Source organism: Dreissena polymorpha, chromosome 9 (genome assembly GCF_020536995.1).
Source record: "Dreissena polymorpha isolate Duluth1 chromosome 9, UMN_Dpol_1.0, whole genome shotgun sequence".
NCBI classification, from domain to species: domain Eukaryota; kingdom Metazoa; phylum Mollusca; class Bivalvia; order Myida; family Dreissenidae; genus Dreissena; species Dreissena polymorpha.
Genome location: NC_068363.1, coordinates 41,957,686 through 42,029,774, shown reverse-complemented (window position 1 = coordinate 42,029,774; position 72,089 = coordinate 41,957,686). Strand labels below are relative to the sequence as shown.

Below are 72,089 nucleotides of genomic sequence, written 5' to 3'. Positions count from 1 at the left end.
TCTGCAAGCATTGCTTGTTTACTGAGCGAAATAAATCTGCAAGAATTGCATGTCAACGAAGCAAGATAAATCTGCAAGAATTGCATGTCAACTGAGCGAGATAAATCAGGAACAATTGCGTGTCAAGTGAACGAGATGAATCGGCAAAGATTGCAAGTCAACGAAGCGATATAAAGCTGCAAGCATTGCATGTCACCTGAGCGAAATAAATACGCTAAGAAGATTTAGAACAGGCTATGCAGAGTAACTAGAGCACAAATTACATTTTCGTTCAGGACAACGCCAAACGGCCTAAGGCTTACATTGTACTAACAAAAATGGTTCAAGAATTAAACATAGTCTTTGTCGTAAAAAACGTAGGTCAGAGATCAAGTTAGCCAAAATGTAAAAAGCTATTTTCGTAGAATAATTGTTTGCAGGGCGAAATGGACAAAAACAAACACTAATTTAAAGGGGCCGTCCAACAGATTTCATGTTTTGGTAAATTGACAAAATCAAAAAAGCTGTTTCAGATTCGCAAATTTTCGTTTTAGTTATGATAGTTTTGAGAAAATAGTAATACTGACCATTTACCATGCTCTTAAATATCAATTATATGCATCTTTTGATGATTTGAAAACCTGAAAATTATAAAGCGTCGTGCGACGCGAAACGATTGAATTTGGAAAGTTCTGTTGTTGTCATTTTATTTTGGGATACTACGAGGATTGCTTATATAGGTAAAAAATACATCTTCTCTAAGCATGAGCATGGATGGTCAGGTGGTATAGGCGGGATACTTTTTACTCCAGGACTCCAGGGGTCAGTGGTTTTAGCCCTTTTGAGTTTTTTTTTTCCTTTTTTAAAAATTGCATTCTTGTTGTTTTTTTACTGGAGTTTATTTTGTTTGTTTTACTGGATATTCAAATGTTTAAATTATCAATATAAAGCATTTAATGACAAGCTTCAATACATGCCAAAATATGTTGAACGACCCCTTTAAGTCTATTTTACTGATTTTGTGCGGCATATCCGACGAATATCTTATCAATTTGCTGTATCTTATAAACAATTTCATAATTTTGCTCGAAGATGCACGCAATTATAGGTTGTTAATGAGTGGTTAGGAGCTGTATAGAACTAACGATATCTGTACAGGTAAGTATGTTTTATCAATACTTGAAACTTGATGCAATGGTAAATGATCAGGAGGATGAAATCGACTTACAACGCAAAACTGTCTGTAATAGGATGAGGGTAACACGTACTCATTAACGGAAGCAATTGTACGTTGCATTCGGCTTATTGCATGTTACTCTAGCCGGTTGTTAACTCAGCTTATACCAAAAATAGTGTTAAACAGGGATTCAAAGTGGAGTTAATTGTGTAATTGAACAAACGGCGGTATCGTTGCAAAATTCATTTAGTTTGTGAGAAAAATTGAATCAAGACGTTATTGTAATACAATTTGAAACTATGAGATGTGCATTAAAGACAGATCATCAATCATGTTTCATCAGTCATGAAACATTTGAAAACTTTCATCAAGCAGGTTGAAACATTCAACACGCTTATAATGACATGTTGAAAAGACATGAAGCATATTAAACTGTCATCAGGTTTGCTAAGACAAGCAACTTACATGAAACAAATATACGTATGTACCTCTCTTAGATTAACCCAAATATGCCTGTTAAAGTAGACATACAATTAAAAGTGAACATTTTAAAAGCACGAATAACCATTAATTGCAAGCATATATTCCATTACGAGGTTCTTGTTTCGATCGGAAAAATATAATTGAAATAAGCAAAATATACTTTAAACAATCCTTTCAATGTGAGAAATGTCGATTTAATTAATGTCAGAGAAACATAGCTGTCGGAAATACTCTGTTATTGTCCAATCGTGTACGACGCTAATTAGTGCGATGCGCTATGCATTGTGACCATAACTTATTTTTAATTAATATGCTGGTTCCGTTACATGGTGACCTGGAGCTACCTGTTTCCTACTTATTTGTGAGCAGGCTCGTTGAAAATTGCTTGTATTCAGACATATATGGTTTTAAACGAAGAATAATTATAAAACGCAACTACACTGATATGATAAAAATGATAACAATCCCATTTTGAAAGTGATTAGAACAGATCCTAGATTTCCCAGGTTTGATCTGTAAAAATCCATATCAGCATTTTTATAAACAATATGTCAACATTCACTTTGAATATGTTTGTATTATGTATTAGCTTATACGAAACGCATTTTCTTATCTATACAGTCATATGCTTTCCAATAGTCCACACAGCAGCAATATTATATGTTCTGGTAAGAACCTAGGTTCTCATGAAAAACCTAGTTCCTTGGGAATATGCGTCGAACCGCTTGCCATAACGGTGTTTGTTTGAAAATGGTGAACACGCACCAATGGCAAAACTGTCAAGCAAATCAACAGTATGACCATGTCTTCACAATGATCATTGAAAAGTTGAATATACGGTTGTATTAATGGTTTTTATTTTATTTTAATATAAATCTTCTGAACAGAAGGCGATTAGTTTAAACCTATTTATTTTAGCTCGATTGCATCGAAGCCCCATGCTTATACAAACGCTCTAGAGCCATGGAAGGCGATTCTGTAATAACACATTATCATGCAAACCCTCCGGATACAACAGTTGATCGTGTTTTGGGGTGAAATTACACCCTATCTAATACTATTTTTTTAATGAACAGTTCAGCAAACACTACATCGTTTTGTGCGCCGATAACTACATTTTCTTAAAGAATGAATAGGTTTAAGTATCCCTCACTATCCCTCAATGTCCATGTTTGATTTATTGTTTATCAATGATTAACTCAGGAATATAATATATTACTCTACTCGCAAAACAAATTTACACAACATATAGACTGCTTTTTGTCGGATGTAAATCCTTCTACATTCCATGAAAAGCACTCTATAACACTGACCTTTGATCTAGATCGGTCCCGAATATATTTGTTTCTTAATGAGTTCGTCCCGCATTTTTCCAGTCCTGCCGCCGTGCTTATTGTTTTTTTTTTACATAAATTTAATGACTCTTTTTGTTCACAGTCGACCTCATGTTTCGCTGGTTAATTGTTTAAATAAAAATTTGTCACGCATACTGCAACATTCAAGAGCTTGGTTTTTTGCAGTTGGCCGTTTTCAGTTTAATATTTTAATTTATAGAAAGGAGACGTTTTGTCCTTACTAAGCAGTGAAACAGAGACTATTTCTGATTTGTTTGTGAAACCAAACGAGTTTAATACCTAATTACATTTGATTAAATCAAAAATCTAAAATAAAATTGAACAGGAGCTGCGTTTGTTAAACACAATGCCCCCGTACTGCACTTTGAATCAATACAAAACATAATGCCGGTTAAACGGTTCATTGATATTTGAAAAAGTTAAGTGCATTAAACAGTATCTGAAAGCTTTTCGTAAACAATCCTCCGGAAAACGGTAATTATAGAGTCCATGGCATATAACTTGCCAAAAATCAATGAGCCGGAACAAAACTCACATTTCGTCTGTAAGTCATTTAGGTAGATTGACACACCAAAAATCAGCTAAATATCTGAAAACCTTTTCTCATAAAACTTCGAAAAACAGTTATTATGTTTCCAAGGCCCATAATTTCGAAAACAATCACTGGACCAAAACAAAACTAACACTTTATCTGTAAGTCATGTACGTAGACTCACATATAAACAATCAGCTAAATGTCTAAAAGCGTTTCGTCCAAAAACTTCGGAAAACCATTATTATATAGAATATGTCTAAGTCCAATGCCCATATTATCGCCAAAAATCGATAGACTGGAACGAAACTCACACTTCATCTTAAAGTCATGCAAGAAGACTCACAAACAAAAATCAGGTCCATATTTGTAAGCGTTTAGGAAAAAAGTCAGGAAAATGGAATGCCGAACAGACAGACGGTCAGACGGTCGGACTATCCGACTGCTATTTTCCACCCAATCTCCACGCAGAGTTGTCGTTCCTTGCTCTCACATACACCTCTGCGGAAGGCTCAGCATTCCATTTTGCCCAGAAACTGGGCAAAACCGAACAAACGCATTCAAAGTACATTTGATTTGGATTTTTTAGGATCAGAGGCGAAAAATAATGAAATAGGAATTTTAAACTTACGATACATCGTGCAAAAACTTACGAGTTTTAATGCAACTCTTTGCAACTATTTTATTGCCCATTTACGCAGATGGAATCATTCCACGCACTTCACAAATGTAAACAATTGAACATAATTTTTATTGAGTGACGGTAGGCATTGCTTCGACGTATGTATTTATGTGGGTTTAAATAATTAATTTTATAATAATTAATTAAGACTGATATAAAATATTTTGGTATGAGTGGTTTTCTTTAATGCAGTGAATGTAATGTAACCGTCGTGCAAGAGATTGTTGAGTATACTGTAACCTCCATGATGAACGCTTGGCATGATCATGTCATGAATGAGACACTTTCATAAAAATAGTCCGTTCTGTGCCCATCACAGAGGTGAATGTAATGTAACCGTCGTGCAAGAGATTGTTTTCCACCGTGCCGGGGTATAACAGATTTTTGTAATTAATCTATAAGAGTCAGTTTAAAAGCTACATAAATGTTAACTCAATTTTATTTCGACATATTGTACGAAATATTCGTTCATTTTGAGGGTCTATGGGCTTTTAATTATTAAGCAAAGAACACCGTATCCAAAAACTTAGCAAAATAAGAACAGAACAGAACAGAACAGTTTATTTCGACTTAAGCATATATACAGGTCATCGTCATAAACATAAATCTGCAATAACAGCATGCGATTCAATTAAATACAAAACATACATCATTTCGAAGAAATATCAATTGAAAAAGGAATGAAATACAACATGTTTTAGTGAGAATGTCACATGGATGAGGTTAATACATAGTGATCACATAATGTAAAAACGTAGTTTAACAATTGCAACACGTATAACACCAATGTAAGCTTATTGTCTTTGTGAGGAATATATAATTTATCCTACATATATAAGCCATTTTGTCGCATTTAAAGCATTTCAAACAAAATATCGCTAGCTTTCTAAACACTATTTTATTTGAGCTATTAACTAGTTTGATAAACTTGAAAATATTTGGGCGAGATCTATAATACTTTGGAATTAATGTATTCCTAACATCGGAATAGTAATGACATTTAATAACAAAGTGATATTCATCCTCGATATCATTTAGGTTGCAAAAACACATTTGCGTTGATCTCTGACAATGTTCTGGTTTCTAACCGTTTCAATAAATAATTTGTGAGATGACAAACGTAATTTAGTAATAATGCTCCTATGTTTGTATTGTCAAGATGGGGAAGAAGAAAGCCTATCGACTGCATGGTATATGGAACCAAGACAATTATGTTCAAAAGTCAGTGCGTGCCCGTAATTAGATTTATTTTCCTGAAGTATTATTTACATGTTTTATCGCCTTTCCAGCGTACAAGTAATAATGACAAGCTTTAAAAAAAAGGTATAAACAGGATTTAAAGGACCGTATTTGGTTGTGTTACCATGACGATAAGATCATTTCACGCTCTTGTTCACTTGGCTTCAAATCTCAAACGACACAAGTTTGCTTATTGCTATATATTAGCACACTCGTGTTTGATTTTGTTACCATGACGATAAAGATCATTTCACGCTCTTGTTTACTTGGCTTCAAATCTCAAACGATACAAGTTTGCCAATTGCTATGTATTAACACACTCGTATTTGAAAAAAATATGATTAATATTTTTTATCCTATCAACAATAAGATCTTTTTTGTAGTTGATCTATCAATGAATTAATATTCTTAACATGCTCAATTATTTTCTCGTATCTTGATTACAAACTACAACTTCTCAACAGCGTCCATGGATGATGTGTTTTCAATAAGTTATAATTATTAGGAGAACCTTTATATCTTGGAAATTCGACAACTCGTTGTAGGGTTGAAAGTAATGTAGAAACTGTAATCTTCGAATTCCATCAATGCAAGCGCATTTGCGATCGAAACTTAATGACGATTGTACGTTAGAAAATGTTCTTTACTTTAACCCCGCAAACTGCGCTTTGGCATAACTTCCTACTCAGTTTTATTATACAGTCTCTTTTATCCATTATGCATTGTGGGGATTTTCCTTTTACACGTTTTTTTTAAATTAATCTCTTATACAAATAAATAATAAAAAGAATCAAGATCAATTCTTTTTTATAAAAAGAAATACCGATTGAGGAATAAGCTTGCTTAAAAAAAAGTTGTCCAACATGTATAAATAAGAAACGTCTTCTGACGAATAAGACTAATGACCTGCTAATATACTTTTAATATACACATAATTCATATGAAATTAATACATTATCATCCATGTTATTGCGTTTTAAAAGTCAGTATTGCATAAAACGATTAAATTGTGGATGTTTCGCCTTTGCATGATTGTGCAGTTGTTGAGGATAATAGCTAGGTAACTCAATTACATATGATAAACAGTCATAGCATACATGGGAATGTCAGAAATCGAACCATTAATTCCGAGATTTATTAAAGGGGCCTTTTCACATAATTTGGCATGTATTTAAGTTTGTCATTAAATACTTTATATTGATAAATGTAAACATTTGATCTAAAAAGCTCCAGTAAAAAATCAAGAATAAAGTTAAAAAAAAAAAAAAAAAAAAAAAGTAATCATCTACAGGGTTCGAACCACTGACCCCTGAAGTCCTGGACTAAAAAGTCTCCTGCTTAGACCACTCGGCCTTCTGTGCTCATACGACGACGGATGTATTTTATACTTTATATAAGCAATCCTCGTACTTAAAATATAACGACAACAGAACTCTCCAACCAAATTATTCAATCGTATCGCGTTGCAACTCTTTATAATTTCAGGTTTTTAAATCGCCAGAAGATGCATATAATGGCTATTTAAATGTTCAGTATTACTGTTTCCTCACAAATATCATAACTTAAACGAAAATGTGCGTATCTAAAACATTTTTTTTAATTTCGTCAATTTACCAAAACGTGAAAAGGCCCCTTTAAGAAATTGTGAATTCCGATGGAAGTGATTATTTTAAAATGAATGCATGATGATACAGCAACTTTATAGTACAGCTGTTGTATGACTGGTGTACATAGTTGATTATATTTTAAAAGGTATGCTAGTTCTCTGTTGTAAATATTTTATCTTCTTAAATTTTGACACTGCTTATACTGAATCAATGGACCAAGTTAAAAAGTCAAGAAACAACTTTACTAGAGCAATTGTGTTTTAGACATTTTCATGGAAATAAAACAGCTTTCATATTTCCGAAATGTGTTGTTAACAATACACGAACACAATTACTTTGCTATAAAGTTCGTAACTAAAAAACATTTTACATTAACCAAATTCCCTAAGGAAAACATCATAATTAAAATGTCATAAGAAATATGCATTTGTTCCATCATACTAATATACAGATCAGGCTTCTTGATACGCATGTGTTTATCGCATAATAGAATTAAGATAATTGAGCTAATCTTGGTGGCACAAACTAAAAACAATTTTAGAAATCGCGACATTGATTTCATATGTAAAGTACTTTGACCACTAATGAGCAGGCGACGATGCATTTTTTGTATAATTAAAAAATTCACGCTGGTGTTATTAGTGGTATGGAGTTTCTACTGGTACAGTCAGCTAGTTTTACTTCGTCATGATTACGTTGAAGAACTTAAGACAATTGTCCACACTTTAATTGACAGAAAGTGCAAGATTCCTCCTAATTTAAATAGACACGTCTTCAGATTATATTTTCAGCCAGACATTTAATTGCATGTATATCAGCCCAGTATTCCACATTTGCATTAAGCAATGAAAGCGCTGAAGGTATTGCAGTAGTTCACTCTTTGAATGTATATAATATTACTGTCACATAAAATGGAGTTCGACTTTTTAACGTAGACCAATCAAACGATAACGAAAAATGCAAACACCAATACTATTTTTTTTTAAATTGTCTACAGGGGTGAGATTTAGAAAAAAAATATCAAAGAGGAAAATGCCATTGATTTTAATTTACAATCTCTCAAAAGTATATACAGGATTCACTCTAACTCCACTTATGATTACATAGATAAAGCATCGTCCAAACAATAAATATCGTTAAAAAAAGATATTCGATGTATATCAAGGTTAACGCTAAGGAAAACAAAGAAACCAAGTTTCAGCGTTACGATGACGACCGCTTTGTGTGAGTCCAACAAAGAATGAACCACAACATAATTATACTAATAAATATATTGGTATCAACGAGCATTGTATTAAATTATCAGACAAACCGCATTCAATTTAAAAACAATTCGCCTGAAATTAAATGCTTCATTTCATTTATTTAAATTTCATTTTTTATTCATGTTCATGCATTTACAGTAACGTGTTACACCTTTACCCTCCCTCCTCGTCCACACATTGGTCAATACTTTCTCATCGTGTGCATTAATTCTGATTTCAATTTTTCATCATAAAATACTACATGTAATGAGTTGCATATCTATAGTTATGTTTAGTTTCAGCACCTGGTCTGTTGTACCACGTGCGCTTTCATGAGTGGAACTTGACAGACGAAATCAACATTTTCGCGGTCTTATTAAAACACAGATTTAAAATGGCGTACATTTATAGTAAATGGTGTACCCTGTAGATGCGTACGAATGCACGGTTGTCAATCAGACTTTTCTGTTCACTGGTAATAAAAAAGGTGGGGTTGCTATGAAAGTGAGCTGTATGGGTTATGCTTACGACTTGCATATGGCTGTTGTGTGTTTGTCTGAAGCGGAAAAGGGAAAGGGAGTGAGTAGTCCAACTATTCGCGTAAATCTGTCGTGAAAGTAAATTTCGTCTGGTTTCAGTTCACACCGCGCAGAACCCACCGTTGCCCAACAAACGCGACTCCCGCCAAGCAAACAACAATCAGCCTGCCCGTCCCGAGCCTCCCATCGCCGAAACAACCGACACAAGCGATCCTACACCCACTCTCTCGCTCTCTGCGACAACAGGTCGTCAGCTGTTTTAAATCCCCGCCCAAAGCCGCCGTCGCACATTCCCACCCACTTTCCATCAAACACCCAGGCCAGGAACCAAGCAGGATAGCGGCAAACAAGCGTCCCGAGTCTTGAGTCGTCCCTGGTTCTTTAAGTGTCCAGTGTAGAGCAACGGAACACCGGAGAGCTGTGTTATGCGATTACGACTATTTTCATGATGCAAATATGTTATGTAAAGTATACTCTTCCGCGCCGCGAACTCTTTCTTGGCGCGGATGCGGCAGTTTTCAGGTTTTTAATAGCTAAGAAATCGGACTTGCAACTAACGACGACAAACGATGAAGACATTTGCTTCCGTCTAAGGTATAGACAGTAACCGCGGTATATCAGAAAAATCACACTGTGATAGTACAATTAATCAGTAAAGGTTTCGTGTACCAAATATGGGTGGGTCCAACTCACCTTTTTATTGTGTTGTTATTAATTACAATATTTCCGTACCTCGTGTTTACTGTTTTTACTAAATAAATGCAAGTCTTAGATACGATATTATATGTGATAGGAATGCAAGATGTACAGTTGCATTTTCATTCACTTTTGATTTCAGTTATGCAACTATGACAAGAAATGTCGGTGTAAGAACGGTTATTATGGCGCAGAGTTGGTGTCGACTAGTTATATATAATTTAAGTTGCCACAACATTCATTAACTCCATATACAAACTTTTTGTCTAGTATCGAACCAGGAAACCATAAATTATTTACCATGCATGTATACTATTAGGCTATCGAATGGATGAGTTACCGCCGCAGTATAAATGCAGATACACCAGTCGTTTCAAATATCCGATTCAATCACTAATGGCATGCTTTATCTTTATTTAAAATTGTCAAAAATTACCAACGGGTTTTAATGAAATATTTATATAGGGAAGCTTAAATCTTTGATGTAATGGGCATTGATGCATTATTGTGAATTGTTATGGTATAAAACCTTCTTTATAACTTCGAAAATGAATAGTTGATATTCTTATATAGCTTCACCAGGTTCGTCATCGGAATAGTATACACAAATAAGAAAACTGTTAAAATAAATAATGCTAGTCTTGTTACGTTTGGCTGACAATTGAACCGAGTAAAGCCATATGTGCTTTACACTGAGTTTCATATTTCCTTCATTATTATACGTGAACATACAACTTTAAAGCGAATACTTAACACGATTATGGCATGGTTTAACTGTTATTTTGCTTCTCCAGCGGATACATCTAAAAGGCAAATATTATATGACAGCTCTAAATGAGGCTAAATGGGGTTGTTTCGGAGATCGTTTTCATGGCAACAGAGATTAATAAAGTACATACAACTATTAAAGATCTTCAAATCTAGTGCGCAGATGAGTTCAAATATCTTCAAACCATTAAAGTTTCAGTTTTCTATACATTTTCAGACTAGGATTAAACTACTGTCACGATGTATATACATCTACAGTTATCTCAATAGGAAAACAACCTTATTTTGAATATTATCGAATCGATAACAGAAACATTTTATATAAAAACTATTATTAATGCACTACGCTCTGTCGTAAGTGAAATAAATCCGCTTGTTTGTATGAGTCATCCTTATAAATGTCATTTAACAGCGCATCTGCCTTTTCAATTAATTAAACGAATTTCATCTGCCGACAGTCCTTAATTTATTGAGTGTCTTCAATCCTTGATGGATGGCTGTGATTAGATCATAAACACGTATTTCTCATGAAAACCTCATCAATGAAATCAGTTTTAAACACGTACAATCTTTTATTAAATACATCATGATCCAAGTTATTAGAAGTAAAAAGTACTAAGTGATAAGTAGAGTTCCCAATAAGTTATATTCTTCGGAAAGAAAAGAACGTAAATGTCACCAATCATTACTTTCTTTGTAAGACACACATTCATACATGCACATGTTGAAAAGCATTTGAGTTGGTTATTATGAAGTGTTGTTGAGGCATCTCATAAAGTTGATTATAAAGTAAGTGTCAAAGCGTTCACGTTTCCAATAAACTCCACTTAGTCAAGTGCCTACACAATTGTTTCGTCCAAAGATATTAACACATGAGTTTGTGTGTGGTAAAACGATGGATAAGCGAATGATTTATATTCAAACTATGACATAAATTTTAACTTATTTTTAACTGCGATGCTAAATAAGATGCTTTACTATGTCATGTTGTATACCTTAAGGCTACAATAAAACAGTTTTACTTAAGCTCCGTTATTTGTTATCCCTCACCTATGATGTTAAATAATAAAGCAAAATAATACATATAATTGAATGTGATTGTTTAATAGTTAATATACTATCTTTCTGCTATACTTGTATACATTTTTATGTTGAAATAAATATGCCTCCTAGCGAGTGCGAAATGTAAGCGGGAAAAAGTAAGGAAGTGAGGAATTGCATTTGTTTTGAAGTATAAAATCTTGATTTTGGAATGTTTTTAATAATTCATTAGTTTAATTATTTGGACCCTCCTATACATGAGTTAATATGTGTTATATTTAGGCAAACAAACGCCATTATTATGGAATATCTGCACTTTGCGCTGACATTAACATTTAAAAGATGACACATTTCCGGAACATATGAGTCGTGTTCTGAGAAATCTGGGCATAATGCATGTGCGTAAAGTGTCGTCCCAGATTAGCCTGTGCAGCCCGCACAGGCGTATCAGGGACGACACTTTCCGCTTAAACTTGATTTTCAGTAAGGAGGGACTTCCTTGAAACCAAAAAAAAACATATAAGCGGAAAGTGTCGTCCCTGATTAGCCTGTGCGGACTGCACAGCCTAATCTGGGACGACATTTTACGCACATGCATTATGCCAAGTTTTCTCAGAACGCGACTCATATTATCCGTTATCGACCAACACAGCGCCTTACATCCGCAATAAAGTACCTAATTTATGATTTATCGCATTTCAAAGAAAGTAATTTCCCAATATAATACTTCATAATTAAAGTGTCATTACAAATATGCGGCCTATCCGTTCATCTGGGTGCTTGATAATATGCGTCATTTTAAAAGGTTTTATTAACAAAAATAAAACGTGATGTATTTTTCATATGTTTTCTAAAGGAGAAATCATGCTGATTGCAAATATTTGTTAATTGAATGTATGTTGTCGAGTCGTTAAGTGTCTACCGCGTGTCAAACTTATATGGACCTTGCAAAAGATGGGTTTTTTTCCGTCTTGATATTTTTTATTCACGTTGGAATGGTTAAAGCTTTACTTAAATGATTTGGACGATTGAATGTATAATATTAACAACACAAGCCAAATAGGTTTTACATTAAAGAAACTTTGTAAAATTCTGATCGATTCCAATTAAAACGATATAAAATAATAAATAAAGCATGATACAACGCAATATTTGAATGTTTATTTGTTATTTTGTTGTTTTATTCACAATGTTGTCGAATTGCACATCACCTTGTTGATAAGTCAACAGTTAAAAAGTCACCCCCATTTCCAATGGGCCACCGTTTCAACTGTTCCACAAATTTCCATGAACTATTCATATAATGAAATTAATAATCTTTTACATTTGTAGAACGGACGCATGTATGCATTCATTTGAAACAGGGAAGCAAACAATCTATTCAGCACACAATAATCCAAATGAAATCATCGTAACAATTAAAATAATGTTCACGGCCTAAAACGTGACATAGAAAATATAATACGCTCACATTTCTTTCCCGAACTTCAAACGCTGAAAACCATATACATTTTAAAGAGATTTTTCACAGGTTTTTTATATTTAAAAATAAACTGTCAATAAAAATCGTAACCAACATACATATGATCAATTTGAATAGTTTAAAATAATATAATTATTGCCGAAAGAAACAGGTCATCGCCGGGATTCAAACGGAACGTTTTGGTATTCAATCAGAGCCGTTAATGTCGAGTACCTTGGTATTTTGACATGATTATTAACATCGTTATAGCGTCCGGTAAGTTAAATGAGCAATATATGGAGTAAAATATAATAGTGAACGGCATGTACATAGTTAAGACTGTTGTTACCATGAAATCCTGAGCATTTGAAACACCATGAAGAGGATCAGTAAGGTTTTGTAATATCGCAATTGTGAATTCCAGAATATTACTAGACTTATCCGATTAAAGAGCGGTCTCTGGTAAAAGAGGATGCCTTAATAAGAATATGCGCTGATGGTTTGTTTTGATGCCAGACAGACAGACTGACTGACTGACTGACTGACTGACTGACTGACTGACTGACTGACTGACTGACTGACTGACTGACTGACTGACTGACTGACTGACTGACTGACTGACTGACTGACTGACTGACTGACTGACTGACTGACAGACAGACAGACAGAGAGACAGACAGACAGACAGACAGACAGACAGACAGACAGACAGACAGACAGACAGACAGACAGACAGACAGACAGACAGACAGACAGACAGACAGACAGACAGACAGACAGACAGTTAGACAGACAGACAGACAGACAGACAGACAGACAGACAGACAGACAGACAGACAGACAGACAGACAGACAGACAGACAGACAGACAAACAGACAGACAGACAGACAGACAGACAGGCAGACAGGCAGACAGGCAGACAGGCAGGCAGGCAGGCAGGCAGGCAGACAGACAGACAGGTAGGCAGGTAGGAAGGCAGGATGGCAGGAAGGCAGACAGACAGACAGGCGGACGGACGCACGGAGGGACCAACAGACAGACCTTATTATTTATTCTAATATACAGAGCGGCAAGATACATCTTAAGTTTGTGTCCTATTTAAATCTCTTTAAATGCGTAAATGTGTCAGTATGTTAATATTACTACTTATAATGACCAAACTATAAGTGCAACATGAAAATCAATGATATACAGAGCCAAACAATCAGAAAACAAGTACCTTATCGTTTTTAAATATAATTGCAAAACAAATGTTTTCACTCACATATGTTCAAGGCATTGTATATGTATTCCCAGTAGGTATGTTCAAAACTCGCGCGTGCCATCATCCCAAATGAAGGAAGCGCCGTAAATCTGTAATAAACTTCTAATTTTAACGCTTTAATGATTGGAAGAAATCCCAAAGGTACATTTTGTAATCAAGCTGTCATTTTCGTATGTGTTATCACCGCGAGCAGAGAAACAAAGGCGTTTTAAGCCATGATTTAAACACGTTTTAGAGATGAAACACGTAGTGATTATTTTAGGCTAACGATTCCCCAAGGTACCATAACCTTGGCTATATACAGTTCCACAGATAATAAATAGCTCAATAATTTGAAAAAGTATTTAAATGTTTTATGTCGAAGTAAATCGAACGATATCGACATATATATATATATATATATATATATATATATATATATATATATATATATATATATATATATATATATATATATAATTATGGTAGGGAGCAAAGCTTCTATGTGCATGTCGATATACAACAGTTACAATGCTAAGTTTCGTTTAAGAACTTTATTTGATTGTATTTTTGTATGAACGATGTGCATTATAAACGCTTTCTAGCTGTGCTATTTACTGTTTTTGGGTTATGACGCTTAAATACGAAACATGCTTTTATGTTTAAAAAACGGCCCGCTATTACAAAATAAATGAATTTAAGATCGCCTGCGTTTATTTCTTAAGCGTTCATATCAGATTCTAAATAATAAATAATTAAAATTTTGATTTCAATAAATGTGTAATGTTAGTTCACGTTATTAGAAAGTCCGGTTAACCTTCTAAAAAATGTAGCCAGTTAACGTATTGTTTTGGTCTATTAACCGGTTAAGCAGTTAACCTGTTGCATCGCTAAATTAAATCATCGGCACTTTAGTGAGTTTGGTGGCTGCGATTCCTTGATAGCTTTGCACGGTGGAAAATAAAATAAATGTTTGTATAAAAACCCGAAACCAAGTTATTGTCTAAGATGCTTGACTATTTCACATTTTAATTCCCTGTTCCTTTGATCAAGAGGCGGTTCTTTGGATAAAAACCTGGTTTCACATATTTATTTCAATTATAAATATGACAACTCGAATACAAACAATTATTTTAAAAATACAGTTGTGAATATCTGCAACGACCGATTAAGCATTGAATTCCGGCCGTGTGTGTGCATGGTTTGGCATGAAAATGTTTTTTCATAATTTGCATTTACAAACTTCTGAACTGCAAAAAGAGTGTCTTACAGACTCCGGGTTACGAAACAGAGTGTCTTACAGATTTCGAGTTGCGAAACAGGGCGTCTTACATACTCTGGGTTGTGTAACAGAATGTCATACAGACTCCGGTCTCGTGAAACCGAGTATCTTAAAGACTCCGGGTTTTGAAACAGAGTGTTTTAAAGGATTCAGGCTTCGAAACAGTGTGTCTTACAGAATCCGGGCTGTGAAAAGAGTATCATAAAGAACTTTGAACTGCAAACAAAATATTTTGCTTACTTTAAACTCAGTGGGAATTCTAATTCCTCATGCAAGCCCATTGTTTACGCATGTAGTACGGATAACGAAATGTAAATAAAATATGATTGTTTGAATGTTTTAATACAAAATATTAATCTTTAAGGTTTACGAATGTTTGATATACAGTTGTCAAAGTCCTCATCACACTATTGGTGTTCATACGTGGATTTTCTAAGTAGCTGACAAAAAAGCTCAACAGTACATGGACTAGTTGTATAAACACAATGTTACTATTAATGGCGATACATGTGTGTTGTTAAATTCTCATTTATGGGCGCAATTTGTTTGTAGTCGTAAGTGAATCCGACCAAAGGCTTGAAGCGGACATATTCTTTTGGTATATAGATTTGTCTTAACAAATCACCAATGCGTTATGTTGGTAGATATATATATCTGCGAGAATATTGGATCATACATTATCTAAATACGTGTTTACATTTAGGAGGACTACCGTCTGCATGTCCCTTGAAGAAATAATCAATGGCACATAGAGTTGAGATGTCTAACAGCAGAAGCTTAAAGAGAGGCTTATTGCCATAAGCATTCGGAGCATACAAATCCCTCTTCATTTTGTACCTTGGTTAATCACTTATCTCATCACTTATTTCTGTCTAGTCCATAACATCCAAAATTAGGAATCGTCTTTTCCGGAGACTTTTTAATGGTTATTGCTTCACTTAAACAAACTTTTCAAACCATCCCTGCCTTAAGCCATTAACGCGACACTTGTGGCATTCATAGCATGTATTAAAATCAAATCTGTATTCACTAGGAACATATCACTTAAGTCATCCGTTAATGATGTTGGATAAAGCAACAAGTACGTTTTGCGAGTTCACATTCATAAAATAATTTTCTTCGAGTTTACTTTTCAATCATAATTTCTAAAATGCACTTGGAGGCAGAATGTACAAGTATGCAAGTAGAAAACAAAACATATTATTGCTAGTGCCACAGTGAGTCGTAAATGACTATGAAATCCACAGGCTTTCAATAATACTTCTCATGCATATATTATGTTTTATCTAACAAGCGATTTGCATTTATTCGTTTGTATTTCATATCAATGACACCTTACAATGCATGTATACATTATTGAGACTGAATTCTTTTCTTGTCGATGTGTTCATCCCGAGGTCAAGACCAACATATCACTTGTTAAATTTGAGGTATCAAATGTTTCCAAAAACTGTGGTTTATAGTTTTTAGTGTAACTTTGTTTTCATCGTTGTCGAATCCTTTTAAAGACATGGAACGTCAATCATGCACTCTTGAAATAAAATGATGACTCTATAAAGACGCCATTACTTCATGATTCCTAAGAAAATATTCCCCTACGCCCTTTAGATGGCAAAAGAACGGTGGAAAATAAGTAACCAAAGGTTTGAGTAGAACAATATATTTTTATACAATAACATAATCGAAGATAAATAATTTCGCTGCAAATCTCTTAAATGACAAATGGTCTGGTTTACAAGTTGTATCAATCTAAAAAAATGACCCGTCTCACTATTCGATTTGTTATGATGTGAGTGCCGTATTGCAACTATTTATGCATGTGTGAGAATTGGGGGAAATGAACGAAACGCTTTTGTTAAAACCAAGCAAAATAGTATACGAAGTGAAAAATAATTTCAAACAATATGAACCAAAATAAAATAAATAAAAAAATATAGAAAAGAAGGATAAACTGATCATAACGGTGAAGACGATTGTAATGTATATAAACATTCCAAATGCTCAATATAAAGTGAAATCCAAGTACATCACGAAAATTATGTTAAGGGCGTTATCGATTAATTTTTTAAATATAACATTGCACTTCGATCATTGAAAAAGTATTGCCTCCGTTCCGAACTGATATGCCCCGAATTGTAATTATGTCAAACTGGCATAAACAGTTCGAGGGAATATGCCAACTCGTTGAGTTCTTTAAGAGTTGACATAGTTTTGCAGCCAATTTACAATCTGTTTTCATAGATCAACACTTATTAACTTATTTTTTTTTGTAATTAAATACTATACTTTCGCTTGATTTATATTGCAATGCATGAATTAAACATGACCATAAACCACAATACCTATATGTAAATCTTCGCTTTTTCAATGCAACAATGTACTGAATACCTCAATTGAAAGTAAATACTGTTATTATCATTTCGGACACTTTTTACTCATAATGCTTTAAACAACGAATACATTTTTTTATAATTAAAGAATCTTTAAAAAGTATTTTATTAGCATTTAGACTCATGATTTGTTAATGTTAAAGATTTGTTTTTTTGCAATTATCGACAAACCTTGTTTATTCTGTTTCCAGTATGTTCAAATACACAATCACTTGTCAAATATATAACGTATTTGTTTAAATCTAATGCGCATACATATCAAAATATATTAATATTCAAAAAGCATTTCAAGGAAATGGGTACCATATAGGCTTTGTAAGTATTGATATCAGTTTGGTATATCGTTTCAATGCGTATTTGTGCGTGTAATTGATGCGTGTTATTTTGGCTATGTTTTATTCAGGTAACGTAAGGTTTATTAATATGTTGCTTTTGCAAAGGTGTGTTTTGCCATTTCGTTATACAATAACCAAATGTATATTTACACTTAAACGATGTCTTAACACGTGCATTTATTTTAGAATTACTATTACGCTTTTTAATTTGGATATACAAACTGCTTACTGTGCAATTCACACATGCTTGCGATAAAGTGATAATTAAATTCTATACGTATATCTAGTAGACTTTTTACCCTGATGAGGTGTATTAGGTGCGTCAAATCAGGAGCCTAAAAACCAATGATCGCTTGTGTTTCATCTTTAAAAGAACAATCCTGATATTACGTACTGCCTCGTCAATAGTCAATAGCCAAAAGGGAGAAAATTCCAATTCAATCGGTACAAGTTAACCACTGCATTTCCCATGTACCGATGTTCACAATAATTTAAACGTCTTGCCAAACATGGTCAGCAACTTGTTCATTGCACGCATGTATGAGAACAAACATACACCACCAGTGAGGTGTGGACATGCACTTAGCGATACATCATTTGTAAGCTGAAACAAACTGATTGTCATAACATTACTACATATGAATTGTTCATTACCACAAAAGATGCACATTGAACCATCTGGTGCCATTTAGAATTAGGATATTAGTATAAATTACGTATTTAATGAATAAATAAATGGTTGCCTTACGAACAATGCAAATGTTGTGACCACGTAATTTGTATTTACACATTTTCTCACAATTGCATTCTTGTTAAATATATTAAGAATTTATATGGGTTATTTGGACAGTAACTTTCTCGCGCATACATATTTTACAACGCAAATCAAATGACTTGGAGGAAAGCGGACATTGAGTCGTTTAAAAACGGTTTTTGTATGTTTTATGTTTTAGAATAGTTCTGTGAAAATTCTGAGTTTTAATGAAACGAATTATATATATACCACATATCAATTTTTAATTGCAATGAGTCTAAAATAACCTTAATTTCAATAGCGTTGGCTAATATAAATGAAATACGAATACTCTTAAATAAAACCAATACTGAATCATCTCATCCGTGAAAACAAATACATTACACAGAATGAATGGATAAGTTATGAATAGTTTTTGCGAGACACATTTGGAACCGCTTATGTTGAGGATACAATGACTTCTGTTTTTGGAGAAGCTAGTGCGATATAATTGAATGTTATTTTGTAAATGATGTACTGCTATAGATTTACTTATAATTCAATAAGGTATTTGCGAAGGCGATATGTTTTATTTTTGCAAAAAATAAATAAAGCATCTCAGTTTACCCTGTCGGTAATGATACAAAAGGTGTATACGAATTATATGACAAACACGGATGATTAAACAGAATATAATAATAAATAAATATGTTTAGAGACCAAACTTATATACAGTTCAAGTTATATTTTCGTCTCCTGAGTATACATTTAGTGAAGATTTTTCATCGCGGAAAAGTCGTTTTATTTTTTGCCTTAAATGAACAAGCGATTTTGTTCTACTAGCCATTAAAACAACGCAATAACGCATCAAAGTTCATCACGCAATTATTGAGTCGAAAATGTACGCATTATCAATGAGACGACAGCTCTGAAGTCTTGTTACATCCATGTCTTGTACGTTGCATCACTTACTGTGTTTATATTGATCCTTTTGAGTAATCAGATATATTATCAATAATCTTAAAATACAAACCTGTGTCGTATTTTGCATTTTCCAGTTGTTAATACTACTTAGTATTCAATATATTAGAACTACCATGATTATCTTTGTAATCAGACATGAGGTGTTTTGTTCCAATGTATCAATAATATATGTAACATACAATTCACATATTTGATTGGTTTTGAAAATATTAATTTGTGTATGCTCTAACGATTTTATTTTGATAAAACGGATACTCTTGAATTGTGTCTGAACAGTACTCAACAAATGTAAATTATAATCACTTATCAGTTGAAACATGCTTCCGTTATTTGCACCAATAATAATATAACTTCCTTATGGAAATATCCCCTTTGTGTTAATGATGAGTGTGACAATACATTTAACCTTGTATATAAGCGATCCAGTGATTGATTCATTTGGTTAGCCGAAAAGATCATTTTGAGCATTATTTCCAGAACATTAGTCGTCTTCTTCAGATTTTATAGCAAGATCTCTGTTTATTTAAATGGAAAAATGTACCTCCTTTTCATGAGTGATTGCATAAAAAATCTTCATTAGCGAACACGTTCAAATTAAACTCGATGCTTTTTTCTGACTTCTAAATACAGGAATATAGGATCGGGTAATGAAACTAATACGTTTTTCTGTTATTTTCTGTAGGATGTTTTATTAAAACATTCGCGATATTTTCTCATAAGTCATGGCTACGTGCACGATGACCTTATAAAGGTGCTACAGATTTGAGCAACGGGTCCCATAATTGTGTTTGGATTATTTGCTAGCCACAGTTCAAAGCTCAATAACAAATATAATATGGTTTTAAGTCGTCAAACATATATTAATATATCAAAAGGCATATTGTTTTAAACTAGTATTTTAATTATTGTTGTATTGTTGTATTGTTGTATTGTTGTAAATTAATTTAACAAATACCATCTCGTCCGTGCATTCTGGCTCTGTTGGCATACCCCACCTAACATGAATAATAATTAAAAAAAATATTTAAAAAAATACAACAACACAACTATATTAATAAGCTTATGTTTTCAATGATTAAACAAAAACCGAGACTAGATAAGTGAGATCCATTCAATTAGATAATTTCAATTTTATTTGGTTAATAGTTTTTTATGTTATTTTTGTTAACACATATACGTATTCTTCTGAAAGGAATATTTATAATCCTGGCGGGCCACTTTTCATTGATATTTAATTACATTTACAGCAATTTTTTGTGAACCGAAATTAAACGCATTTCATAAAATGAAAACAAAAAGCCTATCCAATGAAATGACTTCTTTACATATCACAGATTATTCGATAAAAGCAATCAATAAATTTCAATCTCTTCTTAGCGAAAGCGATAATAAATTATCACTCTTATTACACTTCCCTGAAGTATTGCAAGAAAGCCGAAAAATAAACAAAGAGCATAGTAAATGATACATGCCATAACCTTCGTGCGTGTTGGACATATTGTGTCATGTGTTGCTTTGTCGTATAGGCATGTTACAGGGCGACAATATGATTACAGGCAAACGTGCGTCCCGGCGTGCTGTGTTGCTGTGTTGATTTGAAATCCGCCAAGTGTGAACGATATCTAAAAGTAAAATATTTAAAGCGAGTCTCACTAAAAAGCCACATAATAGTGCAGCACAATACACAAATTAGTTACATTTTATAGATTTCTTATCATACTTCGCTTTCATTTTCGCTAAATAAACGAAATCCGAATCTTCAACATAATAGTTGATGAAATATGAATATATATCAACGAGTATAACATATGTGCCAGGAAATAGCTTAGAGAGGAGCAACAAAAATGATAGCAGCAACATTTTTTCTTCAATTTATGTCAAGATTTTAAGTTCAAGGTTTCATTTTTATAGAATACGCTGCTCATTATTGGCGTCGCACTGGAGTGCGGCGACTAGTATGTAATGCGTTTTTTTTTCGCTTATGAGAGGAGAAGTTATTTTAAAAATCAATGTTTATATTTTTGTTTTAAGAATATCTTGCATAGTGGTGATTTTTTGTGTAAATTAGTGTAAATAAGAACTGCATTCGTGCCTATTACATTTATTACAACATTTATTGCCAATAATGCAAAGCTAATTGTTTTAAATAATAACTGATCACAGGGGAAAAGTCACAGGGACTGTGCAAATACGCGAAACTTTCTGGTTTTGTATAAAAACAAAACATAATCGAAATATATTTATTTTGTGGTTTTTCTAACAAAAGCGCAGACTTTTGCTGTTCGAGTTTTGGTTAACGCGTATTTTCTTCAATTTTACAAGACGACAGCGATTACACGGTTTATTACTAAATACACAAAATAAATTTGTATTTTTTTATTTAAGAGTTAAATTTGCTTATATCTTTAAGATTTAATAACTATACAATACAAATATAAGTTAAATTAATTCGTTTCATAAAATATGTGTGTTCATGACGTCACGGTTGTTGACATTTTCTTAGCAAAATGAAAGTGCGAAATAAAAGCGGGCGATTTGCAAAATCGAAAAAGAAGCAAACACCGATCGACAACGTTGTGTTCGATAACAATTTTTCATTTACCGAGCTCTGCGATGGCGATTTGTGTGAAAATGACTCACGTAAAAGCTATTCGCATTTGCTAAATGGCGTGAAAAGAGTAAGCAGAAGTGGGTGTGGGGATGGAAGAAGATTGATTGACTCGTTGAGCTGGAGGTTTTGCTAAACAAATTACAGTATGGTCAGTTTTGTTAATTGTGTCTCATTCCTTTGACAATATATAACATTGTTGGCGAACTACAAAATGGCCTTAGTGGTTATTTGTACGTTGTTTGTGAAAACCCTGACTGTAGAAAAGTGAACCGTGTTGCTTATGGAAAGCAGCACCATCTCAAGATCAGGGGAATGCCATGCTTTGACGTAAATACCAAGCTTGGAACAGGTATGCATGTCTTCATTTTTCAACCTGCCATTTCTATCAATGTTTAATCATTGTACAATTGCCATTGATCTTTGGACTTCTTACACATTTTCAGACCCCTTAAAATTCCAAGTGTCATTTCCAGTGAATATTTGTTTATCGTGTAATATATAAGGAAACATTCCGGTGTCCATCATATTCAGTTTTCAAATTTAGTTTCGCATTTGTGTTGTTAAATCTAATTGATTGCTCATTTATGTTATTTAACAATGTAATGATGATACGAATAGATTCTATGAACGTACATTGTGTTTCATCAGTACATCAGTTTGGGCAGGCCGGTGAAGGTAAAAACTTCCTAACCACTCTAAACATAACGCTTATTGCAAATAGAAATCTTAAGAAGTAAGAAGATGGGGAGGCCATCAAGAAAATCTCAACTGCGCCGTCTAACAAGGCTGCAATTGATGCTTATGAGAAAGAAATGGAGTAAGTGTAAAAACTAACTTTTAATACAATGTTATTGACTGTTCTGGTGCCAAATTTTAGTATTTTTTCTCATCAACTGTCTTCTGATTTCCTATTCCAAATGAACATGAAACATATTTAATAATAATTGTTTTGTTAAAGGAACTGTGTTCATAGTTTGGTTAAATTACATTTTTAATTTTTTTTTTGGTTAGAACCCCAGGGCAGGCACATTATTAAAAATATTTGTGATTGTTATTATAAATATTAAAAGCTATTCCAAATATTACATTTTTTTTTAAATAAATTCATTACTTTTAGTAATAAATCTTATGAAGGTGCATAGGTATATTAATATTCTGAGCTATTCATATAAATGGTGAATTCTTTTCACAAGCGATAATTTGAGTTCAACGACTTGTCAATATGTAATGTGCTTATTGTGCTGAAAATTAATTTTTCTCATAACCAACGATCATATAAGGCGTCAGAATGAAAATTAAAGGGGAATTATAAAATTCATGAAATAAGCATTGTGTGAATTTAATTTTGTATTTCAGTTCGAGGTACAGTAATGCCTGATATTACTCAGATTGCTGCTGTGCATTTGAAGACGGGTTTTAAGTTCTCGACATATGTGATGACAACAGTGCTAGTTTCTTCCGAAGCTCAGAAAGTGATTGGCATCTCTGTTGATGATCATGGCATAATGCGTGCAAATGGTGGAAGTGTTGATAGTGTATCAATTAAAACTTCTCTACATGATTGTATGATGTGGCTTGCAAAGTTTCCCAGAGCCTTCTTTGTTTCTCATAATGGGCGCAGGTTTGATTTGCCGGTTTTGGTTAGTGCATTGCTGAACACACACTGTTTTGAAACGTTTTGTAATTGAGTAAGCAGTTTTGTTGACTCTTTGCCGATTTTCAAAAATCGTATCCTGGACAGTCACACAAACAGGAAGATGTAGTGAACGTGTTCTCCAGGCAACCTGCAACGCCCACAGTGCTCCTGATGATGTTGAAGCACTGGGATCTTTGCTTAAAACATGTAAAATTACTGACAATATGGCCCACATCTTTACTGTTACTGCAATCCATAATTCAGTTTGTTTAAGTCATGAAAAGCCTTAAAGGCAAAGAACATTAGATTGCTAGACGTGCTGTTGCATAGAGGAACACTTGAGCAACCAACAGCTGAATACATTGCGGGATTTGGACTGGCCATGTGTGATTTGAAAGCCTTATTTTCTAGTCCGGAGAGGATGACTATAGGGATACTTTCATTGCTAAAATCAATTAGGGACTACCAAAAGTCACAAACGCAAAAAAATATTTTATCTGAAGTTGTCCCTAAAATCGGTAAGTTTTTGAGTGACGAAAAGTGACGGAATGAGATAATATGGCTTTCAAATGACATGCGGCCAGTCAAAATCACGCAATGGCTTTATACTGATACTAAATTATGTACATCTAGTTGTCATTAATCTGGCTGTTTTTATTAAAATATATGTTGTATATTATTGTGCAACATGTTTAAAGAAACATGATAACTTATACATCTTTATGCTACGTAATATTGGGACAACTTTGACATTTTGTGGTGAACTGCGCCTGTATTCATATGTTGCCTTTTGACTTTAGGTGACCTTAAGATTGTATTATTAGCTCGGCTGTTTTCGGAGAAAACTCCGAGGTATTATCATAGCCTCTTCGTCGTCCGCCGTCCGACTTCCGCCGTCGTGCTAAAACCTTTACATTGGCTCTAAAATTAAAGTGCTTCCATCTACAACTTTGAAACTTTATATGTACATGCACCTTGATGAGTTCTACACGCCACACCCATTTTTGGGTCACTAGGTCGAAGGTCAAGGTCACTGTGACCTCTAATATAAAACTTTAACTTTGCCTCTAACATCACAGTGCTTCCACCTTCAACTTTAAAACTTCATATGTACATGCAACTTGATGAGTTTTACACGTCACTTCCATTTTTGGGTCACTAGGTCAAAGGTCAAGGTCACTGTGACCTCTTATATAAAACTTTAACTTTGCCTCTAACATCATAGTGCTTCCACCTACAACTTTGAAACTTCATATGTACATGCACCTTGATGAGTTCTACACACCACACCCATTTTGGTCACTAGGTCAAAGGTCAAGGTCACTGTGACCTCTAATATAAAACTTTAACTTTGCCTCTAACATCACAGTACTTCCACGTACAATTTTGAAACTTTATATGTAGATGCACCTTGATGAGTTCTACACGCCACACCCATTTTGGGTCACTAGGTCAAAGGTCAAGGTCACTGTGAATTCTAAAAAACATATCTGACAAGCTTTCGCAGCCGAGCGTGGCACCCGTTATGCGGTGCTCTTGTTAATGTATTATTATATCAATTTTAATTCAAAGTAAGCTAAATTTCTTCATATGTCATGGTTTATAACTGTAGCTTTTAATAAGCACCTAGAAAACCCACAAAAAGAAGTGTTATAACAATTTATACTTAAATTTATTGCGTGAAAATGAATTGGGGTAAGCATACTCAAAGTAATATTTCTTGAGATAGGAACGTTAAAACTTCCTGAAATTCATTCAGTGTGTAGAAATATGTTGTGTTAAATTAATATGTTCAATATATGCATTTCATCACACTACAAGTGACATAAAACGTTATTAAAGTTTCTTGTTACTGAACCATTTGTTGTCGTTTTTGCCATTTTATCCAAATACGTGCATATATTATTGGACATCAAAGGCACAATTGTCTTTCAATTACACTTTTTTAATTTTGTATCTACTAACAAAATCCAGTCGAGTACGTTTATTAAGTTAATTGTCAAAATATATGTATATCCCATTACAAAAAACTATATATTTTGGATATAGGGTAAATCCATAGAAAACGCCCAACCATGTCAAGGGGTAGGTGTATTCAACCAAGTATAAAAAGTTTACCGGCTGGTAAAAAGATTTAAAATTTTGTAATTATTTGTGATATACAATTTACTATGTGGAAATAATAACAAAGAGTGTTTCTGGAAAAGTACCCATTAGGCTCCCACTACCTTAATATCTTAGTTAGAAGGTGATTTTTCAAGCGGTTCCATAGTGTAGTGATTACAAGCTCGCTTCACATGTGAGAGTTCCAAGGTTCGAGCCCCAGTAGAATCAAATTATTTTATTTGTGTTCTATGTTAACTTTTTGTTTTGATGTAGACATTTTAGTTTGAATAAATATGCTGTTTTATTGTTACTATTTTTTGTTTTTATTATGCCCATGAAATATATGTGTGAGAGGGTGGGGGGGGGGTTTCGTAAACACATTAAAACCTTCTTTGTTCCACTATCCTAGCAACCACCTAGTTACTAATAAAGGCGCTATAAAGCGCGAAGCGCGACACGTATTTTTAATGGTAATAATGAGTCTTGATAAAGGAAGCAGCCGCTTATCAATGAGGAGCACCATCACAGCACCCCAGTCTCATTACTATCAAGTCCTCCTACAGTTTTTTTTTTTAAGAACCACATATAGAAGGCCGCATGCCCGACCCGTATCTTGCTAGTGGTATGGACCCTTTGGTGTGGACCTTTAACCCCGCTCACTATCCAGCGTTAAAACTATCGGGTTTACATTTAAACCGACTATTAATAGCTTATTAATATCTTAGTTAGAAGTTAATTTTTCAAGCGGTTCCGTAGTGTAGTTGTTTACACGCTCGCTTCACATGTGAGATGCCCAAGGTTCGAGCCCAAGTAGCATCAAATTATTTTATTTTCGTTCTATGTTAACTTTTTGTTTTGATGTAGACATTTTAGTTTAAATAAATATGCTGTTTTATTGTAACCATTTTTTGTTTTTATTATGCCCATGAAATATATGTGTGAGAGGGTGGGGGGTTCGTAAACACATTAAAACTTTTACAGTGTTTTCATATCAATGAGTACTCAACCCCTATCGTAAATGAGCAACGTAAGAATAAGTTCAGAATCATCTGCCCTTGAAGTTGAGAACAATATGAAATCACGCTTACAAGATGAAGCAGATTTTTTAAAACCTACACAGTTCTGTTCCATTAATGAAAACTGCACACGGATGCCAGTAAAAAAAAACAATGTAAATAAAATGAACTATGAAATATTTGGGGGTTACAACACAAAATCATAGATAATGGTTATTTAGGGGTTATAACACAACATCATAGATAATGGTTATTTGGGGGTTATAACACACTTATAACACACAATCATAGATAATGGTTATACCAGTATCTTTTTCTATTTTGTTTAAAATAATCGGCCAATATATTAATATTTACAGTAGAAAAAAAATCGTTCCATGTAACTTCATTGAGTGCCTTTTACACTGAAATTCCCGACGGCCTCTGATGCTTTGCATCAATACTTATCTTGTTTGAAGATACAAATGTCACGAAATCATATAATTGTGTTACGTGACGGTTACCGATTATGTAAAATAGACCTGCGTATAATTTATATAATGGCGTCGTGTTGCCGCCTAAGCGCATTAATTGTTTTCATTACAATTACCGTCGATAAGAGAAGAGCGTTCTCCAAATGAATCCATTGTAAAAATTGGATTCGCTATTCTCCAGATGATCAATATTGTGTCTTGCATCATATATTAAATGTGAATCAATACGAATACGAAATACGATGTCATTTGGATTCTTCAGTATCATCTCTCTCTCCTTCTTCCCTCCCTCCGCCCCCCCCCCCTCTCTCTCTCTCTCTCTCTCTCAACGTACAAAGATCCAACATTCGTTGATTGTCACCTTCTGTATGACGTAAAGCATTAGAACACCGCAATCAATTAAAAAAGTTTGCCTCTGGTTTAATCATAATGTTTATTACATAACGGACGGCTTCCACGTTCAGGCAATACACACATCAACTAGAGCCAACAGTTTAATAGTTAGTCGAGTATCCCGCACATGCCTCCAAGAGCGTTCGCATGCACACGGAATACGGATTTAATGATCAATAGAATTATGCAAACCTCCTCCGATTAGAAGTATACCAGTATAAGTTAATGTTAACCTTTTAATTTCAGCTCGATTGCGCTGAAATTCTTATGCTTATTGAAACGCCCTCAATTTCGTATCAAGGGACTATAACCAGTACGCTCCCAGTGGGGATCGATTCCGTGACCTCCCGGTGAGTTGTTGTAGTATGTGATTCTGATGCTGATGATGTTATGTTGCTGTTACCGATTCTTTTTGCATCGTCCTTATTTTTATATTGTTTTTGATATTGTTGTTGATGACGACGATAATTATGACGCCATCGACGACGTCGACGACAAAGACCACGACGACCGCAATGTGACATTGTGAGCAGAAAAAAACATATTTTATAGCACTTTAAAAACAAATCGATAGTATGCAGTTAATTTATGGAAAATATCACAATTGATAAGTTATGTACAGTACAACAAGATAACAAACAACATATTCAAACTTTGTGTGTATCTCAACAATTTTCATAATATAATGTTTTGATTTTTATTTAAAAAAAATTTTTTGTTTTAAACTGTTTTGTGTCTGTCGCCGTACATTTGAAATCATAAGGCCGTTTCATCGTGGCATATGGTCTTACTAGCTACGTGGTAGCCATTGACACGTGAGCAATACAGGTGCTGGCTGTGGTCAGAAAGATTCGTCGAAGTAGACGCATTCTTACGGCATAGCTTTTTCATTACATGGTTGCGGAACTTTTGTCCCAGAGCGCAGTACAGGTAAAAATTTACTGAATGATTTAAGAACATAAGCATTTCGGAGCAAGTTCGTATGAGCTGTCTTTTGGCTAACACAGGTATTGACGCATTCTCAGTGTTTCCGTTCCATTGACTGTGGTATACCATTACAATGGCCATTGGGAATGTGGTGATAAGGAATGTAAAGGAAACCGCTAGTAGCATCACAGTAAGTTTAATGTTAGTGTCACTGAAGTACTTCCGTTTGTCAGACTGTTTGAAGGGTCCATTCTGCGCTGCATCACGCCATAGTGTGGCTTTAATAGTCTGGAATATAATCAAGGTATTAAAGATAACTATTAGTAGGAAAGGGAGCAGTGCATACAGTGTGGCGTCAATCCATGGCCATATTGTCACCACGAGATAGTGGAACGATTTGGTTGGTATACATTCTTTGAATCCGTTTGATTTTTCATGTGTTGTCATTGTCCACGCAAAGTGTATATTGAGTGATAGGAATATAGATGCAATCAGCGCAATAACCCGTTTCGCTCGAGATGGATTGCAATATCTTGATGCATGTAACGGATGACTAACTACTATATATCGCTCGATTGTGACCGCAATTATTAGCCAAACGGAAAACTGGCTTCCGCTTAAGGCCAAAACAGACACCGTCTTGCACAACCATGCCGTTTCACTTTGAATATCTACCCCTAGCACGTCGCCCATCCACCGCCGAAACAGGCCGACAAACAACACTAAGGAATCTGCTAGCGCCAGTGCCGCTAGATAGAGATTGGTTGACTGTCGGGACATTGCCTTGTTTCGAAGGATTATGAACGCGATGACGTTGCCAAAAGTCCCCATTAGGAGCAGGAAAGGTGGCACGTAGAGACTGATCGCCTTGTGGACTCGGTACTCGAAGACATTCATCACGTCCGCCTCTTGAACTGGTGACGGCAGCTGAAGGTCTTCAATGAATTGTCGCTGAAACCCGAAACAGGGGTTTAATCATCAGTGTAGCATTGTAACAATCATGCTTAGATGCCTTTTTAGTTGAGACCTTTTCTGACTATTTAAAGTTGACTTTTTACGTGTATATTTATATATTCATCTGTATAATATACCAATCATCGCAGTGTGCACCATTATATATATGTATTTCTCCTCTATTATCAACAGTCTCACGCTACTGGTATTTTAATCAGTTCGATTACCTTGTTTGATATTTTCTGTGTGCGTATATACTTTTTAATGGCTGTAAATAATAGTTATGACGGTACATGGCTATTGAATGGATCAATAACAAGCGACAAGATGGCGATGAATGTGATCGAAGCATAACGTTGGTCATAAAGGCTCGCGTTATGTTTGTTCTAAACATCGCGAAAGATTATTCACTTTTTATTTAACCGTGATCTAAATATGTTTTCGTTCGGTGGTCTGTAATATTTTAAGGTTTTAATAGTAGTGAAACATTCTATTTGATGGCGACTCGGGCTTCTAAGTTCATACGTTTTTTGTTAGAAAAAGGTGCACGCACCTTCACATGAATCATTACATTGATATCAAATTATAAAATCTATATTTAAATATGCACAGTATGGGATAATTTGAATTTATGAATCGGAACACACTTTCAACGGGCATAACGAATCCTTTTATTATAAACAAAGTTCAACAAACGTATCATAGAAAAATACATTAACACGTGTATTACCCTTTGCTCTGGTGAAAGTGCAAGTATTTCGGACGTCATGTTTTCGTCGAAGTTAAACTGCCTCAAGATATCCGCCAGGTACATAGTTAGATTTAGGGGTTCTGTTGGTTTGCCCAACATTTCAACATCGCTGCGGCTGAAACTGTGAACATTCTATTTGTTAATTCATCCGACTCGTTGACGGATGCAATCGAATAAAGTGTAATTTCTTACATTAACAAATGTGTGTTTATGATCCAACATTATCGAATATCTTTGACCATCATAAGTCATGCGCTCTTAGAAATCATTTGTATGTTAAAAAAACAGCAAATTGAGGTTCCGATAACTACTAATACAGTTGCAATATCAGTAACAAAAGTTGAATACATGAACCACGCAAGCATGTGTTTTGTTTCGCTTGCGTTTTACACGGCTTACATACAGGTAATTTACGAAAAGCTAATCTATTCCTTAGGTTTATTTTAAAATATGTTTACACCCGTGTAGCTAGCCGACAATTAATCTGAAATTCATAAATCATTCAATTGATATATAGTAATTACATTTTCATAATGGAATCTTACATAATAAGTATTATTAATATTTCAAACATGGTGGGATACAAACCATGCCTATCAATGTTGTATTTATTTTTAGATTTTAACAACAATGAAACATCTATTTTATGTAACAAATATTTTTGCATTTAAAATGAAAACTTAATGCTATGTGCTCATAAACACAAATGTTATATATTCTTTGTTTATGAAATTATAGTTATTTGTTAATTATAAAATTAATCAGGCAAGTAAGGAAACCATGATCGGAGGTCACACGGAAGTCAAATAGCCTTAATATTCGGGTGACGTTAATTCGGGTTTTGTAGAAAAATCAAACAATTGCTTTTCTTCTAAAAAGGGACAGTTTCAACAGTGTCGATGCTCCATAAAAGCCAAGTGAATAACTGGAAAAGGGAGTTTATGTAATGCAGTAATGCAAACAAACAAGCTATACATAAACGCCAAATTATTGGTCAAAATAATAAAATGTACAATATAGCGGAACCGCATTTACGTGGAACTTGTAACTTAATCACCATCAACAGTTAAACCAATAAAAAATCCGTATTAAATGCTCATTTTTGAAATGTTTGATAATGAATTTGAATTTCATTTTTATTCATGTTCGTGTTTTGATTTGAAATATTGATATTAATTTTAGCACCGACCCGGTTTTAAAAGATTTATATTTCTTTCTTGATTTGAGGTTAATTTTCTTAGATGTCCCGACGCTTCATTTGTGTCAGGCAACCACCTTACCTTATAATCATTATGAATATTTAAATCGATGTTTATACGAATTGATGATGGAAGTTCAAGTTGAATAATATTTATATTTAAATAAGTAAACAAACATAACACAAACATGAACAACCAATAAGTGTTCTGAGGAGCTTATTATTATGCCGTAATGTTTAAGTACATTAAGTTTAACTATCAGTTAGTAAACACTAAACAATGTGTCTTTTTTCAACTCTAACAATCTCAACAGCCGAGAAAACTCATCTAATAAATTAATTTGCTTTATAAGAAACATCAAAAGCATCAGCAAAACAAGAGCTGTCTCCATAGGATTACATAATTATGCCCCCGAAAAACGCTATGATAGAAGTGATGAGTATTTTTCGAAACCTAAACGCAGATTTCGAAACCTAAACGCGGACCCTAAGTTCTAGGTCAAGGTCTAAGGGGTTAAAATTTGTATGCGTATGAAAAGGCTTTGTCCATATACACGTGCATACCATATATGAAGGTAACATCTGAAGCGACATAGAATTTATGAGCATTTTTCGAGACCTAAATGCAAAGTGTGACGGACAGAAAGACGGACAGACGGACGGACCGTGCGATCACTACATGCCCTCCTTCGGGGGCATAAACAATTCGAATAAAGCAGACCAGTATAAAGATTTCTGTCTGAGATATTTCTTTCATTCTTCTTGAACTAATTTAAGTTAACGAAACCAAACCAAATGTACGACTTAACAAATCAAATAACAGTATCGCACGTAAACGCATCGTATAGTATATATGTTTAATAGTATCTTTAATGAAATCGTTACTACCATGTTAACCTGTCTTACAATACAACGTACTTCAACGAAGAAAAAAATGCATGCAAATACAAGTATGATAACACATAAACTAATATCAATATTTTATTTAATCTTTTTTTTTTGCTAAAATGTCTAAAAATAAATACAACATACGCAAACTATTTAACTGGTTATTTAACAGATACTCAACACACAAAGACATGGGTTATTATTTTACTAATTGCAAATCAATGTATTAAGCAAATGAATGTTATATTTAAAAATAGTCTTCAAAAGAAATGCATTCAATACCAACGCCATTTGATAACGATAATACCTCATTATTTCTGTCATTGCTGCATCATAAAACCAGTTGATTTCACACGCATCAAAGCTATTATTTCCATTATCGCATTAGTATATATGACGACAAAATCGAAGTGTGTCTGGGATAATGGGAAACAAACAGTCGGGAGAAATGAGACGTATGCTCTTTTATAATTGTTATTGTGTAAACAGTCAAATGAATGTTTGAGCAGACCATTGTTTCTTTTAATTATAGTCCAGTCCAAATAGTCTTTTATAGTATAGTCAAGTATGTATATGCGTGTATATGCGGCCCGGAAAGATAGATCATGGACTGATATTTAGCCCCATATGACAAATCCCTTTTATGGTTTCATCGTAGTTGCACAGGAGAGTGTTCATGTTACTATATATGTGATGTGGAAGTTGACTGGTTAGTACGGTTGAATGTTACAAGGAAAACCAGTCGGGGCAAAGAAGCATATTCCTAGTGATTTAAATATGATGAAACAATAATTACATATTTGTATCAGTTTAGATGGATATGAGAAAAAAATAAATACATATCTATATCAAAACTCTGTTCCTCCAGTCAAGTTAAGATTATATATTAATTTATTGGTCGTTTTGGTAACGATACATTATTAAGAAGCCTAACTGATTATATTTCTGTGCTGTTGGTTTGTGTTCATATTTTTAATTTAATTTAAATGCGTTCATAGAATGCCAAACTGATCATAATGCGAATCACAAAGAAGCCTATTGTCGAAAACATTAGTTACATGTTATACTTGTAACCAGTTAGAAATGTAACGTTTGTTTGAATCATATCATCAAAGTAATCAAACTGTAGCTTTAATTTTTCACCGAATATACAAATTTACAATGTGCAATTTGTTTCTCAAATTTTCTCCCATATTATGCAAATAAGTAAGTAAAATCATTCGGCTGCCCTGCACATTTTGATAGCGAACATGTTTGTTGCTTGTTTGGGGTCTTTTAATATCAGTATTTTAAACTCAGATAACACCTGAGATGTTTAATCGATCATGTAGCGTTGCAAGATACGGAAAGAAGCAGCCAAGCAATTATCTAACAGATCGCCTCTTGTTACTTGTGGGGCGAGATGAGTAGGCGTGTTAACCGCGATCTTCTGCTGCACTGTTTAACTGGATGATGTTATTATACGTGACACTAACGAATTGTTCACGAAAATATGTACAATTCTTGTTCTCTTTCACAATTTCAATAACCGTTAGAGTGAATATTCCTCCAATACCCCAGTTGTTGAATTGCCAAACGTGATGTAGACGTCTTATTAGTAAGTTTACCAGTAAAACAAGCGTTTACGTATACTGAAAACAAAGCTTATTTAGACATCCGCTAGTTTTCGTTTTAGTAACGCTCGATTGGTCATTGTCGGCTCGGGTACTACTTAAATGTACCCCGGGTACTCTTAAGGAAACTTATATGTATCCCGGGTACGGAAAATATACTGAAAAGTACCCGGGAGTTGTAACGCTTAATTGGTCGTTGTCGGCTTTTTATCAAATTAACTATGCTCATAAGCTATCTCAAACACACACCGTGTTAGGCTATAAATTTGCAATATGCTGTTTTATGCCTAATAAATGTTATGTTATGTTATGTTATATTTATGTCAATTTCTGTACAATGGACTCTATGTTATCAAAACTCCTGCTCATTTTTTTTCCAAAGATAATATTGTTTCGTATTGCGTTTTACGACATCGGATTTTAGGATGGAATAAAACACGGGAACAGTCGCAATTGGCCGGGTACGTGTTTGTTTATTTTCCTTACCCAGAGTACATTTAAGTATAGTGAAGAGTACCCGGTATACATGTTAGTAGTACCCGAGCCGACAATGACCAATCGAGCTTTACTTACCAGTAATGTACATATACAAGAAAAATACCAATCAAAGTTTGTAAGTTTTAGGCTCCAAGAATGATAACTTTTTCTCAGTTAAAGCAAATTACACATTCACGCATTTATATCTATTTGCATGGTATAACTCAGGTCTTGGAACATCGATGTTAATAAGTTCATGCACGATTTAAAAAAAAATCTGACAAATTTTCTTTACTGTTATTACGGTCATCTTAAAAAAAATAAATAATGTGTCTTCGCTTTCAAAATTATAATGTAACTGTTGATGTTTAATGTTGTCGCAACATCTCTTACGAAATGCAAGTAGTTTATTGATTAATTAAAGTTATAATACTTTTTGGTTCGATCAATAGAAATTAAGTATTAATTTGTACTAACCCAGACTGTTTATTTTGGAGCGAAGGCTTTTCTGAGTATTGTTGAACATTAATTATTGTGTGACACCTTCAAAACAAGAAACCAAGAACTGTTAATAATAACAGCTCGTTATAAATATAAAAACTAAAGTTTTAAATGTACTTTACAAGTAAAATTTACACCGAACGTTATCAGTTTAAACATATACGAGAATATGAAAACCTGCATGTTAACCTTATTTGTAAGTTAAGATTGTCACTATATCCATCGACGTTTTGTTTGTTCTTTGATTCTTAAAGGCGCAGTTAAATGATTCTTTATTTTACCCCCCCCCCCCAACCCACCCACCCACACAACTCTTTGCTAGTATACCCATGTGTTCTGGCACTTAGCTGTGGTCAGAGTGTAGCGGACTCTAATAAGCTGACATTCATAATCACTACACTTGGCATAGCAAAGTTTCAATTAGCCCTGCCACGAGCACATATAAGATATACACTGAGGTCATAGCTGTCAAACGTGCATTTAACGTGCACACAGGTCTTTGAGTCAATGGCAGAAAAACTACATTTTATAGTATAATAGCATGCGGTGTAAACGATCGGAACTTATATAAATAACCCTGTAGTAAAACACTCACAAAGATAAACTAAGGAATGAAGCAAAAATGCATAACAATGAAACTTATTAAATGCGGAACGAATCTGTGCTAAAACATGGACATTGGTCGACTCATGAAATACTTTTAGAATTTTTATAAAATAACAATTCTTAGATCCGCAAAATAGCTAATATTTTTATAAATGTATATAACAAAGAACTGTTAATAATAACAGCTCGTTATAAATATAAAAACTAAAGTTTTAAATGTACTTTACAAGTAAAATTTACACCGAACGTTATCAGTTTAAACATATACGAGAATATGAAAACCTGCATGTTAACCTTATTTGTAAGTTAAGATTGTCACTATATCCATCGACGTTTTGTTTGTTCTTTGATTCTTAAAGGCGCAGTTAAATGATTCTTTATTTTACCCCCCCCCCCCAACCCACCCACCCACACAACTCTTTGCTAGTATACCCATGTGTTCTGGCACTTAGCTGTGGTCAGAGTGTAGCGGACTCTAATAAGCTGACATTCATAATCACTACACTTGGCATAGCAAAGTTTCAATTAGCCCTGCCACGAGCACATATAAGATATACACTGAGGTCATAGCTGTCAAACGTGCATTTAACGTGCACACAGGTCTTTGAGTCAATGGCAGAAAAACTACATTTTATAGTATAATAGCATGCGGTGTAAACGATCGGAACTTATATAAATAACCCTGTAGTAAAACACTCACAAAGATAAACTAAGGAATGAAGCAAAAATGCATAACAATGAAACTTATTAAATGCGGAACGAATCTGTGCTAAAACATGGACATTGGTCGACTCATGAAATACTTTTAGAATTTTTATAAAATAACAATTCTTAGATCCGCAAAATAGCTAATATTTTTATAAATGTATATAACAAAGAGACCCACTAATAAAAAACAAAAATGGTCGTTAGATCAAAATGGGATGTAGAGTAGAGAAATGTCTGACGATGTTATTATGCATAAGTGGCTTCGGCACGCAAAATCTTCAACAACATACTAACATTAATAAATAGCGAATGAGTTATTAATCCCTTAATTCAGGATATGCTACCATATCGTCAGTATTGATTAAGCATTAAAATATAATGAGATTTTTTAATAAACAAGATGCTGGCTAAAAGTAATACATTCAAATACGTATACATCTGTTTACGCCGATAAAATGATGTGAAATGATAATGTTGATATTTAGATACACATTGTCAAATATTGCAAGATAACATGCCTAATCAAGTTGCAAGAAGTACAATTGCATAATATCGCTACATATGAATCCGCAAATTTAACGGTTCTGTATAAAATCCATGTACAAATGCGAAGAATATTGTAAGTAATAAACATAACTGTGTATGTATATATCTGTCATGTCTTTGAATTACGTATTTACTATAATTTCTGATCTGCATATGTATTTTTCATGTGTTTAAATAACGTATTAACTCTAATTTTTGTTCTACATATATATAGTTTCATGTTTTTGAATAACGTATTTTCTTAAATTTTATGTAATATATATATAGTCTTACTGTTGTATACAGATCTTATTAAGTTTTATTGAACAAGATTCAGCTTTACATTATATTTTATTAATTGTTTAGAAATAGTTCACTAGTCTACAACTTTACAGGTTGAACACGCCAATAATACGTTTACAATTCAAATAGACCGTATTCTAACAAAAATTATTTACTTTTGATTACTTCACACAGCGGTACATTTGCAAACATAATTCACCACAAAGACATAACTACCTCATATTCCTTTCAGTATATTTCGTCAATATCCATTTTAAGAAATGCTATAATAATTTAGCACGTACTCCTACTGGAAGAACAACGCGTTATGAATACGCCGAGATGTTTGATCTGTTATTCCAATATCACACACGGAATATCTTCAATTATTGGCTCCAGCAAAACGTATGTCGAGATGAAGGCGTATCAACAGGAGAGGCACAGCTTCAGATGTGCACAAGTAATTAAGTGAAAGGTTACACAACAAACATTATCTTTTTATATAAATATTAATGCATTCTGTTTATAGACAATTGATAACAAAATGATTTATACGATAAGAAAAAGCGACACTACTATTAACATTAGATTAAATGTGGATTATTTCAGAGAATATGATATTATCTTAAGCAAAAAATCACATATCTATCAAACTACATTTAATGTGTTGATGACTGAGTATTTAGTGTAACCTGAACCTGTCATATTTTAAACATCTGCTTTAGCAGCTGTGGTCACGGCTACAAAGTTATACCGATATTAAACTTACCGCTTGTGGTTCATGAAATGTGAACTCCAATACATAAATGAAGAGATGTAGTAGAAGTATCAGAGGGTTTTAATTCAAGCTAAGTATGCGCTATACATTGGAAATAATACTGTTACGTACTTTTGGTAAGAGGTTTACTTCTGTATAGCGCGATATTAAAAAAAAATAACATGAGTCAAAATAAACTTTCAAAACTATCATTTATTCATACAACGACCTTCAATTCAGTGTAAAATACCCCGTAAAGAAAAACACAATGTTAGTTGATTGTAACCACAAATGCACTAGGCTATTAATTATACCGAATGTACATGTGACACAGCAAATCAGTTCCGCGTCCATTCACACATTTGTAAATAATACAGTAAACGTGATATAAAACTTATGAAATCAGTCTTAACTTTACATATACTATATTTATACAACTGGATAAAATTATATATTCGATGTGATAAATTACTTACAGGTATTTACTTAAAAAAAACGAATGATTTATTATGAAAGAAATGCGTCTTCCCTCACGCCGGGTATGCGAATACTTCGTTGACGGATGGCACTTCACTTACAGAGAACAACAAAAGCCACGCGCGAGAGGTGAGTTCTTCAGCCTTTTTGTATTTATGTTCTGTTTATTTGTTTTTTTGACACAGAACATTGTTTGGGTGATTAATGGTATAGCACTTCGTATTGCGAAGAAAGAAATTCGCGGAAAAACGGTGATTTATTTAAAAAAAACGATACGATTCCACCGATAATCAGCATGAATTGAATGATCAGTACATATTTTAACAAAATAAACATACTTGGAAATAAATCAAAAACGTGCTTACTATTCGAAATAAAAGATCAATATATCCAGTAATGTTACAACATGTTACATTTTAGTTTACTAATGTATTTGAGAAAATCCAAATGTTTTAAGAGTCGCATGCACATTTTTCATCTGCACTTCGTTTACCGATCATATAAAAAACAATGGCACTTCGTTTTCCGACATCTAGACACTTTTTTTCCAGATATAACACACTCGTTTGTTGTGAATCAAAAATGCAGAATTCGCTGTGGAATACTGTTAAAGTATGCAGGCAATAAATAAAAATGTATGCACTTAGTACGCAAATAAAAAACGAATTACCGAAGCATGTTCTTATCTCTTTGAAATATGATTATGATTTGGTATAAATGTGAAAGAGAAATGTTAAACAAATTGGATATGTCTTATGAGTAAAATCTATATGACCATATATTTTAAATTACGTTCTAAACGGTTGATCTAAAACATTTATCTTTATGTTCAAATGAAGGTACTAAGGCTATTTACTTATATATTAGATAGCATGTCATGAATAATCACTCTGCTTAAACTGCCTCTCAGAGATTAATATCAGCAGCGATGCATGTCCGAAATTCTATTGACATAGACATCATCTAGATACCACTTCTGACCAAGTTTGGTGAAGATCGGATGAAAAACGAGAGAGCGGACACTTAATACGGACCGACCGACCGACCGACCGACCGACAGACCGACATACAGACAAGTTTTATCCTATATAGCACCATAAACTTCGTTTGTGGGGGTATACTAAGTACTGACTCCATAATATGACATTTAAACTTTTTATGTACGCATTCCTTTTTTCCAGAATCAGTTGTTTTTACGATTTTATTTTTCTCCCGTGTTTCTTGAAACTCAACCAATACAGTGATTTAGGGCCAGGTGAATCGCACTTCGAGCAAAAGTTAGCGTTGCGTAAAGGAAAGTGCTCCCTATAAGCAGGGCTCAAAATTAAGGGAGTTTTACCATTCTCTTTTTAATTTTGTTGCTACGCATAAGTATCGTCTTGATGATGCGATTCAAATAAGCACAACCGACATAGGGTTTTATGAAGAACAAATTTGTATTTGCATCATAAAGACCCCTTCACTACCGTTATCTAGAGCCCTGCTATAAGTAAAATTATACACGATTGTGTTGATCCGCATTATCCGTTGTATTTTCATTTCTCTGAATCTCAAGTAACATATAAAAAACAAGTTCATTATGTACACATTTATTTAATAATAAATATTATCTTATTTGAAAATTGCAATTATAATAAACATAGTATAAATTAATAGTAATGTGATTTTCGAAAAATATATTTTCAAAATGTTTCGTATGAATAGCCATAATATAAATAAATGCATTTAAGGTAGAAGATAAAACTCAGTTATTAGAGTGCCCGCTTTGTTGAAAGTCTCCGTAATCTGAAGTGCCCTTTATCGGTAAACAAAGTGCCTGCAACTTTATGTATGCCACCTATTACAACATGCACTATCTTTGTTTACATTTCATTGAATACTAGCAAAATTTCAGCATTTGAAGCACAGTGATTACTCTTCATGCTGGAATAGCAAACAATTTCTTGCAATAATTGTTAGTAGTTTTATTTTGTTGAAATGTTTACTGTTTATCCAGTTTATGCTGTTTTCCGATCGAAATTTCTATTTTTTGGCAAAACTGTACCATTCTTCCGTGAAATTGTGTATTCCCAATACAAAAGAATACAAAAGGATACACCATTTATCAACTCGACCATGTGTCTTGTCTTAAAAACTAATCTTTAGGATATAACTTTGTTGTTCTCTGTTAGTGAAGTGCCATCCGTCAACGAAGTATTCGCATACCCGGCGTGTCCCTAGATCTTGACTTAACTTGACTGCTTATTTTTACTTAATGTTTTACATCTTTCTGTAACCAAAATCGGTCAGTGACCAAGATTTTGACCTTAGTGACCTTAATCCTGAGCACCAGTAACCAAAATTGGCCGGTCTCGTTACGACCAAAAATAATGATCAAGAAATGGTTTGAAACATGAGGTCATTTATCAAACATCAAAGGAATACGACAAAATGGTGCCGTATGTAGAAAAACGATGAAAATTACAAAGTATTACAAATGGATTTACTTTGATTTGATTCATCTTGTTTTCAACAACTGGATTCTCAAAGTGACTTTGTGTTAAGGAAATTTCCCAAAAGTCAATGAAACAAATAACTGCCAAACATTACAATGTACCACTTGAAATAAATAGGTAAGCTGACAGAAACTGTAAAAAAAACTGATATGCACGTGGATGGCTAACATCTAGATTAAAATTCTGGTAATGTTTTATATTACATACACAGTTGTGAAAATGTGTCAATTGATATATCCTCCAATTACCGTGAGTCGAGCGGTTAAGGAAACATGTAAAATAATTTCTGAATTAATTCAATCAAAGCGGCAATAAACGATGTTCCTTTAAATATTTAATTCATTCACGCTAAATCTATGTCAAAATTGCTTATTTACAGCGTGTTTAACCACGCAAAGCCGATAGTTCCATACACACCAGTAAATAACATCCACTACGCGCGTTATTAGCCTGGTGTCGAGACGTCACATCCGAAAAGCGAGAATACTCAAATGCAATGGGCAATAGGCCAAAAAAAAATAATTGAAAATTCGATGTACTGAACATATTAACAGAATCTGAAATTTTAATTTAACTTTTTTATAAATTGTTTTTACAATTTTACAAGTTTTTGTTTGATCGGTCGATCTTCTTTTGAGCAACATTGACACGCAAAAGTGCTCAAGAATTTCAAAAAACTACGTTCGCACTTTGTTCAAATAAAATTTCGACATATATGTAACTTTTAAAAGATTTGATAAAATAAGCATCCAATCGGGACAGGGTTTAACAATTGAACATGTATGTATCGTCATGTCACCTATTTTCGCGATGTGTGCGCACAGATAGTTCCATACAACATTTTCTGTAAATCGTGAAAAAGTAAACACATTTTCTTTTAAGTAAATCAAATACACGAAAGTTTACATTAGCGCATTGGTCTGCAATTTATGTACAAGTTGAATTAACAGTACCGAAAAATGAATGGAATAGGCGTACATTCGGACTATTTCAGTTGAAGTAAGATGTTGAAATGCAATTATACTGTTTTTCCGTATTTTAGTTGTGACTGTATTAATTTTCAAGCGTAGTAATGTGAGTGAAACAAAATACTCGGAGTGCATGCGTGTGACGTCATCAAGAGAGCCGCGTTCTTGATAAAAACAAAGTGATCGAAATTAGGCTTTGCTAGAATCGTACGATATGTAGTTACATAATATCACCAGTATTAACAACATCACAGTCAATGAAAAGGTAAGTGCTACAATCACACCTGGGGTGTATCAATACATCGCAAACAACAGTATTCTTCTTAGAACAAACGCACTTTATGTGATATCAAATTAATCAGGCAATTTAATTAATAGTTGACATTAGTGTTATATTGTTGTTGATGTATTGATTTTATTAAAAATGTTTGTGTGATGGATGTCGTTTGTGCGTTTTGTGTTTCTTTTGTTAACAGTGTGTGTGTGTTATGATTGAAGTTACTAGAGTGTCATTCTATGTTTATGGTCGATGCAAGAACATAGCATGTTAGTACTTATAACATACGACAATTTACACCCACCATGCCATGTCAGCCCATAGTCTTGTATGTAAGACAAATGGCCAGAGAAAGGTCATACGTATATTGAACATACAACTGACAGCTGTGCTCATACTTTTAAAATGTTCAGTAATTCATTTAAAAGGAATTACAAATGGTTTTAATTCAACCAGTACCAAACATTAAGCTCATAATGCTTTATAGAAGAGACATTTCAATAAAAAAATATGACTCATATAATTGCTACTGAAATAGCACACGAACATGTCAATTCTTCTGAAATAGAGCCATACAACGTAACTTTTTGAACTGTAAAATTAGTTTATTGCAAGTATCCATGAAGTCCGTTCTTTATTTGTTACATCATTTCAAAAGTAAATGAGTGTTTGTAACACTGTTTTACTGCGTGTTCATCGTGAAACAATTTTATCTCTTATGAAAAGGCTTGATAGATAGAACACTTTTACACTCAACTCTCGACATCAATACAGTTTGTGCGTGCACCTTTTATTTTAAGAGGATTGCCAGCGCCAGAGCGTTTGTACTTAAAGGTTATGTTTTCATATTTAGTAATTACTTCCATATTCTTGTCTGTGTACTAGTATATTTAAGTTCATAAAAGTATCGTTTTCCCTATCCTGATATTCGTTTTGGCCTAACCATTTTAAATTGTTTTCGAAATGGAACATTTAACATGTAAAAGTATAAAGGTTTAAACAAGCTGTTGTTCCAGCAGTGGAAGCGTGGCCTCCCTTTAATGCATTGCATTCCAACCCGCAAGGTATCAGGGTCAGTTCGCGGCCAATACAAAAATCGTAATGTAATATAGCCGCTATAGCGTGAACTATGTGAACTGGAATTTTCTTTAGACCAGAAATATGTGAAATAAAGATATTCAGTGATATAATTATGGTGTGTCAATAATAGATTCTTAATGTGTTTTCAACAATACCATGATAAATATTATTTTTGATTAAGTTAACAAGAATTATTCCACCATATTGACTAATGTATTAAACATGAGCGCGATGATTCTCGATACTGTTAATAATCGAATCAAACAGCAATGCCCGACAAACCACTCAAACAGGTTTGTTCGAAGAACGCGCGCATAAATATTTAAAATATGTACGGATACTTCGCGTGTGGCCGGTTGACTCATATGTTTTAATTTCACTTCCATTCTTCTTTTGGTTTTCTGCTTTGTATCTTTAGGTTTATGACCAGCAATATGGAATAATGTAAAATAAGCCGCGAAGACTCCGCGTTACATCCCGTACTGCGTGTGATGCAGCTAAGAACTGCATAGAAAAAGACATTCGCTATCTTTGATCACATTCATTGAACTCTGTACCTTTCACCAACTCCTACCACAATCAACGCCGTATATCTGTTTTTTAGAGATATTTCTTGTATGACGAAGGATCATATCTTGATATATTAGCTAGATAATAGGTAAGTTTTCAACTATGGGAACAGAAAATGCAATTAGTTTTAATGTGTTCCAAAAACTACCTCTGTTATAAAACATGTTCAAAGATTTAGTGTAAGTATATTACATTTCATCCATGTTGGCTTTTATAACTTTGTTCACGGGACTGTTTAACATAATTATCCTTTCTTATGTTCAACACCAGTGCATTAACATTTACTTATTCTATATCAGGGAACTCTTACTTCAATTTTGAATAATGCAAAATCAATACGTTTTCCCTAATAAGAAACATTTGTGAAGCCTCTTATTTTTATTCCTTAATTGTTACTTTGATTTTTATTTTGCCTGCATCTGACCACATGACATGATAAACAAGTTTATCAATCTGTTATATCATTTCACTGTAGGTGTAATTTTAGTGGGTAAATAGTGAAGAAGCAATGACTTAACGAAATATATTTTCACCATAGGTAATAAGTATTTCTTACGCTGTAGTAAATCGTGTATGCTCCCACTTTTCTCTTAAAAATGTTACTTCAATGTTCTTCATGATTGTCACATAAATTATTATAAGAATCCTAAAAAGATGTAAAGATGTTGCTCTTTTCGTCGGTTTGTATTTGCCTTTAATTACAAATCACTGCACTTTTTAGTACTTCATAGGGCAATTACTTATCCATAGTAAATGTGTATTTAGCTCACCAGTTTGACATGAACTTTGCATGCGGTATCATAGAGCTTCATATATTAAGTTTATATTAAGTATGTCTTTGAAAGCAACCTGGCCTATCCCAAGTGTTAACACGTTTTCCATTGACATAGATAGGGAAAGCCTTTAAATATTGTCTTGCCTGGACCCAAAGGCCAAAGGCCTTCGCATTTTGTTTGAAGCTTCTTCTACAGGTTATTATTGTTCAAATTTGTGGGTCAATGTACATAGACTTTTACATTGAACTTAACATAACATTATATTTATGTTAAAATATTAAATCACTTTTTAACATCTTCGCTGAAACAACAAAGGCTTCGTATTAAGGTATGCAGTATGTAACATCAGGTAGTGGTTTTCTGCACAGTTTCTTTAAATCATGCGTCTGTGTTAAAAAATGGCAACGACCCGGGGTTAACATGATGTATATAGTTTTACATAGCAATATTATTTTGACGTTATAGCCAAACGCGAAATGGTAATACGTCATCAATGAATACATGGTACTAATACTGACGCATGTAGTTCAACATTTGCTTATAGATCTGGTTTAAACGCTTTTAAGATTACGAAATGTGTTCTGTCTTCCTTCAAAATCGTATTGTTTTTGTAGTTACGTGATGTAATGATTATATCAATATGATAAAATTTAACTATTGTATGTGCCTTTTGAAAGACAACCAAGCTTCGAAATTTAATTGTTACATCTTTTTTTTCAATTACATGACGATTAGAAGATGAGCAGTAGTTGATACTTTTGCTGATTTCATTTCAGTCTGCTTCAGATATGTACTGTTTTGGTGGTCTGGTATGTATATGACCAAACTCAAACTCAAACAATTGTATCTAAGTAAATACAGGCCAACGGCCCTATAATACGTATGTCGATATGCACATACACTATACGCACATATAGTTGTCTAGTAACTAATTTAATCCTCATTCATGATATATTTAGGTAGATATACATTTAAATGCAAGTTGATGTTGTTTCACAGGTAAATATGCATAAACATACAAATTTATGAATTGATATTGTTTAATAGATTGTAACACATTTTTTTTATTTAATGAGTAATTTTATCATTATTTGATCCGATTAATGAAAAAAAATCATATACTGAATATCAGCCATAGTACAAATAAAAAAGATATCTAAAACAATGGCAAATGAATGAAAATCACAATCAATAGCATGTATATTATTTTTATCCAAAAAAACATAGTATTTCATCAAATGGGTTATTTGAGTGTTTAACAATCTCAATATTACATTTATGATTTGAAAATCTCAATTTCGAAAATGAAATCGTATGTTATAATGGTATGTTTTCTGAGGTAAGATATCTTTCAGTATTCAGCATTGTTTTGTAATACATGAAATGATGTCAGCGGTGTTTTTATCTTTTTGCGATTATTAATTAGTTCCCTTCTGTTTGCTGTTTGGTATTCCAGTATTTTTTCATTGCAGTCATTTTTATATGTGGTTCTTCGATTTTATATTCCCTTAAGTCATATGATGAATTGGAAAGCCGAAATTTCTGTATATACATGTACGTCTATTTTTGCATTTTGAAGTTACTTTATTCGTCCCACGATTTCGGTTGCTCGTCTCTCATCCATTTCGGAGACTATGACATAAATTCGCCAGCTTTATGATAGAATGAGGATTTTTTTTATCAAACTGCATTTATGTTTTCGTATATGTTGTGCATTAATGCTTTGTTGTTTTTATCAAATAAACATTTAAAGCCATATAGAAATACTTTTTCAAATTTACTTGTACTTTTAACAATTATTATAATTTATCTTTATTATTACTGACAATATTTATATCATCCGTATACTCCATATTCATCTGGCATTTAGTCGGAAAATGATCGGATTCGCTACGTTTAAGAACTTGCAAATTAATAATATTATAGAAAAATTCAGGGACGGAATTACGCTCTAGGCTAACAAGGCTGCATCAATTGACCCCCGATTTTAAGAGCCCCCAAACGGCAAACCAGTTTCCCAATGTATACTCTTTCTTTAATACGCCATTAACGCCTCTATCGGGATTGCAGTAGAAATCGTATGTGTGATATTACCAGTTTCTCGATGTATATCCAATTGTAACCGTTTAATTCGATTTGATTTACTATGCTATAAATTTTCTATCTATGTTGTATATACATTCAGAACCAATAGGTTCTCTTTTTATTATACGACTTGCCCGTATGGTCATGACAACATCTGGACCGTTTAGTTCGCTTTGATTTACTATGCTTTTTTGATGCACCAGTTGGGGCCTCTTAACATATATAGGACAAAATTGCTTCTTTGTGTTATCGGGCGTCTGATGTTTATCCAATAGTAGCCGAGCCAAATACTGGCGTTCTTATGTTGTTAACTCCGTGTCACGGTTTTCACGCTCAATGTACCCTATGTTTACAACCTGCACAATTTTGTTCACGCACCATTCCTCGATAAGTCTACGGACAGATTACCACACAAATCGGATCACAGGCACGAACAAGATAAGTATTGATGCAAAGCATCAAAGGGCGTCGGGAATTTCAGTATAAAAGGCACTCAATGAAGTTACATGAAACAATTTTTTCTACTGTATATATTAATATATTGGCGGATAATTTTAAACAAAATAGAAAAAGATACTGGTATAACCATTATCTATGATTTTGTGTTATAACCCCCAAATAACCATAATCTATGATGTTGTGTTATAACCTCCAAATAACCATTATCTACGATTTTGTGTTGTAATCCCCAAATATTTCATAGTTCTTTTTAATTACATTGGTTTTCTTTTTTTACTTGCATCCGTGTGCAGTTTTCATTAATGGAACAGAACTGTGTAGGTTTTAAAAGATCTGCTTCATCTTGTAAGCGTAATTTCATATTTTCTCAACTTCAAGGGGAGATGATTCTGAACTTATTCTTACGTTGCTCATTTACGATAGGGGTTGAGTACTCATTGATATGAAAATACCGTAAAAGTTTTAATGTGTTTACGAACCCCCCCCCCCTCTCACACATATATTTCATGGGCATGATGAAAACAAAAAATGGTTTAAATAAAACAGCATATTTATTTAAACTAAAATGGCTACATCAAAACAAAAAGTAAACATAGAACACAAATAAATTATTTTGATTCTACTGGGGCTCGAACCTTGGGCCTCTCACATGTGAAGCGAGCGTGTAACCACTACACTACGGAACCGCTTGAAAAATCACCTTCTAACTAAGATATTAAAAAGTGGCTATAGTGTGACGGTTATCAATAAAGCAATAAACCGTGTAATCGCTGTCGTCTTGTAAAATTGAAGAAAATACACGTTACCCAAAACTCGAACAGCAAAAGTCTGCGCTATTGTAAGAAAAACCACAAAATAAATATATTTTGATTATGTTTTGTTTTTATACAAAACCAGAAAGTTTCACCGGTTCACGTAGTTACCAAGTCCCTGTGATCTTTTATTATTGCCCAGTCCCTGTGATCAGTTATTAATTAAAGAATTAGCTTGCATTATTGGCAATAAATGTTGTAGTAAATGTAATAGGCACAAATGCAGTACTTATTAACACTTATATACACAAAAAATCACCACTATGCAAGATATTCTGACATCAAAAATATATACATTGATCCGTAAAATAACTTCTCCCATAAGCGAAAAAAAAACCGTATCAAATACGAGTCGCCGCACTTAAGTGCGACGCCAATAACAGTTACAATATATAGAATTTTTCTAATATGTATATCGCTTTTTCAATACACTCCCTAGCTTTTCTTTTGTTTTAATTTAGCAACAAGCCGCATGGTGGATGTGTTTTGACGCCATCAATGGAGCGACGAACATCATTGAGCACTTGAATGCCTTCCAAGTCAGTATACATGTTTGTCATGTTATTTCTATTAATTTTGACGTAAGGAAATTGGCAGCTTTTTTTCAAAAGCATATACTTTTGTGGACCATAACAACAAAAGACTACACGTTCATCTAGTTTGTTCCCCGTGTATGAAGCTTACACATTGGCACATTGTTTAACACATTGACATACTTTTAATACTAGATGAGAAGAAATGGGAGAAAAACATTTAAATGCTGCGTGAAAAAAGCTCGACAGTCGAGAATATTTGTGTTTGAAAAATCGACAATACGTTTGAAAATTACAAAAGTTCTTAAACATAAAATATCAAAAGTGAATTGAATATGTTCAGTGTCTATATTAACTTATTCAAACGTATCGGATCGAAAGCATAACAGAGTGCATGTACATATGATTTACTATCATCTTTTGTTGTTGTGCCACCACGCTGGTATTGCAGTTACATGGATAACGGATGGCAATACGATTACAGAGCAAAACAAACGCCACGCACGACATATTAGGGCGTTAGTTTGTTTTTAATTTATATCCTTTATTATTTTTGAGACACGGTAGATGGTGGAATTGTTAAAAAAGTATATCCTTATTTATTGTGAAGGAGGCATTTTAAGAATTGTTTTTATATATTTGCATCAAAATTCCACCGGAAAACAGCAAAAACTGGCTGGTCAGTACACATTTTTATGTAATAAACATACTTTGGATAGAACTAAATGAAATATAAACGACGATAGAGCATGTTTCAAAAGGTGGTTTGCATGATATTGTGAGTCACTTCGATTCCCGATAAAAGGCACGTTGGATAACAGAGACTTTCAACAAATTGGGCAGTCTGATATCCGAGTTTTACCTTCTCCTTAAAATGAGTATATTGTTACTATTCTTACCAATGTGTTTACTATTCCATAATGTAGAATAAGTACTGTGCTTTAAATACTGACATTTTGATAGAATTCAATGACATATGAACGAATATAGAATATGGTTTAATAGGTTGTATGTGTGATGTTGTAAACACTGATTCCCGTAAGCGGACATGTCGGATAACGGAGGCATCGACAGAATGTACATAATCTTTAACTTCTTATGTTCAACACTTCTGTTCCCGATAACCTAACACTTTTTAACGCATATAACACACAATTGTAAGTGTACCAGAAATGAAAATTCTTTGTTGCATACTGCTATAGATACTAGGTAGTACTTAACAATTTCTGTACTGACGTGAATTAAAAACGATTTATCGAAAATGTGTTTCATTTTTGACGATGCTGTTTCAGCAGCTCGTCTAAGTTATCATACCATGAAAAATTCTTCACAATGGCAATCTGTGTAAAAGACCGAACCAATCCGATTGAGATAGCTCGATTTTTCTACCGTACCCGGAAAAGTTAACGCTAAATCAGTTGTTGTCGGCTATTTTTTTATTAATTGTATATTCACATATATGTCAATTTTCTGTAAAATGCCCTCTATATTATCGGAACACATACTCAAAAAGCATGTTGATGCAGTTTTTTAAAGAGAAGTTTGTTTAATTCCAATCTGCATACCTCGCTGATTATCATTGATAAAAGTAAATGAATCTCAGCTTTAAATAGGACAGCATATTATGGGAAAAAGATTTAATAATAGTTTAAAAACGTTGATTTTAAATCAGTTATATTCAATCCATTATATGTTTATAGATCAATGAAACAACTATGCATTATCTGTATTGTATTTGAAATTTGTCGTGATTCTGTAAATAAATTGCGAATTAAAACGTGTATAATTAACGTTAAACGCGATCATGGGTGTAAAGAAAACGAATTATTTCGAACCTGCCATTTGTAAACGTTAAAGCGAGTATGGTATATAAACAGCATAATAGCCGTGCGATATCTATCAAACTCGCGCTTATGCGTGCTCTCTCACTTTGCATATTTAATAAACTTTTTAAACAGAAATTACAGAGCCACATCAGAGCACACACTATGTTTGATAATTCATTCGTTTTCTGTTTTAAACACATATTAGGTCATATCATGGAGATTTAGTTAACCTTACCATGTGTACATGGGCGAACTCACGTATTCAAGTCGAATTCGACTATGTGCTCATACCTACTTTCGGGAATCATCATGAACTTATTGCCGTACTTAACGAACAAACATGCCTAAGCTTATTGAATAAGAGAAAAAAAAACAATAATCAAAAGAGAAAAAATATATGTTCATGCACATGGGCATGTGAAATCACGTCCGTACACATAACATCATTAACTTAGGAAAGGAAACAACGAAATATAAAGTTTGGTATGATATACACGTGAAATTAGAGAGCATGGTGTAATTAAAGCGATGTCAAGTTTCGAATATATCTGCTACGTAACGTAATGTTATAACCTACAAACGTTTTACTGTAACAGAACTTTTTGAAAGATAAGTGGTAGAGAAAATACACGTCGAATACCTTTTAAAAGATATTTCGGGTTATATTTGATCGAGAATGTAACCCGCCTCCCAGTTTCGCTGAATGGGTCAAGTTCCCCACGGGTACTACTTTCCCGTATCCTCCAATTTTGTTTCGTACCCAAAATTCTTCCTTCCCAATTTTGTTCGTACCCAATTATTTTTCTTCGTAACCAAATTTTTTCGTACCCTAATTTTGTTTTGTTCCCATTTTTTTTCGTACCCAATTTTTTTTTTCGTAACCAAATTTGATTCGTACCCAATTTTTTTGCATATTTTTTGTACCAAATATTTTCGTACACATTTTTTTTCGTACCCAAAATTGTCGTACCCCCATAACAATTGTGGTGATGCAGATAAACTTAAATTGATGCTTTTATATCCATCCTCTTCAAAAACATCGTCACACCAGTACTGTCAGTACTTTGATTTTATCCCTTGTCTGTTCCTAAAGTTCCTTGTCTGAAAACCCAATGAACAGTAAATAAATGCAAACATGCTGGAGAACATACATCTCGTTTGGGATTTTTGTTGTTGTCTGTTATCAAGTGATATGTGATATCCGTTATCAATGTATCCACATTACGGTGTGGCCATTACACAACTAATCCGCACTCCGCATATGCTAATCGAGAACGACACTTTACGCTTTCATTGAGGGCTCATATCATGTTATCACGTCCATGTGTTACATGTAATTTCATCGCTCCAATCTTGTCCGATTACACTGAGCCACTTATGCGGCGGTGAAGATAAAAACCACTGAATCAGAATCCACGCAATACAAATATTATGCTTATAAATATGCATGTAGACCGAAGTGTTTCAATATAGCAATCTATTCATTAAGCTTTTACATTTTTTCTGAATATGAACACTGTTTTAAGCGATTTTACTTGTTTATTTATTTACTCTAGTGCAAGTCTTGTGTAAATTATATTCCGCCAGTTGGACATTAAATTCAATTTATTTTTTTGTATTGTTTCTTTCATATGTTTTGTATTGTTCAAAGATAGAATATCAAAATGTGTTGATGTAATGTAACAAATTAAAAAAATATAACAAATTTGCAACTGACAAATTTGGCTTTTGTAGTAATTATTGAGCAGTTCTTGCGCTTGTTAATAAATACGCGAAGTACAAGTGGATGTCGCCAAAGGATCAGGGATTCATTTGATGAGTTGGCTACTGTAACTGAACGTTCATGACATAGACAAACGCTAAACGGTTACTTTAAATTAGTCATGATAAAAAAAGACAAAATATTTAATTTGAGATGTATTACTACTCAATGGTGGTATAACCATATCGAACAACAGAACTGTCTTGGGCAAGTCGGAATACATTGAAACAATTTATTTTTCTGAATCCAGCATTAGCTGGGAATGACTTTCAATTATGTTGTTTTGGAACATTACGTACATTTTAATCCAATGCGATGCTTGAATTACACCATTTCAGTGAAAAACGAAATCTCGTAGAACAATGCGCGCTAATTTTGCTTTTAATATGCAGCATTAAGTTATGGCTTATGCATAAACAAAAGCTGCTGTAAAAAAAACATACTTGAGACATGCTATACACACGTTCATGTGACATTTACCTCAACAACCAATCAGAATGTAGGTTAATTTCTTAGAAAGTTACAACCTATTAACAGAAAGATTTTTGGTTAAGGTTTAGTTAAGCAATCGTTCAACCCCTTTGTTAGCCGAAAAGAATGTATTAAATTTTAACCTTCCTGTATTGTCATTTTTAGGTTTAAAAATGTAAAATTCTAAACGCAGACATTATTCAAAAGAATGTAATTAAACGAACGCTCTTATGCCGATTGAAGATAACATGTTCTCAATGCAGCTTAAGGAACGAGTAGCCGTCTTAAGGACCGAACATATATTAGGCTAGTAAGTCATCGGAGAAGGTAAACCTCAAGCGTCTCATTGTGAACACGTTCATAGTTTTCATTCGTATTTGCTGTTGACAGTTCCAAAAATGTTACATGCTCGTTGGCTACCAAGCTGCGTCATAAGAAGTCATTTTAATTATGAGTATCCTCAGCTCGCATCTGCAGTGTATGAATTTCTTGCAAATTAAATGGATTTTTCAGAGCAATATGTGTGGCTGCAACTGAAGTATAGATTGCCTGCTGTCACTGGAAATAAAGTAAGGTGTAAGTGATCAACATATGTTTGATGTTGCACCTTTTACATTTTTACAGCATGCGTATATAGCCCCAGTGTAAAATACAACAAGAACATTAACACTTGCGTATAGTATTGTATCTGTCGTTAAATAACGAGCATGGGGCATACATAAGGCATACGATTAAAAGTGTGTAATAATGTTTTTTAATGACATTTGATGATAATATATATATATATATATATATATATATATATATATATATATATATATATATATATATATATATATATATATATATATATATATTCTAAGTCATTTTGATTAAATAACTAACGCATTCGACATCACGAATGTTTCTGTTTAGAATACAAATAAATACATTCTTTACTTTTGTAACAAACAAAGGTTTGTACACACTGATTAAACTAGAAACCATAATACGACCTGTCAACTTATTGGACCTTATGCTTCTTTATGAATTAGTACAACATAATTTAATTTATTTTAATGCATTAACGAATAAAACAAAAGCAAACAATGTTTATTTTCAAATTTGAAGGAAACATGACAAGCAAAGGCTATAAACATTCTCTATAAATATGCATTACATCATATTTCAATATCTTCTTGATATTTAGAATTACACATGTATGTTGCAACATTTAATCGTTATGTACAGAAACTCATTTCAATTGTATATTTCGAACTTAAATTAATGCCTAGTTATGCACAACAAACTAAGTACACTCACAAAGTATATCTTTAATCAAAATTATAAACTCATAAACGTTTCATTATTTTTCTTTTATTAAACAATGGCATTACGTCGAGATAGGGTATAACATTATGAGCATATTGTGACAATAAACTGTAACACATTTGAGTTGTTTTTTAATTAATATTTATAACGATACGACGTAGACGTTGTTCTTGTTTTAAATTTGTTCGATGCATTTTTCTAAGGATTCACACTATACAAATGAATCATATTGTAAATAGTCAGACGTATGTACGTCGGCAATCAGGAATTGTAACCTTTTAATGAGGTATTAAAATGTATAACGTGTTCGGATCATAAAACAGATTAGTTATAATTACTGAGCTGTTTGTTATTGATTACATACCTGTATGTGCATTCCCTAAGGAGTCAACTTCAATAGTTTTTAATATAATGCAATAGTTTGGTTTGGACAATGTCATTATTAAACTTCGACAAGTGGATAGTACAAGACGTTCTTTGTACTTCAAAAGCTTTATAATCTGCCATTTAATATTGTCAACTGTTAAACGCATGCAGAGTAAGCAAAAACATGTCATTCGGGAATCATATCGCATGCACACGCATATATGGACACAACCGGGTCGACCTCCTATATACTTTAGTAAGATTAATTTGAGTTAGCTACAATTTTTTGTATCATTTATATGATACTCCTGACACACGCACCTAATACGTATATAATTGACGTACGTAATTATCTTCTTGTGGTTTATTAATTTGCTTTAAAGTTCAACGCGTTGGGGTACAATAAAAAAACTAGCTGCGTCCTCGCACCCGGTGTTAAGTCACTATACCAATTTGAGGATGTTTTGCTAAGATCAATTTATTTTACGTTCTACTTTTCTGAATTATAGGTAATACAACCGCGCAAATCATACTGTATAACACTTCGAATAACACATTTTATTAACAGTATATTACTAAACCACCTTATTGACACTCTGTGCATTGGTTCATTTATTGAGCACATTTTGTGCACTAGAATCTACATATGCCTTATTATAGACAAAATTACAATGCTGTGTTATATTTGTTTAGACAAGTGCGTCAATTCTGCACAAAGTGTGAGGTTCTGTTTGCCGTTAACTCTGTTGAACCGGAATCGTTGCCGATTCTAATAAATCTCGTCTGTTTTTGAAAAAGTTGGTTATCATTTAATTTAGATTTTAAATTGTGGTAATGTGTCATATGTAACAAAACTCGAGGGAGCTTTTGAATATGATCCTAACACGCCTAATGCTAGAACTCTTGGCATTACCAGTACACATGCTTAATATGAATTTATGAAAATATCTTCTGGCGACAAATGTCAATGGGTATTGATCGGTTTATACGGAATCCGGATAGTGCTATCTATAATCTCGCCCTTCTCTCATCAAGGGCGAGACACGGTTCACGATATTTTGCGCGACAGTCGCGGCGACGCACGATATTTTGCACGACAGTCGCTGCGACGCACAGTGTATTTAACACGAAATATCGTCCTTGTGCGACAGTCGCACTTTTATATGCGATATCTTGCCCTTTGAACACAACCGTCGCCCTTTGAACACGACCGTCGCCATTTATGAACGCGACCGTCGCCTTTTTATTTGCAATATATAGCATATAAAAGGGCGACGGTCGTGTTCAAATGGCGACGGTCATGTTCAAAGGGCGATATCTCGCATATAAAAGGACGACGGTCGCGTTTTAAAAGGGCGACGGTCGTGTTCAAAGGGCGACGGTCGTGTTCAAAGGGCGAGATATCGCATATAAAAGGGCGACGGTCGCGTTCATAGAGGGCTACGGTAGTGTTCAAAGGGCGACGGTCGTGTTCAAAGGGCGAGCTATCGCATATAAAAGGGCAACTGTCGCACAAGGGCGATATTTCGTGTTAAATATATTGTGCGTCGCCGCGAGTGTCGCGCAAAATATCGTGTATCGTGTGTCGCCCTTGATGAAAGAAGGGCGATATTATAGATGGCACTATCCGGATTCCGTAGGTTTATGTTAACCTGTGCAGTGTGGAATAGTAAAAACGAAAAAGGCTATGTCAAAGTTCAATTAACGAACTTAGCGCTCTAATAGGGATATTCCACTACGACCCGATTCCCCACGATTTGTCCCGATATCCGATATTTTGAGGTCGGGGACATTTGCAGCTCAATCGGCGAAGATCCTTACTCATTCGCAGCTAGTCGTGGGCCGGTCGTAAGTGATTCCTGCAACTCGTGAGCTCCCGAAAAATCGTGTCCATATTTTAAACGTGTTTTTAATTTGACCCAGACATCCACGACTGAATTTAATCGCAGTTGACTCGTAACAGCGTCGTAGTGTGTTCTTGGGCGTCGTAATGGCATCGTAGGTAATTCGTGACTCAATCGGGAAATCGGTGATCTGTCTACGAATTAGCTACGACTTTGTCAAGACTCTTACGAGTTCACCCCGAGTAAGTTGCAAGCCCGCTAAGATTATCGCGATTTAGATCAAGACTCTCACGAGTTCACCCCAAGTGAGTTGCGAGTCCGCTTAGATTCTCGCGCTTTAGATCAATATCAATAGATATTGGCGCATACTTCATGGGTGCGTTCGGTGAGGTCCTAGCTTAGTCGTGACCGATCTGCATTGTTCGTAGTACAGTCGCAGTAGATTCATACACATCGTAGTGAAGTCGCAACCCTATTCGCAATAATTAAACCGAAACCCACGATTCTTCGTAACTCAATCGTACCAGTGTCGTATCTGAATCGTTTACTGTCACGAGTCTTCAATAAATGTGATAAATCGTAGCGAATCGTGGGCTTGTTTTCGTAATGGAATAGGGCCATAATCGAATATGTGCATAGTGATTTTCGTTGCCACGAATATTAAATGGGAATGATACTTATCTGAAGGAGGTGGATCAATTTACATTAATGTTCGATTGGGCTTACTTGGAATATGCAGTATCGAAGTAACCATGTGAGAGGCGCTCAATGATCCAATGTGACTTTTGCGATAAATGGTACGGTGGGTTTTGCGTAAACGTTTCCGCGTAAGATGTGTTAGATGAAGACACGTGCACGTGTGGTTCATGTCGTAAAAATAATGGTTGTAAACTCCGTTTGTATGTTTCAGACATAATGTGATCGTTTTTTAAAGGCAGGGGATTTGCTTAGCAAGGGACAGCTTAACCAGAGTCCAGAAAAGTTCGCGCTCAAGGTTGGTCTGAATGTGGCCCAAGATCCATGCGGGATCCCTTCCCATATGAGACGAAATGGCCGATTTGGAGAGTAAGAAGGACAGGATGAAGGAGAACTATTCCCAGGGTCATTGCAGGCCTGATGAATCGGAATTTTACGAACTCGTTGGATACCATTAAGATTATAGATCTAGAGTGGATAAAAAAAACTGTCCATTAATATGAATTTATGCGTAAATAAGTGGAACAAAAGTATAACCCGGATGCTTGGAGAATGGGATATTCGCCTGGAATATGAAGGTTATAGTCTTGGTCAGATCTGTTTTTGTAGAGACGAGCTAGTGGATGGGAAAAAGTTAATGCAATCGCCAGTTGTTCGGATCAATAATTACAGTTTTAATGTACACCAAAAACGGATATACGGTACGGACATATAGAAAAATGAAGATATCGACATATCGAAGATATATAAAACATTGAGGTAAAAGTGGATGTTTTCCACTCGTAAGGTAACTGTCGTATATTCTGTGTAACAAGAAGGTTGCTTCACAGATGGACCTCCAAATAAAAGTAGATCAGTCATGAACCGTGCGCCATGGTCAAAGTGCAAGAACTGTCGTCAATCTTCAAATGTACGTCAAGGGTGAAAAGTAGGTTTAGCAGGAAGTCCGTAATCCAAACGAGACTTGAAACAATTGCAAATATGATCGCAGTGCTTAAATTCAAACCGATGTGAACCAGGCTGTACGGTTGAGGATCTTGAACCTGGTAAACACGCAACATCGTTTTGATTCTTATTAGACGATTCGTGTTCGGTCATCATTATTTTTTTCCTGGAATCATTTTACAATTTTTAAAAGTACTTGTGCAATTGATATTCGACTTCACTCCGGTAAATAGCTAAATGGCATTGTGGCATTTTAGGACTCTGTGTACTTTATCAGTCTTGCTGCTGATTAGAGATTGGGGATAATCGATTCTCCGGTTACTTATTTTAAAAGTGGTGTCTGTTCAAGATTTGGTATGAAGTATCTACCACCCTGACATACTCAGACAAGCTATGTACATCATGCTGTAGGTTGTATCAGTAACAAAGAAAGTGAAGGTTCCAATCGAAATGATAGGACATGGTTTCTGGAACCCGGATATGAACACAACGGCAAGAGATACAAGCAGTTTTTCCACACAAACATTTCTGACTGTGGGTATTCACCAATCGAATGTAAAAATATTAAAAGGTTTCTTTTCAGAAGCGCTTGACAGGTTGAGTAGCTTACTTATAAATTCGAGAATAGCAGCCACGGAGAAGGTCGGATTAGATCACTCGGCAGACCCGAATGATAGCTGTTACCAGATGAGACATATGCGCAACGTTAAACCTCTTATTCAGTAAGGCCATGCCCTTCTATTTCTTGTCTATGAATTGTTAGCGACAGCGAAATTGCGGAACACATGTTGGTGTTGTATTTGGTAAAACCCATTGTCCAGAAACAAAAAAATCTAAATTCATTCATTTAATTGAATAACATGACCAGGTTGCTGCCGAATTCCACTTTCACCCGTATCAGAGTTCATCGTAGTGTGGAGAACTGTTTTTCAAGTCCTCTATATTACGTCATTTCCCTATTGGTCCCAAGTATGATAGCTGAGAGATGGCCTCTAAAGATTTCCGGAAGTAGTCCTAACTATGAGAAAACGATTTGATATTTGTCACCAGTCCATACTGCTGCAGAATTTTTCTAAACTAAACACACAACAAAAACAATTGTCTCTTTAAAAGTAGTGTTGACTGCTCTGCAAAGAGAAAATCTATCCATAAACTCGTGCCTGAACGAAATTGAAAGATATTGCCATTCACTCAAAACAATCGCAAACGATTTTCATTTACATTAAATTAATTTACACTTATTTTCATTAAATTTAAATCTGATAAAAATCGAGCTCTTAATGTCGAAATTTGGTTTTGTAAACGCACAGATCGATGACATATTAGCTTACCTACGGGTTCAGGCAATGAGGGATAAGCTTGTATTCGTTGGAAAACCAGAAAGCAGAGTAAGAAATACTGGATGACATGACTCCTTTGAAAGCATTTTTTGACACTTGCTCATTTAGTATTAACACATTTTCCTTCAAAGAAATGCGATATTCAGCACGTAAATGTCATGATGACTAAGATCATATATTTGCTTTTGAATTTCCGACAAAATATGCTTTGCTTTTATCAGTTGGTTTTGATGCTTTCAATTACATTATTAGTAATAATACAATGTCATTTTCAAACGTGTATTTTGGTGTGAATGAAATTAAACTACCACAACTTTGATTACACATTAACCCCTACTCTCACAATGTAATGTTTTTTCGTTTAACATTATACATGTACAATAATGTGGGAATTTTCTCTACGTTAATTCAACTCATTTAAATGTTTTGCCTCGTGCGACGTGGTTCAAACTTTACATAAACAAGTTCGTATTACACCTTCTCGATTGCCAAATTAATGAGCAATTGCATATAAACCAATACCGATAGCAATTACCATATTTTAGTCATGGTCAATTCATACCATAGAAATACTGTAAAAAGGTTTCATATTGCATCGATTTTTGACAGCTAATATTCATTTATTTCAGCTTTATTTTATGGCACAGTCAATAGAATAAGGCTGGGAAATTAATCAGTGTCTCAGCTGTTGATTTTATCAAAGGAATGAAATGAGTTTTTAAATCGAATGTTTGAGTTAATAGTTATCCACAATACAAGTTCGAAATAGATCAAATACGAACTTTTGTTAATGAAATGTTTATTTGCCTTCAATATCTTCATATTACGTAGGCGCCATTTATATCATTGTTTATAACTAAATTGTATAACCAATATTTCAACATGAGCGTAATGTTTTTCAGGTTAAAACTTGCAAATTGAAAAACACCGGCAATAAAAAAAAATGGACGGGTTGACAAAATTCAAATTCTGTGTTTTTAAAAAAAGAACTGACATCAGAACATATTGTATAGAAAATATATTGTCAGCTAGATTATCAATTTAAATTGACGAGTGCTCAGATAAATTAATGTTTTTACGAACGTCTCTCAGTGAAAAATTGTGTTACTTGCGCTTTTTCCAGCTTGTTTTTTTTCACATTTTCGATTTGCAAAACTGGCAATATATCAGTGTACCGTAATGTTATGACGTTAGAAAAATGACGGCCTATCACAAATGTTAAATGTGAGTGAGGTTAGCTGATGTACCCGATTTAGCCGATTTACATATGTAAGTTTAAATCGAATTATGTGTTCAACCGATGAAGCCAATTTACCATATTTAGCTTACATTTTTAAATTTAGATACATCAATCCTTCATGCGATCAAAATCACGTACACAAGTTGTGTGCCCTTTAGTCCCATTGAGTGTTTTATACCTTTTAAAGTATAAGGCCCCTTGCAGTGACGAAAGCCCCCGCATAAGAGTTTTAAAGGACAATGGACTAATACCAGCTTGTAGAGTAACAACATTACAACAACAACAGCAATTAAAATATCGTATATTTACTTTTATTTCTCCATATACAAGATACGAAGATCGAAACACAATATAACTATATATGAACAAGGGTTCAGATAAATATAAACATAAACGATATATAGGTATGTTAACAGCAACATTAGCAAAAAAGAGAGAACTTTATAAACCTGATTATTTAGTAATTTTGCGATGCTTTGTTATTTTTTATTACTTAGAAGAGTCTCCAAGTTGTCCCATCTAGAAAGCAAAAGCGAAATTTTAGTCAGGCAGTCAGGAGTATCGTGTTATCATGATCATTATGTTAAGTTAGATATATAACCAGCCAATCTCTATCCTAGCACCGAAACACGAAATTGCTAGACAGACGATGGCTGGCTGTAAAAAAGTATATTTAAGTGTACTGTTTATAATATATACATCTTAATATAATCACAAGATAATTAATTTAGTGAGCCCCCTTCTGTAAAAAACCTTTTTCAGACTAGTGATGTCAGTCTTGTATGATTGAAGTTGTCATAGTTAATATCAAGAAACATCTGGAGTATATAATTGCACTGCTCAGAAAGACTAGAACGACACATCTGGTTGAAAGCACTAAGTCCGTTTGTGTCTATTATGATATTCCATAACTGTTCACGAGTGTTAGAATTCACATTACAGAGCAGAATACGATGATGCACTTTATTCGAATTCACTCCATTACAAAGTGCACATGTATTTATATACGCGGGCATAGTAAGTCGCCCAATTTTTGACTCACATTGTCTTACTACAGAGAGAGGAGAGTTCAGGATTATTTCTGGCGATAGTCCATAAACCACACAATCCGTCGGACCGTAATATTGTTTAGCCAAGAAAGGGGTACTTCTCTGAACACTCTTGAAACAGATTAAACTTCCTTTTTTGTGTAACGTTTTGTCGGAGCATGGCTTTCCACACAATTTTTGCCGGGAACAGGCTTTCAGCAATATATTGATCCATGATGTGGTGAAGTTCGTACTTGCACAATATCGCGCGTATGTAAGGAATGAAACCATGGTGTTGTTTGTCGAAGTTTTCAAAATATATATGTCTGCTGTTAAACACATGTTTGGCCGTGTAAATATTTGGCAGGCTGCAAAGTTGTTCTAGAAAAACCAGCTTTCTGTAATCAACTATTGTCTCCATAGGCACGGCATGGAAAGCACATAAAGTAATTTTAGTTGCAGTGTTTTTTGGCAGACCCTGTTTGTGTTTTAAGCAAAACCTATGAGAGCGTTCAAGCTTAATTATGTCATCTGCACTTATTTAAGTCCACAGTTCACAGCCATATAATGCTTTAGGTATCACAACAGAGATATAGACTTTTATAGATGTTGACGGGTTGAGTGCAAGGGGAGATATTCAACTATTAACGATACTCAGATATGTCCCTCGAAGCTTGTTACACGCGTCATCAACCAATCCTGTAGAACGTAGAAACGGGTCGCACTTCAAACCGATGTGAACGTAGGAAGATGCCTCTTTGATTGTGTGAGTACCAAGTTTAAAAATTCGGTTTGTCTCTCCCTTCAAGCGTTCGTTAAAAACAACGACTACACATTTGATCGGGTTATACTGGTACTACCACTGTTTTGAAAATATGCTACAGATTTCAAGCATTGCATTTAATCCATGAACAGAGTATGACAGCAACAGCATGTCGTCGGCGACTGTAGGTGAGCTGACCCGAATATCGTACACACAGATGCCAGCCCCAGATTTCTCTAAGGTATTAATAATCCCGTTAATATAGAGTAAGTAGAGCAACGGGGAGCTGCGTCCACCTTGCCTCGTTCCCTGAAGGACGTTGAACCACTCTGAGTGTTTCCCCTGATATCGGATACAGCTAGACATGTTCGTGTATAAAGCACAGAATGCAAGAAAGCTTGTGCTGTCAATGTCTGTTTCTGTATACAGCTTGTAGAGCATCCCGCGGTGTCAAACGGTGTCGAAGGCCTTTCTGCCATCCATAAAGCATGCATATAGCTTGGAGTTGGACTCTCCTGCAAAATACACAGATTCACGCAGAATGAAGGAAGTCATTAGGCAGGGTAATCCGTCTTGGAAGCCACCTTGTTGTTTATTTATATTCGACATAATGTTTACTTTTGTCCTGTCAATAGGACTGATTCGAACAATGATAATACGACGGAAGTGAGAGTTATGGCACGAAAATTATCCGGCAAGTCACGACGTTAGTTCCTTCTTTGTTCATAGTGATGATGACGCTACGCTTCATGCTGTCTGGGACGTGTCCGGTACGTAGCATCCAGATATAGATGTTCGCCAGCACTGGATATATCACATGTTTTGCATTTATTAGATGTTCATACTGGCGATTGTCATATCCACCAGCCTTTCTCTTCGGACAAGTAGATATTATATAGTGTACGGTTTCTGAGAGTACACGGACTTTGGGGTCTGGCTTTATATGCGTCACAATAGAATCGAGTTCCGATGAGACGCTGACAGAATAAGTCTTAGTCTGAATTTGCCATGTGCACGTTATCATTCATCCTAACAGTAAAAAAAAAAAGTTTTCCTGGACGTGTTATACTTTGGACCAATACCTGCTTGTAGAGAACATGAGCACCTATCACGCTGATATAGCCACGCGTCATCTTAAGTCTTCACGTGATTTCGACTATTATGCAGTTAAGCGATTAAGCATAATAGCTTTTATAAATTTCAATGACCTAAAGTCACAAACAAGAGTTGTATTGGTCTAACGACTTGCACGGGCTCTTAGATATCACAAACACCTATCACGCTGATATTGAAACATGCGATAATTATTCGTCACTTGCAACTTGCGATTTATCAAATTAAGCTTTTTGATTAGCTTTGAGCGAAATTTGACCATTCATCAAAAGCCAAATTTGCCAAAAAAGGAATTCAATTGACTGTTGACGACTGCGCGCCTATAGAATAAACATGCAGCAATCACGCTAATATAGTCACGTGTAATGGGAATTCTTTACGTGCACTGTGATTGATAATAACATGTAGCCTCTGTAAATCTTTCCAACTTTTTTATTAACTAATAACATACAAAACCCATGTTGTAGTGTCTTAATGTTCTTAATAAGAGTTTTCCAAGACAAAATACTTCTGCGAGCTTTGTGGATTCACAAGCACCTTCCAAGCTGATATAGTCATGTGTCCCCTTAATACATAAAGTTCAGCCAATAATTCGTCGTTATTTATCGTTCTTTTATTTACTGTTTTACAATTGATTGCTCAATACACAGTCAGCTATCAGGATGACATAATCCAGTGCGGTCTAAAATAGTAGCGTTCACGAGACTTTATATCCAATTTAGCCATTGATTGGACTTTCTATGCTCCCCTTATATATATGGGGAGCATATAGTTGCCAGTTTGAGGTTACTTCCTTCCGTCAAACTTTTGCTACCGTTTCTCATGGCGCCTTCAATACTTTACCAATCGCTTTCATATTTGGCATGTAGGAACCTTGCATGGACCTCTACCTTTTGATGAGGTTTGAGGTCACTGGGGTCAAGGTCAAGGTCAACGAGGCTAATAATATACTTCCTTCCGTCACACTTTTGCTACCGTTTCTCATAGCGCCTTCAATACTGTACCAATCGCTTTCATATTTGGCATGTAGGTACCTTGCATGGACCTCTACCTTTTGATGAGGTTTGAGGTCACTGGGGTCAGGGTCGCCGAGGCTAATAATAGACTTTCTTCCGTCACACTTTTGCAACCGTTTCTCATAGCGCCTTCAATACTTTACCAATCGCTTTCATATTTGGCATGTAGATACCTTGCATGGACCTCAACCTTTTGATGAGGTTTGAGGTCACTGGGGTCAAGGTCATCGAGGTCACTGGGGACACTTTTGCTACCGTTTCTCATAGCGCCTTCAATACTTTACCAATCACTTTCATATTTGACATGTAGGTACCATGCATGGACCTCTACCTTTTGATGAGGTTTGAGGTCACTGGGTTCATAGTCAAGGTCACCGAGGCTAATAATAGATTTTCTCAAGGTCACACTTTGGTTACAGTTAATATTTGATCGATCTCTTCTATATTTGGGGATGTAGGTACATTGCATGGACCTCTACCTTTTTGATGAGGTTTGAGGTCACTGGGGTCAAGGTCACTGAGGCTAATAATAGATTTTCTCAAGGTCATACTTTTTTTCACACAATAAAACCATATATCGACAAAGCATCATTGGGGAGCATCCATCAGTTTTACTGATATCCTTGTTTACTTTCAATGTCCAAGTTTATGATGACAATAAGCTATTTTAGTGGTAGAACTGTGAACAGCGAATTTGAATATTGTCAAATATTTGTTGCGCTATATACGTGAAATTATATTTTTATTGGTATATTTTGACACAACAACGAATAATTAACTTCGCTTTTCTTCGGCTAGAGCAAAAACAGTTATTTTCGATATAATTTGGTCTGAATTTGCATGAAAGTCAGCTTTAGGATCCAAGACTAAGTGTATTTATGAAAACATTCATTTTGAAACTGTTCTAGACTTTTTAACTATGCCAAATGGGTAATTAATTTCATCAAGACGGAACGCACTGTCCTAATAAGTAAACTTAAAATAATAAGTACTAGCAATGTTATATACCCTTGTTTGTAATACAATATTAACACTGTAACACTGCTTTTTGTTTTATTTAAATATTTCAATCAACGTTCAATAAACTTTAAATGTTAAATTATAAAATTAAACTCAACATAGTTGTGGCTTATATTAAAAAATCAGTGTTTAACAAATGGCATCCTTGTAAAAAGGTGTTTTTCCATCTTGTATATTTCGTATGGGTTGCTAAATATTAGGTAAAAAGCCATTTAAATAATAACATCATAATTTAATGTGTTCCCCCACTGACTCTATGCTTTGTAATATATTTGCCAAGTGTATGTATTTATATACAATTACTTAATGGTATGACCTCCTCTGAGATTGCGCATAACTTTTTTTTGGAAGTGGGGGGGGGTGCAATGTCATGGTCAATATAATTGATCTTGAATTAAATCATGATATTTCTCTTATATTGGTATTCGCTGAATATTTTATTTTATTTTTAAATTGTTAGCCATTTTTGTCACTTTCACAATACTGTTTACTGGAACTCAAAACAAAATAATGTGGACGATTTATTAACGGTTAACATGTTGACTAGGAGCTGTCGGTGAATTTGGATATTGCCCTTACAATTAAACATACTTTGCCACAGTAATGGCCTCATTCTAATAAAAATGTCAGAGTTTACTAAAATAAACAAATGTTGGCCATTTCTTAATACGTGTATGAGGCGCTCTTGATTCAAAAGTGACCCTTTTAATTTACAAAAAAACTAACATTATCCGTACTCCTAAACTTTTCACTAAGCTAGTGTTTGGAGGATAAATATTGAGGTTATGTGCTTCTTTGTAAAACAAAAATCTAGTAACGCTGTATAAGTATCATCTGTCATCGTTACACAAACCACATTCAATATTGCATGCGTCATGTCTATCTAGAGGTATTTATATTTCCATAAAGAAAACTATAGCATGTAATGTGTATCATCAAGCTAGCGGACATAAATACAATAGTTCATAATAGATTGCTTTAACAGCCTTATTTTTTAACACATTGTTTTTGTGACAGCACATGCGCTAATGCTTTAGAAACCAGCGTGTATGAATGCAGCCGTCTGTTGCATCAATCGATGTTATCAGCAAATGTAAGCAGATGATGTCATGATCATCCGTCAACAATTTAGTATGTATTAAGTCTTATTTTTTGTATACTTTGAATCACTAAACAAACCGAGGTTTGAGAGCAACAATAACAACTGCATCATTCTGACATCATTCAATATATATATATATATATATATATATATATATATATATACGTCATTCCAACATTTACCGATATCATGCAATATTGGAACTTCGTGAAACCAACTATTGCTGACACAAATCAGATTGGTACCAACGTAATACCAATTATTAATGATATCATTCAATATATGTACTTACGTAATACCAAAGTTTTTATGATATCATTCAAGAAATGTACCTACCGAATATCAACTATTCATGATATCATTAGATATGAACCTACGTAATACCAACTATTGCTGATATCATTTAAGATACGTTACAAGTAATACCAACTAAGTATGGTATAATTCAATGTTATTACCTACGTAATACAGACTATTTATGATATCATTCGAGCTATGTACCTACGTAATACCAACTTTTTAGGATATCATTCAAGATTTGTAACTACGTAATACGATATATTTATGATATCATCCAAGCTATGTAACTACGTAATACCAACGATTTATGATATCATTTAAGGTATGTACCTATGTAATAGTATTATACCAACTATACATGATATCATTTAAGATATGTACCTACGTAATACCTACTATTTATGATATCACTCAAGATATTTACCTAAGTAATAACAACTATTTATGATATCATTCTAGATATGTACTTACGTTATTGCTGATCTTAAGACTAGTATATCAGGAATCTGTCACAAAATGTTTATCTGTATTTACAGATCATCCATCGGGTTAAATGCTATTAACACGTTCCTGAATGTTAATTCGAACATTATGTTTTAGGGACATGTGCATGTGGTTATCTGTTATTGAAAGTAATGGAGTGGTATTGTGATTGAACTTTTTTATGATAGAAATCATTATGTTAATAAATTGTTCGTTTTTTTATGTGGTTTGTCGGCAAGAAAGATAACCAAATATGTTATCATAGAATTAAAATTCAAGATGCCACAATGCATACCATGATATGTGCGTATATGTAAATATAATTAAAAAAACTATATTCAGTCTCGCATATAACCACAATTAACCTTGTGATGTATAACTAATACAGTTATAACTCATTTCAAACAAAATGAGAAGACGGTTTTTTCCTTTAAAAGTGTTTTGTTGTTGAATGCACATCACACGGAAAACAAAATAAACAATATTAAAAGTTGTATTAATTCAGATGTTTGACGATTTAGATATATAGCCTTTAAAAAACGAAGTACTGTTATATTTGACATGAGAATTATAATATCATGTATTACGGCGGTTGTTTCCAGCGTGCATGTTTTAGAAAGTATTGAGTATTTACCGCTCCCTATTCAAAGGGCTATGCCAATAAGCAAATGTTTTAATTAAACACAAGCTTGTTAGTTCTCAGTATTAATATATAAAAAAAAACAAAGGCACACAAAGGTTTAAAATGAAAAATATTTTTACAGCCCGCATTATTTTGATTTGTATAACTTGTGTTCACAAAGGATTTTAAAATGAACACATGAAAAAGACAGACGAAACGCATGTCATATCTTTAACCTTACCACTTTGATTACATACAAGATTTTGATGCTTTAAAATGTCGATGTAAATATCAACAATTTGTATTTGTTAACTAATTTAAGAAATCTTGCGATGCTGCGTATTCAATACGACTTCTGACGTTTTTTTCCTACGTTTGTAAATGCAAGTGCACAAACCCCAGACCTAACGTTTCATATGCCGGACTATATTTATGCCGATAAATTCTAGGTTATAACTATAATAATTGCACTATTATTTTGCTTTTAAACAAATCTATTGGTGAAATAAACGTCAAGCACGATGTTAGTATATGTTGTTAAGCTATGGTCACGCAAAACATTCCAACCTGGTTATGCCAGCGGAATCAATCATCTGTCATACATTATTTCTAATTGAGTTGTTTGGGATTTAAGAGCTTCAAGAACATAAATAGGTTCTTCAGATCGCTTACATGTATATGTTCTTATAATGTCATTAACAGTGTAGTTTTTAATACGTTGCAAAATAGCGGTACATGTATAATTCGTTTTGTAGATACAACAATTTGATGCCATGTTGCTGTTTACAACAAACACTATGGCTTCATTCTGGTTCTACATGACGATGGCCTGCTAATTATACCCTTTAATGCTGTATCTAAAAGTTGTTTTTTTAAAGGCGTGATAGAATTGATCCTTGAGTTTGTTTGATTAATTTGTGTCTCGGAATGTTCTGGTATTCATGTAAAAATACAAACATTGAATAATTAAACTGGAAAAAAATAAGCGTTTTCTCTTGAATTTTCAATTACTGCAGATTGATCTGAATTGTAATGAAATTTTATTTACACTAATTTAATTGAGTACAACAAACGATGCATTTATGAACGTCTTTTCAAAATATGAGATTTGCAATTCTTTGTGTAAACGAACGTTTATCAAAAATTGTTATTGTTTAGAATATATCAAACTCTGATATTGTGTAACATCGCATTTTGTCGAGCTGCGAGGTCATATAACACAACATTACAGCATTAACTTATGAGACACCACATCCATGTAATATTCTCTTAGTAACGTGACTCCCTATCTAATAATGGTGCCTTATTGAACTAATACGTACAATACATCAGGCAATCAACATCTATAGCTGCTGTAGCCGCTAGCAGTTAAGGAGTAAATCATTTTGAAGATGTCGTTTTCTGAATAAATAATTTGTTGTTTTCTAAATAAGAATTAATGCAAGAACTCGAGTTAAACTGTTTATTGTTAAGGTCGCCGTTGAGTAATGGATTTGTTGTCCGTCCAGCGACCGGGAGGTCACGAGTTCGATACCCACGGTGGAAGCGTTCTTAAGATCTCCCCCAAAGACAACAAACACTGTTTTAAGGTCCAGTAAACGGACGCAGGAGCGTTTCAATAAGTCTAAGGCTTTCGATGCAATCGAGCTAAATAAATTATTTTAAAACTAATTGTTCGCATTTCGTGTGTATATTTAATTCACTCGGAACTGCAAGATCATCTTAACATACCCCGGTATAATTCGAATAATTCTACAAATCGAGTAGGTAGTGACTGCGGACTGCGAACGTATATAGTATATGCTATTCAAGACTTAATTGCAATGCTATGTTGTTAGTGCTTGTTTACAGTTGTGTAAATTGTGCTTACGTATGAGTAAGTTGTGAAGTTGAGTGTGTCTTAAAGCCGGTTTAAACCACAGACGTGTATCGATAATTCATATATCGTCTAATGTTTAAATGTTGATCATTGAGGGAAGCAATACAACGTGTACAATATATGTAAACATATGGCCCGTGAACAGTGGGTATGTTATAGTTAACATCGCAATAATTCAGGAAAACAGAAACGTACATTTCCAGGACAGTGTATGGCAAAGTATAGGCATACATTCTGAATATCATTTAAGATTAGCAGTTTGTTTATCAACTAAAGACCACTTTAGATGTCCGTTGAAATTTGAAAATAGGATGATAAAAAATATTTATGTTTACCTATGATATTGTGAATCGAAGCCTATGATATGATGCATGTTTTGCATGTATACCTTTGATTTTGTTCATTGGTTCCGAAGGTTCAAATTTATGCAACAAGATCGCATGTCATCATGAATTTCTGCCTCTATAGATGGCATAAATTGCCTAAGACTGTTTATGACTATTACTGTAAAAACTTTACATGGCATTACTTTCCAATACCTATAGATGACATCAGAATACTGTCAAAATACATGACATTGATTTTCAGTCCTTTTAGTTGACATTAAATTTGTCTGCCACTACATATGACATCAGGGTTTTTTCTGTCACAAAAGTTAGCAACCATTTTTCGTATCACTATATACATGGCATCAGTTTTCTTAATATCAATGACATCAACTTCTTAATAAAGGTTTCGTACATCGCAAGACAATATTAAACTTTGACCGTAGGTCAACATTGCGTTTGATATCTTTAATTGACTTCATTTATTGGCAGTCGTCCGATTGATTTTTTTTACATAAAACCACTACGGCAGAATTGTTCTAACACAATAGCAGTTGGGAGATACTGATACTGATTCAATCTCATATACATGTTTATCTGACAAGCATCGCGATTCTAACAATAGAAAAGTAATGATTAAATTTACCATTCATTTGTTTCAGATTTGCTTCAGTATTATGCATTGTTGTTATAGATGGTGTTTTGTCAAAATAAGTGATATTTTTGTCATCATTTCCCGGTCTTCTTTTCATGTTATATTGATGGATGTAAATTGAACCTTTTAACTCTTATATCACGAGCATAAAATCCCTAACACTGACTTTTATTGAGTTTCCAATAAACATTATATGTATTTAATTAAAATAATTGATTAAGCTATGTGCGTTTATTTATCGAAAACTCGATGATCGCCCTAATGCGACTTGTTACGAGTTTATTATACACAACCGCTATTCTACATCGCCAAACTAATGCGCAATTGCATATAAGTCATTAGCAATAACCATATTCAGCGCTTATTAATTTATTCTATACAAATGTTCTAAGAGTTTCAATTGAACATCGCTTAATTTAGGCTATGATTTATTTATTTCAGCTTATTTTCAGTGCATGATGATTCCGGGACATTGAAGTGTCTCGAATGAACATTTAATCAAAAGATTTCAGGTAGTGCACCTCTAATGGGCACATATCCAAATATAATCTAATTAATTATTTTCTTAAGCAGCATCATTTCACTGAACTACATGCAAATTTGTAGGTAGGCTTTCCATGCTTTTTAAAAAAATATACCGATTTTTTCAAAACCACCCCCACGCTCGGCTTTTGTCCAGTTTATTTTCACCCCTGGGGTATATAAAAGTTCCATAATTCATTCAAATTTCCAAATATGGGCATGCAGTTGGTGTGTACAGATGCTGTAAAGGTGTTTAAAGTTTAAACAAGATGAAATAAGTATTCTTTTACAGACATTTATTTTTTACAAATTTTTATCTATGGAAGAGCACCATGAAATGTAAGTGATTTCAGCCAAGTAAAAATTGGGTCGGTTAAAAACAAAGTGTCATAAAATTCAAAATAGTATCATTTAAGTCATATTTTAAACTTAGTTTTTATAGAAACACTATATACAGCATAAATACCAAGAACTAGACAGATTTACCGTTTACTTTTTTAAATAAAAATAAAAATGCAACATGCATGGTTCGTATTTTCAACAGTAAATCACCCAATTTCGCCATAACGTTGTTTTAATTTTAATAATTGAAAAATGTGCATAAAAATTGCAACATATTTAACAATAAATATAGCGTATATGCCATATTAAATCAAATTACGTTAGAAAATAAATAAAACGCGTCGCAAAAAAGTATACGTCGTCGGCCGGATTCGAACCTGCGCGGGAATAT

General features: G+C 34.0%; 1 protein-coding gene across 1 annotated transcript; it reads right to left on the bottom strand.

Annotated features, from left to right (window-relative positions):
• Window positions 1-28,730: 28,730 nt before the first annotated feature.
• LOC127846795 (probable G-protein coupled receptor 139) lies at window positions 28,731-37,836 on the bottom strand. Its single transcript, XM_052378302.1, has 3 exons — window positions 37,675-37,836; window positions 30,619-30,760; window positions 28,731-29,885 (listed from the first exon to the last, which is right to left on the bottom strand). Exons 1-3 carry the CDS (start codon window positions 37,677-37,679, stop codon window positions 28,764-28,766), a joined length of 1,269 nt encoding a protein of 422 aa, XP_052234262.1. The 5' UTR covers window positions 37,680-37,836; the 3' UTR covers window positions 28,731-28,763.
• Window positions 37,837-72,089: the final 34,253 nt, after the last annotated feature.

Coding starts and splice junctions, on each gene's coding strand:
- LOC127846795 (XM_052378302.1), bottom strand. Junction 29,886..30,618: donor CACTTTCACCAGAGCAAAGG/GTAATACACGTG, acceptor TTCGGGTTTCAG/CGACAATTCATTGAAGACCT.